This window comes from Mchenga conophoros, linkage group LG3, assembly GCF_057382185.1.
Source record: "Mchenga conophoros isolate Kocher_MC1m ecotype Shallow Benthic linkage group LG3, M_conophoros_male_GT1.1, whole genome shotgun sequence".
Classification (NCBI taxonomy): domain Eukaryota; kingdom Metazoa; phylum Chordata; class Actinopteri; order Cichliformes; family Cichlidae; genus Mchenga; species Mchenga conophoros.
Genome location: NC_140528.1, coordinates 14,623,049 through 14,695,137, shown reverse-complemented (window position 1 = coordinate 14,695,137; position 72,089 = coordinate 14,623,049). Strand labels below are relative to the sequence as shown.

General features: G+C 44.2%; 1 protein-coding gene and 2 pseudogenes across 1 annotated transcript; 1 reads left to right on the top strand and 2 right to left on the bottom strand.

The window, feature by feature from the left end:
* Positions 1-12,625: 12,625 nt before the first annotated feature.
* On the bottom strand, positions 12,626-55,587 carry LOC146577371 (NACHT, LRR and PYD domains-containing protein 3-like). The gene is made up of 14 exons (XM_085253717.1): positions 55,506-55,587; positions 52,085-52,214; positions 51,728-51,829; positions 50,655-50,733; positions 50,306-50,492; positions 48,377-50,177; positions 45,336-45,509; positions 38,373-38,549; positions 36,497-36,673; positions 35,172-35,348; positions 31,808-31,981; positions 25,674-25,847; positions 15,915-15,961; positions 12,626-15,766 (listed from the first exon to the last, which is right to left on the bottom strand). Exons 2-14 carry the CDS (start codon positions 52,201-52,203, stop codon positions 15,219-15,221), a joined length of 3,936 nt encoding a protein of 1,311 aa, XP_085109843.1. The 5' UTR covers positions 52,204-52,214; positions 55,506-55,587; the 3' UTR covers positions 12,626-15,218.
* On the top strand, positions 23,493-24,953 carry LOC146577372 (endogenous retrovirus group FC1 Env polyprotein-like; annotated as a pseudogene).
* An 8,574-nt stretch (positions 55,588-64,161) lies between the features above and the next one.
* Positions 64,162-67,135, bottom strand: LOC146577370 (uncharacterized; annotated as a pseudogene).
* Positions 67,136-72,089: the final 4,954 nt, after the last annotated feature.

Genomic DNA, 72,089 nt, shown 5'->3' with positions numbered 1-72,089 from the left:
TCCAGGGATGGCCCCACAGGGGCACTGGTCCCAGCTGAAATTTGATTGGCCCCCTGAAGTGCCCCTGTCCTGTCACTCATCTGTCCTTTGCGGGAGTGCTCATCAGATTCAAATCCAAGTCCCAACACTAGTGGTGCTAATGAGAAAAATAGGAATTTCCAGTGTGAAATCTTACAGAAGAAGATTTGAACATCCTGCAATGAAAGCTTTTCAACCGACAACTGGTTAGAGTCTACATTTTGAGAAGTTTGTTGGTATGTCATAAATCTGTATTTACCCACAGCTGTCATGTAGCTTAAGTCTGACAAACATTAAATGAGCCCCAATGCTCCCGGTATTGGTGGAGAGATCCCGTTTAATCGACTGTAACACGAGCTTTGTAATATAAGTCCCGGCGTGTGTGGTACCTAAAAAAAACTGAATCTCAGCTAAAAGCTCCTTTAAACCATTTCTGCAACCTCCAAATACAGCGAAAACAACAAACAGTTAGGAGCCGTTACGTCATTTCACAACAAACACAACGCAGCCTCGTTAGTGCAAAACTGCAGATAGCAAAACATTGTTTAAAAGCTGAGATCTCACAGATTCCAAAACTGCGAGTTTCATCACGCTCCGACCAAAATTCATCGAACCAGCTGTAAAAACAAGCAGACCACAAATATGCACAGCGTTCAATAAAATATAATGTAAAGCTCCTTCCAACGTGTGAACATCCAGTCGGGAGTCCAGAACTTTCCCTTCCTCACTCGATCTCCCACAATGCCTCAGAGCCGTTTCCCGTCGAAAATCACAAATTTTTCCTGGCTACAGACATTTGATTGGACCAGGGTGAGTGTTGTAAATTTATGGTTACGTGTATTTTTTGCTCTGCAACTTCTGATTGGTGGACCTGACGTAAAAACAGTGATTTTAGCTTGATTCTCTTGGCTAAAACTATTTTAAAAAGAGGGTCAATCATGCAAATCTGCCAATAGAAGCCAAAGTTACAGCCCCTCAGAGTTTAAAGAGAAAAGGCCCGTTTCCAACACTCGGTTGTGCAAAGGGAAACAGGCCCAAAGTGCCTGAGTGTGTGGGTAATTCTTCAAATAATATTCAAAAGCAAACATTTTTAAGCATGTAAATAAAATTCAATCATTTCTGCTCTTAAATACCTAAGAAATGAAAACTGGCAGATGGTACCAAAATGTGAAACGCCTGGCTATCTGTGCATTTAGTGCTGTAGGTTTTCACTGTTTACCTTCAGGAGCATAAATCTTTGCACAGATAATGTTCATATGTGGATTCCTGGTTTTCTGGAGTTAATTGTGACCCAAAGCGTATTTTTAAAGTGGTTCCAGGCAATAAAATCTAAAAATAAATACATCTACTTCCTTTTTCTGTGTTCCAGCCTAAGTGACTCTGACACAGTGCTGTAATATTTACACCTCTGATGAAAACAGAGTTTGTAGTTGCAGAGAAATACTCGACTCATTTTGGGCATTTACGAGCAGGAACCTCAGAAAGCCCCTCGCTGCTTCACTGGTTAAGAAGCAAAGCAAACATTAGTTCACAGTGATGTTAATTAAGGCCCAAAGTTTAGGAACGAACGTCAGCACTTCACTAATGAATGTAATGCTGATTCATGTGCTGGTTGCTATTTCCCATATTCTTTGGCACTGATAGATGACATGAAGAGTCTCAGGCAGGACCGAGGCTGCCAGCTGCTGACAGTGAGCAGGGAGAGAGCAGCAGAAGCTGGGCAAGAGCAGGGCACCTTCAGCCCCCTTCATCAGTCAGAAATCATTTGGGTGTCTGTGTGAAATGTCAGATTTTTTAAAATCTTTTTGTAGACATATTTATTAAATGTTTAACAATTATATAGAAGAAAGACAATGTAAAGAACAAAACCTTTGTCCCATAAACACGGTCAGGAGTCACAGTCGAGTGTGAGCTGCATGTATACAAAGAAATAAGAAGGAAACAGCAGTTAGAATGAGCATTGTACGTGCTGCTGGAGTAATACTTGGCCCCTCTATGAATATTGTGGCCTCTTGATGGCCCCACACTCAGAAACATAGATCCACCACTTTCTTTTCTACTGCACTGAGGTCTAGCAGGACAAGCACAGAGATGAGTCCACTGTCAGCACCACTTGTCTTTTCCCAACCATCAGTCCTGTTATTGCGCCTGTTGATGTGGGTGTGGCCAATGAAATGTCTCCATTACTTGTGTTGACACCAGGCTGTGATATTCTACAGGTGATGGTGGCACACTGTTCAGTCTTGGTGTTGGATCCTGATGTGTGGAGCCGGGGCTTTGGCCACAGCTACTTTCCCCTGTAGACCAAGCCCCTGTAGAACAGGCTGCTTACAGCACCCCCTGGTGGTGTTAAAGTGGAGGAGAGCCATGAGTGAGAGATGATCTCTTTCCTTTGGCTCTGCTGTTTGTCCTCATATGATCCTTCTTCCTGGCAACAGTGGGATGCATAAGTTGGTTGTCATGGTCACTGCAGTGTCCTCTCCTGCTCAGCCAGAACATTGAGACTTCTGGTTTCTTGGGGACGGGAATGATGATGAAGGATGTGGGGACCACCAACTGCTTCAGGAAGAGGTTGAAGATGTTGGTCAGCACATGCTCTAAACCATGACCTGGAACACCCCCAACACATCTGGAGAGCACTGAAGTCTGAGAAAGCAGCAAGTGTGTAAATCCGTGACTCCATAACCACAGACTGGGCTCTCTTTACACTTCATCCTGCAGCATCTGGACTCCCCAGGAACCTACGCCAGGATCCTGTTTGTGGACTTCAGCTCTGCCTTCAACACCATCCTTCCAGACCATCTCCGAGGCAAGCTTTCCCAGATGAATGTGCCTGATCCCATCTGCCGGTGGATCACTGACTTCCTGACGGACAGGAAGCGGCACGTGAGGCTGGGGAAGAATGTCTCGGACTCCCGGACCATCAGCACCGGCTCCCCTCAGGGCTGTGTTCTTTCTCCTCTGCTCTTCTCCCTGTACACCAACTGCTGCACCTCCACCCACCAGTCTGTCAAGCTAATCAAGTTCGCAGATGACACCACCGTCATTGGGCTCATCTCTGACGGGGATGAGTCTGCCTACAGGAGGGAGGTTGAACGTCTGGTGTCCTGGTGCAGCCACAACAACCTGGTGCTGAATGCCCAGAAGACAGTGGAGATTATTGTGGACTTCAGGAAGCACACAGCCCCACTCCCCCCCATCATCCTGACTGACACCCCCATCACCTCTGTGGACTCATTCCGCTTCCTGGGTACCACCATCACCCAGGACCTGAAGTGGGAGCCCACCATCACCTCCGTCATCAAGAAAGCCCAGCAGAGGATGTACTTCCTGAGGCAGCTGAAGAAATTCAACCTGCCAACATGGACGATGATGCAATTCTACACTGCAATCATCGAGTCCATCCTCACCTCCTCCATCACCGTGTGGTACGCTGGAGCCACTATCAGGGACAAACAGAGACTGCAGCGTGTTGTGCGCTCTGCTGAGAAGGTGATTGGCTGCAGACTCCCATCTCTGCAGGACCTGTACACCTCCAGGACACTGCGGCGTGCAGCCCGGATCTCAGCTGACCCTTCTCACCCTGGACACAGTCTGTTTGACCTGCTCCCCTCAGGCAGGAGGCTCCGGTCCATTCGCACCAGAACCTCTCGCCACAAGAACAGTTTCTTCCCCTCTGCTGTTGGACACATGAACAATAACCACATGACTGTCCCCGCCACTAACACATGACCCTACGCTGTGTCACTGCATCATTTCATGTCTGGCACTGATCACCACCTGCACTCATGTATATATCTTTCTACGTAGCACTCTTAATTCTTATTCTCATGTATATATCTCATGTATATCTCATGCACATATCTTTCTTTCTACATAGCACTTTAATTCTTATTGTTTGCACTGAAGCACCGCAGCAAATTCCTAATGTTGTAAACCTCAACATCTGGCAATAAACCCATTCTGATTCTGATTCTGATTCTGATTCTGATTCTCTTTAAAAGCTGGAGAGGAAATTCTCACTCACTGGGACACCGATCTGCACCATGGAGCGGTCCCATCAAAACATTATCTCAGGACACCACGAGCAACACACTGGGGAGGGGAATCATAGCCAGAGACTCAGCTTTGTCTCTGTTTTCTTTGTACTATTGTAGGGTCTTTACCTTACAAAGGAACAAAAACAGAAGGTAAAGAGGCGGGAACAACAATCCTGGGAGACTGCCAACAAGCCGACTGTTTTCTGAAATCACACCCTGCACCGCACTTACGGTGTGTTCACACCGACGCGACCAGAGCGTCAGCTTTACATGTAAAGTCAATGTAGAAGCGTGATGATCCGCGATTGCGAGTCCCGCCAAAATTCGGAAGCAGATTTGCGTCGTGAAAATGCGTCACAGCAGCACGTCACAGCAGCGTGTCTGGCGCATTTGACTCGCGAATAAAACCACGCGCATCACTTTTTGTGTTGCATTTTGTGTACACCCGTGTATCGCGTCCCCCGCTCGAGTTGGAAAAATCTGAACTCCAGCGTCAAATCCCGCGGCGACAACCAATCAGGAGCCTGGTGACGTAGCTGTGACCTAGGTCAAAGGGGCAGATCCAGCCAAAGCCCTTCATTCTTCAATGGAGGGAAGGCTAATCAACGCCGTAGCAAACAACCCGGAGCTGTACGACACCAGCTGCTTTCTGTACCGAGACAGGAATATAAAGGACGAGCTTGGAGGAAGATATGTGAAGAGATCGGGCAACCTGGTGTTGAGACAACGCCGGTCTCTGCGATTCGTTTGGTCCTGGTAGAGATCACTCTGAGATGTTTCCATGTTTTACACAATCCTTTTATTACCCATTATTCTTACAGATGCATCAGGAGATCAGCACACTGCATTCTTATGCAGTCCTATGCTAAAGGCTGATCGAAAGAACTCCACACAACAGTTACAGTTATAACTTCTGGTCTCCTCCCCCCTACAGTAAACACCCCCACAATGGAAATACACTAGTACAGTGGCCAAGGGTGCTGACACCCTGACCCCCACCACCTTTTATGGTAGCGTCGGTTTGCCCTTTGTCTGCTCCTCAGCCTCAGTAACTTTTGCTACTGTCCTGGGGGTTGATTGTCCTTCTGCCTGCACCTCAGTTCTTTCTTTCCATCCCAGGCCTATTTTGTATCCTTACACCCATTACCACAATATTATAATGTTGCAAGCAATCACAACTATATTCTCTTTAACTTTGATGTACATTAAGGAATCTATTCTCAACACTGGTAAGTTCATTCATTTCTCTTTTGAAAGTTTTCACTGACCCGGGGAAGCCGCACAAAAGCTAGCAAGCCACCGCTATTTTCCCACTGACGTACAAATACCGTTCTGCTTTTATGCATGTTGTCATATAGGAATTTATTGTTTATTAATAAACAGCACACAGTGTTCATCCGTCACTGCTTCGCTTTTTCGCTGATTTTTTATTGCACAGTACAGCATTGCATTCTGCAGCCTGATTGACAAATCTCCTCCGTGTCGGTTTTGATAACCATCACGTCCAATAAAAAAAACAGCACAAAAACACCCATAACTATGAGCTTCATTTGGAAATACACACCTGCACCGCGAGGGAAAAAGGCACACAAAAGTGGCAGGCAGATGAAGACAAAACGCGGGTACGGCGAGGATGTCCTTTACGCTGCAGCTCTGCTCTCCACAGTAAATAGAGAAAGGAGACTCTCTCTTCAAACGCTAGCTCGACAGCTGCCAACTAGCAAAGATACCATCTGGCACAACTTCCTCCCACGTTCCTCCCACATTTCTGGTTCACGCGCGTCAAAATTGCATATTTTGACACACGATGAATTCGCGTTGGACACGCGTCGATGTGCGAATTTGCACGCGTCAAGTTAGGGGCGTCTGGTGCGTTTTGATGACGTCTATCGCGTTCAGTGTGAACACACCGTAAAATACCACAGCTCTAAGATGGAGGCTGATTAGAAGCAGATGGCAGAGCGATCAAGTGCAGGTGAGGCCACAGCTGTGCGGAGGAGCTTCCGGGTGGAAGGCCATCCGAGCCACGCCCTCCCCGGAAGCGCGAACCTCCGTAAACAAACCCCGCGGCTGGGAGAGAGGAGAAACAGGGAGAGAATACACACAAAGGTGAGGTCATGTAATTGGATTACCAGTCTGGCAGGGATTATGGTGTTAAAAGCCGAGCTAAAATCAGTAAAGACAAGGCTGATGTCACTGTCTTGTTGTTCTAAGTGAGCTACGGTTGTATGGAGGGCTATAGCATCCTGAACTGTTCTTCCTGTGAACTGAGCAACGAATGTGTGAGTTCTGACCAGTTTCTCGAGACACTTCGAGATGACTGGAGTAAGACCCACTGGCTCTGCGAGGCACTAGAAAACTAAATGAAATGTTTATTAAGGGAGAAATGTTTCAGGAACCTGAATTGATAGTTTATCTGAAGCAACATCACATCAGAGACACTCCCACCTCTGACCCAACTACCCAACCACAGCAGAGCGCTACTCTGGCAGGTCCAGCGTCAGCACCTGTAATCTGTCAGTGTTGATTGGTCTGGGTCCAACAAACTGGTGGTTGGTAACCAGCAACAGCACTTCAATGACGGGCACAAGAAGCTTTCTTTAAAAAGAAGAGTGAGGAGGTGCATAAGGAGCTGCCTCCAGTCTGTAAGTGCTTCTGAACGTTAGCACTGCTAACACCTGCCCACCCCCGGATCCTTACAGACTTACTCTCTGGACGCTCCCTGTTGCTCTCCCAGATCTCTTACCCCTCCATGCCTCGCCTGCTCCCGCAAAGAAGTACGACTGTTTTCAAATTCACACTTTTCTCACTGCAGTAATGGCTGGAACACCTGCTAACCCCTGTCTCCCTCATTGCAGTGACTTTGAGAATTTTCCACCTCCTAATTCCTCGCTGGCCTAATCTCTCGGTTACTGCACTGGACCTTACCCGGTGTCAGGTTCCTCACTCAGGTCTGTGAGAGCCCCAAGACTCCCTCATGGACCCCACCTCCCAGTTAGACACAGTGGTTACAAAGCACCCTGTTTCTCAGTCTGTGTTGTGTTGCCTGTAAGAATACAAGTTGCATTCAATGTGTAATAGAGGCACTCGAGTAGTCTCATAGAAGTGAGGTAGCGCTCACAGTAAAGTGTTTGTATTCTCATGTTAGTGTTCTCATTGAAGAAGTCAAGCTGAGCTCACAGTATAGTGGTACGCTCATTCTTAGTATCTTCATAGAAGAAGTCAGGCTGTGTTTTCACTTTAGTAGTTCTATACTCGTTCACAGCAATTCTCAGAAAGGTTTAAGTATATTGAATTATTTCACGCTTAATCGTTGTGTTTTGTAATTATTGCATTCTTGTTCACTTTGTTTTCTCTCAGACTCTGTTTGCTTCGCTCATACGCTCTGCGTCTCTGAGTGGTTTTCGCATCTGAGTCCATTCACCTGTGTCTAGCTTTCTGGCCATTGCAGGGGGGGGGGGGGGAGCGCGGTATGAAAAGGGACGAAAACAAAAGAAAAACGCTTGGACACTGCTAGCACAGGGCGCCCACACAAACGCAAAGCAGGAGATGAAGCATCGCTGAATATGTTTCCAAACCAACTTCATTCTAAGCCAAAGACAAGAAAATATGGTGAAGCAAATCTTCCCTTTGGTTTCACTTGCACAAGTGCTGAGGTAGGTCTCCCTGCAGGATTTGTCTTGTAAGACAAAAGTTTGGGAACCGCTGTCCTAATGCAACACTGCACACACCGCCGTGGAGCTGCTCAGTGTTAAATAGTAACAGAGTAACACCCCTGACCTGTGCAAGGACATCATTTTAAGAGACTATTCAATCAATAATCAATAACATGTTTGCCTTTTTTCAGGAAATCACAAATCTGAGGACCATTAAACACTTCCTGACTCTTGTTTTTGAACAGCCTGCTCGATGAAGATTACAGAGAATAGTGTTGTAGTTCAGCCTGACCAGATCTGAACTGGTCAGGCTGAACTGACCACATGGTGGCAGTATAACAGTCACAGCATTCCTCAGCTGCTTTCAGGTTCCATTTGCTCTAACATTTCATTTAACGTTACTTTTACAGACAACAGCTTTGTCAGATAGGTGGTTACAGGGTTGTGTGGTTATTATTTCAGTCGGTTCATGTAACGACCCTGACTGCGTGGCACAGACTGGACAGCAGGTGGCGCTCTTCACTTATTTGATGATTCAGCAGGTGAGAAAGAGAAGTGTTTTTTCTCCACGTCCAACATAAGGACAAAAATGTTAACCACCTAAAATCTGTAAACAGGGTAAACAGCATCCTGTCATAATGTCTGGCTGGTTCTTTAAACCTCTATAAACTTTGTTATTACTGATTGACTTGTGTAATTGATGGTAGCTACTAAGGCACATTAGCATAACTGCTGATCTTTGGACTAAAAACATGTTTTTTTAGTTAATTTAAAGGCAGAATGTAAGTTTGAAACAACATTCAGAACTGCAGCTAACCTGTGTTTCATTCAGCTGTTCCAGGACAAATTTCCAGCTCATGAATGCTGAAGATCTCACCAATTCACTGGGAAAACATCAGCCTTCACCTGCAGTAGAGAAAATCCATGACTTCTAAAAGTTGATGGAGCTTCTAATTCTTTAGTTTGCTCAGAATCTGAACTGCTTCAGATTCCGCTGGTTTCTTCTTTCTGGCGCAAAGTGGACGATAAACAAACAAGAGAGAAAAGTCTATCAGCTGATCATTGATCAGTTTCATGATTGAAGTAGAAACAGAAGCGAAGAGGCAGCTGTGCAAAATAAAGTTCAACATCAGTAACTTCATAGTATAGAAACTCCATCATGCTAGCTAGCACGCAGTAGGAGTTATTGTAACTGACTGTAAAAAGTCAGCACAAGGAAAATGAACTCCACCTAAACTTGGTTTATATCTGACCCAGATAGACTGCAGGTCATAACTTCTTACCTGAACTTCAGTTCACCTGACACTCGGACCGGCGGCCGCTTCGAGTCAGGGGCGGATCTAGAGAAATTTTCTTGGGGTGGCAAAATCAAAGCCTTTTCCCCCCCAAACACATATGCAGGTGGTTACATATGGTTAAAATAATTCAAATGCAGTAAGTATACACGTTTTTCATATAAATATAGTCTATAACTTAATTATTGTCTGTACCCACATGATTACACACTTTGGTTACATAAAACATGTGAGTTTTGATGTTATGTACTGTATAGCCTGTATAATAAATAAATATGTAGCCCATGTAGTGTAGTGAGTAGTTCCACACACAATATAGCTAAGTAGTACAGACCTATAAAACATGTTTGATTAGCTGATGGGCACCGAGTCTAATAAGTGCTTAGTGGACACATGTCCAACACCAGTTTTATGTACTTTTAATTTCTTTATTATTGTGTAAAACTGCATGCTAAAGCGGAATGCTAATGGGATGTTCTGCCGTAGTGTTTCCGTTGTTTCCATTCAGGAAATAAAGTGGCAACGATCGATCAGAGACTCCTTGTCTTCTTAAAAACACAACACAACGCAGAGTCAAGGAGTCTCTTTGGGCCAAACTGCTGCAGCGGGATGAAGCAGAAACCGGTTACACCTGCAACAAAGATTGTAGCTGAAAGATGACGTGTGTAAAGTTTGCTCTGTGGGAGGGTTGAGGCTGTTTTTAGACCTTTGATAGTTTCCAATCCAGTTCTGACAGACAGAAATAAAAACAACATCATTAAGATCAGATCATGGAGCTGTTTCCTGCCTTGTTTCTATCTTCAGATTACAAGACTTTACTACAATAAAGATGCTGACATGTATCTGTAGCAACAACATCATTGAATCTAGAACAACTGGAGCCAAACCAGTGGCTCTGCTGGGATCACTGGTGAGCCAACACTTCCTTGTTGATGCAGATTTCAGGGCTTCCTTTTGCTCCTCCGTTATAACTGTTCTCTCTTCTCAACACATGATGACACAAAGGAATCAGCAGTGACAAAGATGATGCTGAAGAGAAGCACACACTTCACACATATAACAGACCAGTGCAGTTACACACACCTCTGCTTGACATCAGGCCTCAAACAAAGACACAAAACACTAACTTGACTCTAAACAGAAGAAACGAGCAGCTGTTTCTGTTCTGTGCTTATTTATATTTGACACACATGCTTCTCTTTGTGCAAACACACATCGCACTATAAGGGTAACCTCGCACACAATGATTGGACAGCACAGTGATGATGCTGGGAGATCCTATACGCAGCAACACAGAAACACTGAGAACTTTAAACAATGATGGAAAGTGTTATAAATGACTTGTTGGCCTCTGATCTGTCACAAACAGCTGAAACGTGTCTCTCATGAGTCACATGAAGGTTTTTGACAGAAAGGACAAAAAGTAGCTGCAGTCAGTTTGTGTCATTTTTATATTTATTCATCTGGGAGAAAAATCTGAGGGACATTAAAATGTGTTTTCAACAGAGACAAGAACATGAATATAACAGAACAGGTAAATGAACATGTTTCAAGTAAACAGCTGGACTGATCAGGTCCAAACACAGAGTGATAAACTTGTCAAACAGCTGTCATATCTTTATATAGAAGCTCTTTATAAATGCTGCTCACTGCAGTCTGTTGACTAATAATGTCAAACTGTTAGAAACACAGAAACATCAGAATGGTCTTTGTTCACAGAAACCTGTCTGGGATCCTTTGTTGTTCTTTTGATGCAGAGTTACATTATAAATATAAAGAGTTATTTCAGATTCTCATCAGTTTTCCTGCATGTCTTTATTTAACACATCAGCAGGGCTGAAGCTCTCATGTTAAACACACACTGATCTATGTACACGTTCATGTGTTTCTAACAGAACCAGGCTGTTATCAGCCTGCACTAACATTATGTCACACACACTGAATGTAACAGTGACAGTTTACATCATCACACAATCAGCTGTGATTGTTTCACTGTCATCAAACTAGTCAACAGGAAGTAGAATCAATAGAAACCAATCATTTACTGACAGCATGTCTGATGGAAATAAGTGCAGATTATGTATGAAGTATAACTGCACACAGTAACTGTGTTACAATAAGGACTTAACAGGGCCCTCTGCTGGAGTGTTTCAGTACTGTGTTAACTAGAATACACCACCTCCTCCTCACACCACCTGCTACAGCTCTACTCTTCTATGACTACAGTCATCCACAGCACTGATGTGAGGTCACATGGTTCATATGTAAGGAGCACAGCTGACCTCAGGTCAGTTTAATGACTGTGAGCAGCAGCTGTGTTATTGTCACTGTGACAGGGAGACACTCTCAGACACAGCGCTCATGTCAGCTTGTTCTCATGCAGGAGGATCAGGAGCTCCATGTTTGTCTTTCTGTTTGAATTATGATGTGTTTGTGCCATCAGAGTCTGTCATGAGTACTCAGGGTTTCACAGCAGCTCTTCTGGATGCTGACGAGGACTCCAACCTCATGTTTCACCTCTCTGAGCTTCTGATGTCTGTGAACACTCGTGTTTCTTCTCTGGGCTCATCTGGACAAAAACACCTTTCTGTGTTTGGCTCCAGCCTCATTCTGACTGACAGGAAGTGTGTTATCCATGAGCTGCACTTCTGTGAGGAAGTTTCCTGCTGTGTTTCCTGTCTGTGGACAAACACGAGTGTTCCAGCTGAGGACTTGGTTCCTTCCACCTGTCCATACAGGACATCACGCTGTCTTTTCTCTGTAAATGCAGCTCCAGGTCCTTCCACGTGCTGCTCTGTATTTGTGCAGTTTGTAGTGTGTCCTGGGAAACGTAGCACACATGGTGTTCTTCTGCTGTTTCCTCCTTTCACTGAGTGTGAAACACTGACGCTGTGCTGTTGTTCACAGAGGGGAGCTGATTCTAGCTGCAGCTGGACTCTGTCATCTAACTGAATGTGTTGGTGCTGATCACGGGGCTCTGAGGGGGGAGCAGCAGGAGGACTCTGGATGCTGACGTCAGTGTATCTGTGGAAGCTCCCACAGCGTGTCTGTCATTCAATATTGTGCTGTATATTGTATCTATGCAAAGATGAACAGACTGTGTGTTCACTGGTCTCTGTGCTGCAGCTCTGATGTCATCATCACTCCCTCCTCCACCCTCAGCAGTCCCAGCATGCTGCTGTGGTGCACCCCACCCTCACTCTACACCTGAGCCACAGACCACACCCTTCACCTCAATATACACCACAGTTTTCTCTGCTATGGAAATGAGATCAGGAGGAAATCATGATTATTATTATTTAATAAACGCTCACATTAATGTGGGCTTATTTGTTTCATATTAGAAACATTAGTTTAGTGTTTTTAGTATGAAATGGTGAAAGTCCCTCTTTTTGCTCCTCCCCTCACCTGTGGATGGACGGTGCTGTTACCGTGGTGACAGCTTGGATGTGTTTCAGTCCTGCCTGGTTATCACTGCAGGAATCTTTCACATTTATTACAGGTAATAACTCTGATTTTTCTGTGTATTATGAACTAAATGTATCCTGATACACACAGAGATGGATGAGCAGAGGTCACATGATGAAAGAACAAACATGGAGTCTTTGATTTATTTAGATATTTATTGATGAATGCAAACAAACCCTGACACTGAACCATCGTCCAGCTTTCACAGAACAAACCTGATCACATGACCTGCTGACGCAAACAGTGAAAAGCTCCATGGCAACAACAACAAACAGCCTCACATATGTTAACAGAGGCTGTTAGAAGCACAGAGTCTTTACAGTCTTTCTCCTGTTTGGACACAGATCTCTGCACATCTTCATCACAGTTACTCACAGACGTGCAGAGTGTGTGGATATCAAAGCTAAGTTTCCACCATGTTTGTAGTCTGTACTGGGACTCATGGAGCATCTCTCTATGAGCACTCAGTGCTTTAAACAGTGAGTCCCAGTTTAACCAGCAGCCTTCACACCACACATCACACAGACATGGAAACTTCAAACCCTCAGACTGAAGACACCATCAGAAATAAACAGATTGTGATGAAGATGAAGAACTGGAACAGTTTGCTGTGGTTTCTTCTGTTCCTGTCAGAAATAAGAGTCTGGCAGCACTTTGCTCTCCTTCCACATGTTTAAAGAGGAAGTGAAGAAGAGTGAGTGAGTCGTCTTCCTCTGTGGGCCCAAAATCAGGTAGCAGCCACGTATTTTTAAAAACCCAGCACACTGCTTCAGAAACACTGAGTCCAGGTGACCAGAGTCATGTGATCAGTGAGGTCTTCACTCAGGACATCACTGCTTCAGGACCTGATTCAGAGGTTTATAAGGACGTGGATCATTGGTGCTGATGTTGTGTGAGAGCTGGTGAACCATGGGGAACATAAATAACAACCAGGCCATCAGCAGTTCTACCCCCAGCTCTAACACCTACATAATACACTATACATATAGTTATATAGGTTATAGTATGTTATATATAAACTTAGCTGAAGCAGTTTTATTTGTAGCTTCAGGCTGCACTTCAAATGTTTGTCCACCAGATGGCAGCACAGAGGCCTGTGTTGGAAAGCTTTGAGTAATGAAGCGTTTTCAATCCAAGCTTTAGAAAGCTTCATGTGGTCATCAAGGAAGCAACCAGGAAATATCTGCTGTGTGTAAAAACAGCAACACAAGAATCCAGGATGAAGACAAGAAACTCAAAGCTCACAAACCAGGTGGAGCTAATTTTGTGACGTGTTTCTGTAAAAACACCACAGAAGTGAATCATCAAAGTTTCCATGTGAGCTGATGATGCTGCTGCAGAGTTTCTGTGAACCTCCTGTGACCACGCCTCCTCATACAGAGACATCTTATTGCTCTTCAAACTGCATCACGTGGACACATGTGATTGTGTATTGTAGTATTGATCCCAATGCTGGTATCAGTCCTGGATCAATAACACTGGATGGATGCGTTCAGCATGGAGCCCCTGAGCTGTGTTACAGACAAACATGAAAACTGACAGGTCTGTGTCATTCACAGTCTGTAACACTTCTAAACAACAGAGGCTGACCCAAGTGCCTCAGAGCCAGGCACGCTCACATCACAGCTCTCTAAATAAGCCAGTTTCAAAATAAGAGCTGAAAGCTGTGTTTGCTTGTGTTAGCTTATTATTGTGGAGACTAACATTCAGTGATTATGTGTTCAGACTCATAATGATTACTCTCATAAATCCTGATCTTTGTATTTACTGTGTGTTGGATCAGTAACTGAGATTCATCGTATCACACAGCTGTGCTGCTGCTGCTGGTGACGTCAGCACATCTGGAACAATACGAGGTATCTACTACCAGACTGAGCAGGACGTGAGACCTGTGGACTGTTTAAAGCTGTCCCTCCACAGGTCACTCAGACCTGATCCACACCTCAGTGATATTCTCTGACTTCCTCAGTAGAGACAGAAACCATTCAGATCTGGGACCATCAGCTGACTGATGATGTCACACAGACTGTGTTTTTCAGGAACAGTGATTCTGATGTGAGCCTGCTAGCTGACAGCAGACCTGATGAAACCACATGTTCACATATGTGAGGACAGACTGGACTCTTTGACTGCACCTTGGTTCTCCTCAGAGGTCTGTACAGGAGCATGTCCACCCCCACTGAAGATCTCAGTCACTGTGAAACATCAGTGGTGCCAACAGCACTTCCTGTGGTGAGGATGCAATAATGCAATGTAGCATTTTTACACTGAACACTTCCAGTCATGGAAACTGTCTGTTGGATCTGTGTGACGTTGCTTTCTTGGTTAGAGTTCCTCACAAATGTCCAGATTATTCTTCTAATGAGGCGTCGACCATGTTTTCAGTTCTTTGGAAGAAAACATCGCCCTTTGCCATCATTACTTTTCTTTGACTTCTTCAAATGCAGCTGAACTCCAGCTGGTATTTTCTTGGACTTTGCAGCTGTTTCTGGTCATCAGTTCATTCCTGCAAACCTCTGAAGCTGAACAACAATGATGCTGCATTGCTGGCTGATCCCAAAAGGTTGATTCTGTTCATCTGGACGTTTTCAGAAACGTTTGCTCACTGATCAGGTGACTTCTTCAGTCTCAGCTGACTGCAGCACATTTGCACAATGACTGACAGACAGACATGTACAGACTGAACCATCTGTTCAACAGTCAGAGTGTTTCTCTAACAGGAGACACTCTTTACACTCCACTCAGCACAGGGACACTGAGGAACCACGAGACAAGAACATAAACCCAGGATAAAGAGTTTGAGTGAATGTGGTGTTGAAGGTGTGGAGGTGGATCAGAGTGTCGGAGGAGACTCTGTAAAAAGACAGAGTGCCAGCAGGACAGTCCACATACACTGCTACTCTGTTAGAGACAGAGGAGGAGGAGGAGGAGGAGACAGAGGAGGAGGAGATGGATGTTACTCTGTTATTGTGCCTGACATAACGAGGACCATTATAATCACAGTACAGACTCCAGGACTGATCGTTGTATCCAAACACACAGTCATAACTGTGTCTTTTCCTTCTGATGCTTCTGTAACTCACTGATATACAAACGTTTCTTCTCCACTCGACCTCCCAGTAACAGCGACCAGTCAGACCATTTCTACACAGCAGCTGATAATCATCAAATCTGTCTGGATGATCAGGATATGACTGAACCTCCCACACATGTGTCACCTTCCTGTTGTTGTCAGACAGTTGGAGCTCTGTGTTCACTGTGTTTGTGTCGATTGTGAGTTGACAGGAATCTGATGGAGAGAACAAACACAATCCAGCTGCAGTTATTGATCCATCATCTGTTCATTGATTGACACTTTGATGATGACTCCTGACATGATGAAGATGGTTGAATGTGTGCTGCTTTGTTTTCATGAATCCCATTAAAAACACACTTACACTTCCTCAGACCTGGTCTCAACCATCGGACTCCAGCAGGCTCCACCCTGAAAGGAGGAGGGGGGTCAGAGCAGCACAGTCAGCATGCACACATGGACATTACATGGCTCTCACACACACACTGTTACACACTGAGCTCAAAGCTCGGCTCCACTGTTTTATTCAAAGAAATCTACATTTATTTATCAGCACATTTAAAAACAGGTTGAGCCAAAGTGCTGCACAGAGTAGAGAGAAAATAGGAAACATACACAGTAATGACTATAAAGACTCGTCAGAATTGAAAGCTACAGAGTACAAATGTGTTTCCAACCGGCTTTTAAAAATGTCGAGTGTTGGTGACAACCTGATGTGAAGGGCGACTGTTCACCTGCTGTTCACCTGCTGAGTCTTGTCCTGTACAGGACAAGACTCAGCAGTCCATCTGCATCTTACGGATAAAGGACACTCTTTCGAGGATGCCAATGTTCACATTTTGGACAGAGAGGACAGATGGTTTGAAAGAGGAGTGAAAGAAGCCATCTATGTCCACTGTGAGCGACCATCTTTGAACAGAGGCGGGAGTTTACGACACCAACTCTCTGCCATCTATAATCCAGTTTTGAGATCCCTTCCCAGACGCCTTAACGCCCACTCACATCCTGGGCCATCTGACCTCAGGAATTCGCATGATAAGGTGGGGCCAGGTTTCACAATGAACACACCCAAAACTCTGGCTGATTGGGACCCACACCCAGTTACACACCTTGGCTCAGGCGATTAGAGGATCATCAGGGGGTCCTTTTGTCCCTCTGTGGGGGGATACTCCCACTAGGTTTATATCTGGGACTCTCCACCATTTGACCTTAGAACTGAAGAAGCTTCTCGGATGAGAGGTGAAACGTCTTCAAGTAACTTAAAGAAGTCCAGATGCTTTTCTTTGCAAGCTCCTTTGACTAGCATTATATTAGTGAATAGTTAATGCTAAGTAGGCTACCATTAGCAGCTAAAAGCTAATTTGGGTTAGTAGCTAACGCTAATACCCTTTTTTCTTCTTTTATAATGATGTGAGACGTTAATGCTAAATAGGCTTCCATGAGTGACTCCTTTCCCTTGCATTATAAAGATGTGAAGAGTTTATGCTAAGTAAGCTGCCATTAGCAGCTAATGCTAATACTGTTTTTCCTTGCTTTATACAACTTGAGCAGCTATTGCTAAGTAGGCCACTTTGCTCTGCTAAGGATTTGTGTGACCATGATGGAAACTCTGATAAGCTAATGCTGCTAAGCTAATTCTCTTTATGGGCCCTGTTAGAATCAATATTTCATTCTCATTCTGTTGTTTGAGAACAATAACAGAAAAATGTGCACTTGAGAACAAATTTATTGTGGATTCAGCTGTGAATGTAGAGTTTGTCATTATTTAAGCTTCCATTTCTGTCAAGGAAGAAACGCTTTTATGAGTTTTATGTTGCATTAAAGTATATGTTCATATCTTACTCTTATAGGAAAAGAGCAGAATGTACTAATCGCTCTCTTGCTCTGTTTCTAGAAACAGGAAGTTCACCCTGTGACATTTACACGAACTTAGACACACACACACACACACACATGCAAAATTAGAGGAAACTGCTTGCTATAAATAATAAACGACTACTGCAGCTCGTGGTGAGTCTCTCTCTGAGTCTTCACCTGTGCAGCACGTTTAAACAGTCTCCAAGTGTCTCAGTGTTTTTTATTCACCTGACTGTTTGTTAACTGTAAATATCTGACATTTAATTGGTCCTTCGAGCCGCTAATGGACTGGTATTAATAGTAATATTACGCTCCATTTCACAGTGGTATCCTTCTTCATGTCCCGACGTCGTGACAAACCTGCGTTGAAGCCCCTGCAGAGCTCCCTCCCGGAAGGGATAAAGTCCAGGAACGTGAATTCGGGTCCTGGCCAACGTCTTATACAGGTCCACGGCGGTGGGATTTGAAGGAGGACGCCCGACCGGCAACTACAATGCCAGGTGAATATTCCACACTTAACACACTTCGCAGAAAACAATCGGCTGGGACAGCCTGCGTGGTCTGAGTACATTAAAAATAGGAAGTAACCTATTAGCTAACAAAGGTCTATAGATTTTATCCGCTCACCTGAAACAGTGGTTGGAAGCAAGATGAAATTAATTATCCGCTCACCTGAAATAGTGGTTGGTAGCAAGATAAGTTATCCGCTCGCCTGAAACAGTGGCTGGAAGCAGAATAACGATTAGTAGACTTAATTATCCGCTCACCTGAAACAGTGGCTGGAAGCAGAATAACGGTTAGCAGCTCGCCTGAAAAAGGGGCTGGTAGCAGATACTAATAAGACACCCAGAGCTGTCCAGTACAAATTTTGCGCGTATGAACTGTCATTTTACTGTTTTGTTGGTGGAGTAAGTTGATTTAACAGCACATTAAGGTGGCTGAACTACTCCACTGAATTGTTTACCGTTGATTGCTGAAGTGCTGGCGGAATGAGAATAAGGTTGTGTTTCATCACATAAAATTAACACCGCTTTCAAGGCAGCTTGAAAGTCAAAGGCCGTTGTTAATATCCGCTCTCATTCCTCGTGCCAGCGACAGCATCACGGGTGTGTATGTGTGTATGAATGTAATATATCTATAAACTAAGAAAAAATGGGTAATAAATCTACAAAACTCACTGCTGACGAGCAGTGGTTAGAGAAAAGTTGTCCCGGCGCCGGTCAAATTAGTGCTAAAGGATGGAGGAACCGAAAGAAATTAAACTGCCCTGCGTGGGAGGGAAAATGCAGTCCCTCTGCAGTAACTATTTTAAAGGAAACTCTCCAAACAGAAATAAATAATGAAAAAAGCTTTAAAAAGAAAGACAAACGTCTCACAGAATGGCAGTATTTTAAAGCCTGGATGGCAGAAAAAGATAAACGCACCAAAGCACGTGAAGAAAAAAAGAAAAAGAAAAACGAGCAGCACACAGAGTCAAAGGACCCAAATGTCCCAAATCCGCCTCCATATGTGCCAAGTCCCTGCTCTAAACCGCCATCTACAAATCCTTTCACTACTATGCCCATATGCCCCTGCAAGACAGGCACTGAATCTTATGTCAACACCCCCCACCCATAAAGAACAGGACGATTTAGGGAAAGATTCGTACGGGAGGGATATGAGAGGGTGGCCAGACCCCCTGGCCCCAGTGGAGTATTCCCAATGATCGCAGCACCAAACCCTTGATATGGAATGACCACAGGGCCACCTGCTGATGAGGATGCTGTCCCACCAACAGACGATAGGCCAGTAATATACACCTATCGCCCCTGGTCACATGAGGTTAGGAAAAATGTTCTGAAAGATGTGCCTCCCCTCAATGAAGGCTTTCTGCCATGGAGGGATGCAGTAGAATTAATTCGCGACAATTGGGGTCTTAATGGACATGAGATGTTGCAAGTCTTACAGGACCTGCTTGGGTTGCGGTTCCCTAGAGTAAGGGGCACGTTTACGGGTGACGATCATGACCATGAATTACTCCTAGCGGGCACAGACCGATTAGCTAATGCCCTAAACATAGTATATGAACGTGTCCTCACTGAATTAGCACCGCGCCCTGACTATGGTAAAATAGGGGAAGTGAAACAAAAAGAGGCTGAGACAGGGTCTGATTTCCTGGACCGTCTACGTCCTGTTTTTAGACAGCACTCAGGCCTGAACTATGAAGACGGGCCACAAACTCCTTTCCAGCAACAATTAAAAAATGCTTTCCTGAACGGCCTCATCCCAAAAGTGCGGGCCCATGTGGATAAGCACTGGGTCACACAGAACACAGGCAATTTACCAGACGCCTTACAATATGCTGAACATGCTGTTAAGGTCCAAAAGCAGAAGGAAAAAGGAGGTGTTTTCACTGTAGACCCCGGGACAGGTTTTGTGGCATTCTCAGGACAGTATAAAAGGCGCAGGCCAAATCCGTTTAAGGGAAAAGGAAAGAATAGGGACAGAAGACATCGTGGAGCACAAGACAGAGACACAAGCTGTTACAACTGTGGAAGGGAAGGGCATTTTGCCCGTGAGTGTAGACAGAGACAGCGTGATGATAGCAAGGAAGATAGAGATAGAGGTGGCAAATGACTAGCTTTAAAGCCAGAGCCTAAAGATAATGATGAAAGTGAAGTATACAACATAGAACAGTTACTTCTAGGCTCTGAACACAAGCCCACCATTATAGTACATGTTAATGGACAGCCCATAACACTGCTCTGTGATACAGGAGCATGTAAAACAGTACTAACAACAGAACCGCCAAACATCAAATTCTCAAATAACACACTGTTAGTGAAATCAGCATCAGGACACGTGAGCACAAAGCGACTAACAGAACCTTTGTTCCTATCCCACCGAGATAGTGGCCGCAGCTGTAAAATCCAATGCATATATGATCCATTGTGTCCAGTTAATCTTTTAGGGAGAGATGCGCTGGAGAAACTAGACGTCGGAATATTGTCAGGGCCAGAAGGCATGTATGCTAAGCTAATGCTAAATGAGGGATTGGGGGAGCCACATTATTACTGGACGCTGGATTTGCCCCCTTTAGAGGCACTCCACCATTTGGCTAGCAAGTACTTACCAGCCTTATCTACACAACAGCCATACACTGAGTATCACAACACGCTGAGGTTTAAACGGAGCCCAGGTCCTGACCCACCTTATGACAAACAGATACACAAGTTAGGCCCACAAAAGCTAACATTACAGCATCTGTATGTTACAGAAAGCGGAAATGCAGTCTGCTCAGTAATACAGCCGGAAGCAGTGAGGCAAGTGAATAAAATGCCAAAAACCCACATGTATCAGTGGCCCACAATAACAGCACTGAGTGGAAAGATTTAGGTCACATCCTAGAAAAAGTGCAACGGGACAGATATGAAAAAACCGAGGAAACGCATGAGGGCTGGTTGCAGGGTCATAGAACGGGATGCATGAGGTACACGCTGGGGTGGGTCCTTACCACACTCCCATCAACTCACATGACAGACAATGCCAGTCTGCATGCAGTAGAAAGCGAGGACTGACACGCACTCTCATTACAGTTACTTCCAGAACTAAAAAAGCTACCCACAAAGCTGTGGTCCACAGGATCGGCAGATGTAGGTTTGATTAAGGGAGCAGATCCCTTTGTAGTAAAAACTACCACTACCTACAGGCCAGTAAAACCACAATATCCTTTAAGCACAGAAGCAAAGACCGGGATCAGATCAGTAATTGCAGATGTTGGATACCTGAATACACACTGCTGGCCCAACCTTTGCAAAGCCTAATCTATGGTAAACACTTAGCACTGAAAGATGAAATAGAATGGACACCAGAAGCAGAAAAAGCATTTAATGACCTAAAACTTGCCCTGCAAACAAGCACAGTTTTAGCTTTGCCAGACTATGAAAAACCTTTTTATTTGCATGTTGACGGCGCGGCCGGTTATATGAAAGCCGTTCTAACGCAAGCTTTCGGGGAAAAACAATGCCCACTTGCATTCTATTCCTGCAAATTAGACTCAGTCGCCTCAGGTTTACCAACATGTGTACAAGCTTGTGCCCCTGCAGTGGAGGCAGTTAAGAAATCAGCTGACATTGTCTTAGGACACACATTGATTATCAAAGTTCCTCACGCTGTAACCTCCATTTTGCTACAAGAAAACTTATCTTATTTAACTCATGCAAGACAACTTTCATATGTAGGCATTTTGCTTTCGCAATCGCACATTACAATCGAGAAGTATAGGCAATTGAACCCTAGCTCACTCCTCCCCGTACCGGAAGATGGTGAAAAACATTGCTGTATGCAGACACTTGATGAGGAAACGAAACCTCGACCGGACATTTATAGTTCACGTCAGCATGGTTTCACAGACATTTTTGTAGATGGCTCAGCATCCAAAAATAGTCTAGGTCGCAACTGTGTCGGTTATGCAGTAACCACAGTAGACACGATTCTGGAAGCGAAACCTCTAACTTCCTCTTTTTCAGCACAGAGTGCTGAGCTCATTGCTGTCATACGTGCATGCCAGCTATACAGAGGTCAGGATGTCAACATTCACACTGACAGCCAGTATGTTTTTGCAGCAGTGCATCATTTTGCAAAAATATGGCAAAATAGGGGCATGGTCACCTCCACAGGTAACCCAGTCCAACATAGACATCTGTTAAAAGAGCTATTAGATGTCATAACGTTGCCCAGACAGCTGGCACTATGTAAGTGTGCAGCTCACCAGACAGATAACTCAGAAATTACTAGAGGCAATAACTTCGCAGACCAAGCTGCAAAGAAGGCCGCACAGCAACCAATACAAACTTTAATGTCTGCAACTTCACAGCTAATACCACTTGATGTACTTGAGGATGAACAGAAAGCCGCACCTATTGCAGAGCAAAAGAAATGGCTAAGGTGTGGAGCAGAACTACACAATGACTTAATGACTTGTAATGGCAAGCCAGTATTGCCAAAATTCCTACACAAAACAGCAGCGTTGGCGACACACGGGTTAACACATGTGTCGAGGGGGGGATGATGAGTATCCTCTCTAAACACTTCTATACCCAAAATTTCGAAGCTTCAGCACAAGAGTTTATCAGAACATGTATGATTTGTCAGAAACATAATGCACAGGGAAACCTCAGACCTAAACGAGGCCTTTTCCCCACACCACCCGTTTCACACAATCCACATGGACTTTATTGAACTCAATGAATGTCAAGCATCAAAATATGCTCTAGTAATAATAGATGTATTCTCAAAATGGCCTGAAATATACCCAGTCAAAAGTGTCAATTTCAGTAGCAAAATGCTTGTGCAATCATTTCATTCCAACATATGGCATACCCACTCTGATAAGGTCAGATAATGGGACTCATTTTGTAAATGAGGTGATCAGCAAAGTTTCTGAAGCCCTAGGTTTCAGCATCAAACATCATTGCTCATATCATCCACAAAGCGCCGGATTAGTGGAAAGAACTAACGGCACAATAAAACAGAGGCTAAGAAAATGTATGGAAGAGACAGGAAGGCTGTGGCCTGAGTGTTTGGGTCTGGTTAAGATGTGGATGAGACTGACCCAGGGGTCACAAAAGCTCACACCCTTTGAAATCATTCACGGGAGACCTTTTCCACTGCCTCTCACTAGTGAGCCAATTAACAAATCTATAAGAGAAACCACTTTAGCAGAATGGATGACCAAGCTGTTTGAAAATAAAGAGATTGTTCTAAACAACCAACTGCCGAGTGATATCTCTCCAGTGTCTTGCAGGTTGCAACCAGGTGATTGGATCCTGATTAAAGTGCTCCAGAGGAAAGATTGGAGTTCACCGAGGTGGGAAGGCCCGTACCAGGTCCTGCTCACAACACCAACTGCCTGCAAAATAGCAGAAAGACCATCTTGGATCCATCAAAGCCACTGTAAAAAAGTGAGTGACAGTCTAGACGTTTAGACGCCGGTTCCCCTAGCTTCTAGGTGATCTACCGGTGGAGGAAGGGCTGATTGGGTATATCCCGCCTCTCCACTTCGCTGGTAGTCTACTCAACAGAAGTCTAGGTGTGCCTGGTCATCATGAAGAAACTTGTCCTCATAGTGGCTGGCATCGTGCTCCTAGTGAGCCTACTGATACTCACCTGGAAGGACGAGGTCCCACAGCACCACCTGCAGAAGAAATGGTCGTATGACAACTCACACCTGAAGGATATGGACAAAGAGCACAACCACCCCTGGCTGAACAATACCTGGTACCGGTACGTCTACAACCGAGTACATGCAGAAGACAACCACACAGGCTGCTACGTCTGTTCTCACCTCCCAACAACAGCAATGCAAGCCACCCTATATGGAAAATCACCCAGCCTTCCCGAAGCCCTATGTATATTCCACAAAGCCATCAACGGAACATGTTCCCCCGAAGACATTTTCTTCTTCAAGGTTCAGTGAAAGACACAAGACACAAAATCCACACTGCCACGGTGCAATGGAACACAGATCAACTATACAACTAATAAGGTACTGTTCTGTACACCAGACACCTCAGACTGGAACTACAGCTGTGATGACCGATACTGGGTACACCTAAACGCAACCAATGACAGGGGAAAATCATTCAACGTCAGAACGGAACCAGGAATACAACATCCAATGTGTTTCACCTTCGCATACAGCAACAGAAAGCTGGGATGGAACCGAAACTGCTCCCAGACTTTCCGAATGCCACAGGACAGAAAGGCACAGACAAGCTTCCTGAATGGCACATATTGGGTGCAGGGTACAGCATGGGCATGTGGGTCAAAGACATATTTCACCATCCCACCCAATAGCACTGGACTCTGCGCCCCAATTTTAGTGTCAGACCACACATTCAGAGTATTCCATCAGAACCAACCAAGACGCAAGAGGAGCACTGATGACGTGCAACCCGATGACCCAATCTGGGGCAGTGATGTACCAGCGGAGTTCAAGTTGTGGACCACCGGACAGAAGGTCCTGCACTCACTGTTCCCATGGATCGGAACTGGAAAAAACACGTTAAGAATTGAGACTCTTGACTACCGATTTGGACTTTTCCTGAACAGCTCAACAAAGATAAACAAGGCTCAGAATGAGGAAATCGACGCGATCAGAATAGTGGTCATGCAACACAGGGTCGCCCTGGACATGATTCTCGCTGAGAGAGGGGGCCTCTGTGTCTTATTCAACACCACTTGTTGCACCTATATCCCGGACAACGTGCACTCCCTGACCATGACCACCGCCCTAGACAAGTTGCGACAACTGAGTAATGCACAGCAACAAGACTATGTCACGAACAAAGAGGACTGGCTGACCTGGCTGCTGAGTGGCAGCTGGAAGACCCTTGTGATAAAAGGACTCGTACTGCTGGGAGTTCTGCTTCTATTATTATGCTTGTTTTCTACATGTATCCTACCATGCATAAGATCCATGATTGACAAAATGGTACAGGCCACAGTAATCACCTATGTTGGACTGCCACTAGAAGATGAACCGGATGAAGAAGATTTAGTATAGGAACACACACACATACTGAATGATGCTACAATTGAAAATGTTATGAGCAAGTGATTGTTGGCTGATAATAAAGTATGATTAAGTGTAAAATATTAACAACAGGAGGGAATGTCAAGGAAGAAACGCTTTTATGAGTTTTATGTTGCATTAAAGTATATGTTCATATCTTACTCTTATAGGAAAAGAGCAGAATGTACTAATCGCTCTCTTGCTCTGTTTCTAGAAACAGGAAGTTCACCCTGTGACATTTACACGAACTTAGACACACACACACACACACACACACACACATGCAAAATTAGAGGAAACTGCTTGCTATAAATAATAAACGACTACTGCAGCTCGTGGTGAGTCTCTCTCTGAGTCTTCACCCGTGCAGCACGTTTAAACAGTCTCCAAGTGTCTCAGTGTTTTTTATTCACCTGACTGTTTGTTAACTGTAAATCTCTGACAATTTCCAAATGTTAGCTGACACTTTATTAGGTACACTGGCATCTATCTCAGGTACACCTGTGACCTAGATGTTCCTGCAAACAGACTCCTTGGAGACCCCCTACATAAATATCCATGTACTATCCAGCTAGACTAGTGTGTCTGTCCCTGAAAATATTCCTGCATGTGCGATTGTTCTTGTGTCATCTGCAGGAAACAAACAGGAAGTGAGTGAAAGACACAGGAAATGTTTCCAGCTCTTCCTCCTGTATCAGACATTCTTCTTACCTGAGAGTGTCCAGTCTCCAGCCTGGTTCCTTCAGTCCAGCCGACAGCAGCTTCATTCCTGAGTGGCCTGGATGATTGTAACTCAGGTCCAGCTCTCTCAGATGGGAGGGGTTGGAGCTCAGAGCTGAGGCCAGAGAAGTACAGCCTTCCTCCTGTATCAGACAGCCTGACAGACTGCAGACACACAAAACAACAATCTGTCAACAATCGTTTTCTCTTTGTCACAATAACATCTATCCATTTACATCCATTCAATGTAACTTTATTTATAAGTGACAATACCCAACAGACAACAACAGTCATCTGAAGCTGTTTAACAGTGTAAGGTGACAGCCTCCAATATTAGAGAGAAAGCCCCAAACATCAGACAATCCACTGTGAGCAGCACTTGGTGGTGGTGGGAAGAAGAACTCCCTTTGCCCCAAAATCCTCCCAGTGAAAACAGGCTCCAGGAGGAGCATCTACCATGACTGGTTGCAGGGTGAGGGGAAAGAGAAGAGATGAGCTCAGAGAGACAAGAACACAACACAAACTAAGGAGAGAGAAGACAAAAGTTAAGGACATGCAGTAGTGACATATAAAAGCATCAAGGAGTGAAAAGAGGGGAGAAGAAATCAAAGCATCATGGGAAGTCCACCAACAGCCTGAGCCTATAGCAGCATAACTAAGGGATGGCTCAGGGTCACCTGATCCAGCTCTAACTATAAGCTTTATCAAAAAGGAAAGTTTGAAGCTGATCTTCAAAGTAGAGAGGGTGTCTGTCTCCTGAACTCAAACTGGGAGCTGCTGCCACACCCAGTCCAACATAGCCAGGCTTTCTTTGCTGCTTTGACAAAACCTCAAATCCCAGTCAGAAATGATGAGCATCATCACAGTGATGATCATTTCTCTGTTAACCCAGGCTTTCTGCTTCAGGATCTGTGCACGCTCACAGAACAAGGAGACCTTTAAACATCATTTCACTAAATGGATGGACTGAGCTCAGCCTACCGAGGAACTGGTGCCAGAGATCATAAAGAACATCAAACAGTCAAATTCAACACTTTTAATGGAAATATGAGATTAATGCTGCAGACAATCATGAACCTGCTGAATTCATGAACATCAAGAATGCAGCGAGTGGTAAAATAAAGATTTGACCTCAGTGTGCTCAGTGTTCCTGTCTATTCCTAACATATTCCTAACATGATAGCTGCACTTTAGAGCTCTAAAACTGGAACTGACACATTTAAACTCTACATGTTACTCAGTATATTCAGTTCTGACACTCGCCCACAGTCCAACAAAGGAAACATGGAGATCACATCAGTTTGTCATCAAAGTCTAATTATTTGGGAAACTTAACCTGTTATTATCTCGTTAACTCATTAACTGATTAACGTCAGCAATAATTTAATCACAGTTTTTTAAAATCATGATTACTGTGAAAGTGCTCACTGGCTCTGAATATAAAAGGCATGGGTCACAGGAGGGATGTTGACCAGTGCTGGCTTGAAATGGACATCATTATGCGTCTCAGCCAATGAGAGCATTGAGGGTGGGTCTAATACTACTGCAGCGTTCACATGACCCAGGACAGAAAGAAAGGGGCGGGGACAGAAACATGGAGACAGGTACAGATCTTTGACATGTTCATTTTAAACTGTTCCAGGAGGCAGTGTTGATACAACTAAAGTTATCTGGAAGCAAAGTTGAGTTTTTTATCGTCGGAGTACTTCATGTCTGAAGTATCACTTAAATGCATTACACGCTGTTGATGGCAGCAAACAAACCACCCAAACAAACAGAGGTGGGAGGCTTGGGCAGACTACGTAGATTCAGCTGGTGGGAGGAGTCTAGATAAACCAAAGAAAGACAAGCTATCAAACGCCACAGTGAAGTGAGTAGCTACAAACGGCAGGCCGATTAGTGTTGTTGAAGAAGTCGGTCTGAGGAACGTTCTTAGGATCAACAAATGACGGCATGTATGAGCCTCCCTCAAGATGCACCATCACAAGAAGAACACATGAGCTGTAGAAAAAGGAGAGACTACGAAAGCCACGGTGAACCAGCTGTTGGTCTCTGTGGAGACTACTGGACGTAGCTGGGTAACCATGGTTACCTGGGAGTTACAGAAACATGCAGAACATGTGATTCATGTTGCACAGCAGTGGGACATTTGAAATGAAGTCAGCACACTCAGTACAGATAGTGCATCAAATATGATGCTGCTGCCAGACGTCTGCCTTTGAACACGTCCCTGCATCGCGCACAACACCAAGGTTGCCATGGCAACAACAGCTAACAGGGACAAAGTGCACAGCTGGAAGCCTGCAGGTATATTTAACATGATGTATTTCTCAGTGTCCTGTCTGTGTGTGCGAGACAAACAGCCTCTGTATGTGTGTGTAAATACAGCATGAATATGTAGAGGACATGTTTGTGGATATAAGTAAATGAATGCTCTGCGTCATTTGAATCTTTGATTCTTGTTTCTGTTGCAGGTCTGTGACTGAACTTCTGGGAGGAGAAAAAATGGTTTCATGCTCTGTGATTCTGTGTTTTGTCATCTCTCTCAGGTGATGGAGAGCTCAGATGATGACCCACCTACGTGGTCAAATTCAAGTCTACATTCAGAACAGACCTGGAGACACGCAAGGAAAATGCCAACATTGTATATGAAAACTGCTGCTGCACTGGAGCCAGATTCAAGGAGCTCAAGTGTTTACCCAGATCTTACTGAACTTACTGAAGGAACAGAGGGTTGTTGGAGGGAAACCTGTGGAAGCAACAACATCCGAGCCACTAGAGAAAAAGTTGGCCCTATTGGTGCTTCATCAGAGTGTGATTGTGAACAGGAGGAAGACTCAGCTGAGAACAGTGTGGTGGATACAGAGCAGAGCCCACCATCAGTACAGAGGCCTGTCCATTAGAGTGCTGCTCCAAACATGCAGCACATGTAGTTGGCCACAGCTGCAACATCTGTACCTGTGAAAGCTTGTTCTCTGTTGCTGCTCATATTGTACAGAAGAAGAGAGTTTCTTTATCATCAGAAAATGTCAATGACCTTGTGTGTCTTAGCAGCTGGCTCGGTGCAGAGGAGGAAGAAAATGTCAAGTCAGAGGAAGATAAATGCAGTTCATGTTGTCAACTCAACCTGGACTATTGAAAGAGTTTTTCTTTGTCTTGTTTCTGACTGAGATTCTCCAAAGGAAATCCAACACAAACAAACACTTCACACACTCAAAGTCCTGCACAGTAAATGAGCTGATGAGCGTTTGTGCTGCTGCCTGATAACAGAACAATAGTTCTGCTGCTTCCTGTTCTGGAAACACACATTTATAAATGTTCACTTGCTGTTGATCAAAGGTATGTTGGTGGCTCTGGGCGCTGAGGGCAACTTTGTAAAAAACTAGATCAAATGTTAACGTCCTGGCAGAGGCAAAGAACTTTGATTTGATATTTGAATAGATTCATGTTTCAGCTCAGACTAACAGAAATATTTGAACTGCTACTGTGTTAAAGGGAACACTACTGTTAGAAAGCACCTGATTTGTTTCTGCACACTGAATGTTGCACTTCTCATACTGCAGTACTATTAAAATAAGTACACAATACACTACTTTTGAACTCATGATTGAATGTTGCTGTAACAAAGCCATTAATGTGATTCAAAGTGTTCATGGTTTCCCAGCACAACAAATGATTGCACAAGTGTGACTGATCCACTTTCTAATGTGTAGCCCACACTGTGTGTCACTGTGTCACAGGCGAGTCTGTGTATCCAGGTTCTATGAGGACAACAGGATATAGTGACTGAGTCCAGCAGCTTAAAGTCTGACTCCATCCTCCATTTAAATAACTCACACCAACAACTGAATAGCTTTGCCTTTGTGCAGCTGATAATTCATTTGATTATAGATGGCAGAGAGTTGGTGTCGTAAACCCCCGCCTCTGTTCAAAGATGGTCGCTCACAGTGGACATAGATGGCTTCTTTCAACATCGAAGTTTACCGGAAGCCCACACATACGGACCAGCCATCTATGTCCACTGTGAGCGACCATCTTTGAACAGAGGCGGGGGTTTACGACACCAACTCTCTGCCATCTATAATCCAGTTTTGAGATCCCTTCCCAGACGCCTTAACGCCCACTCACATCCTGGGCCATCTGATCTCAGGAATTCGCATGATAAGGTGGGGCCAGGTTTCACAATGAACTCACCCGAAACTGGCTGATTGGGGCCCACACCCATTTTCACACCTTGGCTCAGGCGATTAGAGGATCATCAGGGGGTCCTTTTGTCCCTCTGTGGGGGGTCACTCCCACTAGGCTTATATCTGAGACTCTCCACCATTTGACCTTAGAACTGAAGAAGCTTCTCGGATGAGAGGTGAAACGTCTTCAAGTAACTTAAAGAAGTCCAGACGCTTTTCTTTGCAAGCTCCTTTGACTACGATGACCTGGATGACTGAGAACCTTCACAGACAACGTAATTCTTTACTCGTTTGATCTGCTCCTTACCACAAGCCACCAGACGTAGAAGGTTTTGGACTTTTAACTATATTTTCTTAAGTTTTACAACTTTTCTTACCGTTAAAGCCTCGTTATGGCCATTCATGCTATACAAAGTACCGTAATTGTCGGGCTATAAGCCGCTACTTTTTGCACAAGCTTTGAACCCTGCGGCTTTTAGTCAGGTGCGGCTTTTCTATGGATTGTCCATGAGCGGATTTGTTTTGTTTGTTCTGCTGTTGTACGGCATTACGTTGCCTGGCGGAAGGATCGGGGTTCAAGAGTGGTATGTTGGTCATATGTCCATCCGCCAGGCAACGTAGTGCCGTACGAAGTAGCGCGAAAAACAAACTTCAAAGTAGCGCTACGCATTCAGCTGGAGGCGTGGATGATGAGCGGCGATAAACGTGCAAAAAGCAAGTTATGCTCAACTCCACCATTGGATTCTGACAGCGTGGAAAAGTGTGAAAACATCCACGATCACCAACGGATTTCGAAGGGCTGGACTGCTGCATGATGGAGAGGACACCGCCATTGCCCTTCAGAGGGTGTTCGACTCTGACACTGACAACGAGGATTTGTTTGGTTTTGTAAGTGACAACGAAGGAGAGAAGCTGAGAGTGGATGACGAAGCCACCCTGAGCCTGTTCGTTTCCGACACTGGAGAAGAGGACTTTGGTGGTTTTAGTGCGCAGGAAGAAGAGAAAGATGGTGAATGACTGACTTTTCTTCTTGTTAAAGCCGTGTCACTGCACCTGAGCCTAAAAGGTAGTCTGAATCTATTTTTCTGGTGTGCTGTAGGTTATTGTTATGTACTACATTTGTTACTCATTTATGAAGCACAGTACATGTTTCGTACTTGTAATTACCGCTACTTGTACATATACCTAAAAAGTTGTGCAAATATGTACCCATAACTTGTTTTTCAAAATATTAATAAAAGTGATGTGTCTCCAAACAGCCATCTCTTTCCTGACAATTCGATTTGTGCATATTCTCTTACATATGATAAGTCAACATTGAAACACCTGTGGCCTTTAGTCAGGTGCGGCTAATGTATGTACAAAACAGGATTTTCCCCTGATTTTAGCTTGTGCGGCTAATATTCAGGTGTGCTCTGTAGTCTGGGAAATACGGTAATTAGACATGTGCGATATCTACAGAAATGTCAGAATCTCAGCTAAAAGTTCACAAAACCATCTCAACAATCACCAAACAGCTAAAACAGCAGGTGAACAGATTACACAAAATAAGATGTAAACACAAATCCCCTTGATCATCAGTTTTTTTAAACATGAAGCGTAGTTTTTGACGTTTATTTACTACTGGTTCAATGAATTTTGGTTGGACAGTTATGAAACCTGCAGTCTCAGAATCTGTGAGAAGTCTGTTTTCAGCACGCAACAGCATTGTTGTGTTGTGTGCTGTGGATTCACCTCTGCAAACTCATCACTGTTTTACCATCATGTTTCTACTTAGACAATAACAAAGAAAGCTGTTCCCAGGAAGTACTTCCCGTCTTGTTAACATAAGAGTATGTTGCCCTTCAAAACACCTCCACTTCTCCTCTTATTAGAGGACTGCCTTATTATTAATCTGCTAATTCTGTCAGTTGATGAAAGAAAAATGCTTGATCTCACCTGAGAGTTTCCAGTTTACAGTGTGGACTCTTCAGTCCTTCAGACAGAAGCTTCACGCCTGAATCATTCAGGTTAATGTTACTCAGGTCCAGCTGTCTCAGATTAGAGGTCTGAGAGCTGAGACCTGAGGACAGAGCTTCACAGCTTCTCTCTGTCAGGTCACAGTGACTCAGTCTGAAAAATAACAGATAAACAATTACAAAAATAAAACACTTATGTTGAAGTGTAATGAGATACTATTATATTTAGCAATATTTAATCTTGTTTTGTCAGGAAACTGAGCACTTATGCAGAGCAACATGTGGAGAGAATCAGAGGAGAAGAAGTGAAGAGAGAACAGCAGTAAAACAACACTGAATTGTTCAGTGTGCTTTTGATATCAACAAAATGTGTCAAATTTCTTTATTTTGTATTTGTTTTAGTAGAATTGATGATTATCACTTAGATAACAACCACAACCCAGGTCTAAATTGCACTTTGGTAACAGTTACACCCAGAAATATTTCAGAAATGTGGACAATTTGTGCTCCATTGTATTCAGTATTGAACAAACTGAGTACCAATGACCACTTAGTATTTTTGATATTTTATTTGAGTTGTTCCAACCTGATCTGTGTTAACTAGAATAAACATTTAAAAACTAAAGCTATGATCACATATTTACTTAAAGAGCTTTGTTGGAGGGTTTGACCACTGGCAGCAGCCTCAGAAGAGCCTTTTTAAAGGCTCATCTTCTCACTTAGATCATTTATTTCTACTTACATTTCTTTCTGGGAAAAATGGGGATTACTTTGAAAACAGGAACTATTTTCCCCAAAAATCAGCCCTGGATTAGTAAATCTCTCAAACATCTTCTCAGTCAGAAGAAGCTGTCTTGTTATGAGGGATAGAAGAAAAAGATCGAGGCACAGAAACTTGTCGAAAGAGAGTTAAAGCAGCTAAAATCAGGTCTAAAATTAAAGCAGAGCAGAAGTTGAATAAAGGACACTCAAGGCTGGCTTGGAAAGGAATGAAGTCCATGGTGGGGATGCAGAGCAAGGACCAAAGATGAATGTGATGCTGAATCAGCAGAAGACTTGGACTCATTTGATTCCAGCTTTGATAACATTGATTTCAATTAAGAGCTTTGTGATTGTAGGAAAAGGCTGGTAGCTCTGAGAGTCCCACTGATGAGGTGTCTGTGAAGGTTCGCAGTCATCTAAAGAGCTTAGAAAAACAAGGCATCTGGACTTCTTTAAGTTTCTTGAAGACATTTCACCTCTCATCCAAGAAGCTTCTTTATTTCTAGGGTCAGATGGTGGAGAGTCCCAGATTAGCCTGTGTACAAACAGACTTCAACCATATGAGAGTGAGTGAATGAGAGCACACACAGGACACTCTGATCTCTGAACACTGGAAGTCCCAGGCTTTTCTAACCCAAGTCAGCCAAGTGGAAGCTAAATTGGCTAGTCTTTTAGCATCAATTCATATGTAAATTAGGTTGTTACCTGAGAAGTAGGGGTGTGTGAATGATTGCTGATTTCTAACTGCCAACTCCCTCTTTGTTTGTGTGTGGGGGTGGGGAGCTGCTAAAAGCTGTTAACTTCCTTTTGTGTTGAGGTGGATGCAATTGTTATCTTGCGGGGGTTTACTAGGGTTCCATCACTACATGACTGCTGGTCAGCAAACCTGGGAAACCCACAGCATAACCCTAACCCTGCTGTATATTGCAAGTAAACCTGACAAGTTTGGTATCAAGTTTTGGGTGGCCTAAAATCCAACTACATTTGCAATGTCTTCCCATATCTTGGCAAGGACCCCAATCGTCCCAGTGGGGAGAGACTGTCTGAAAATGAAGTGATGAGGCTGATGGAACCATTCCTAGACAAGGGCAGAAATGTTACCACGGACAATTTCTTCACATCGCTTTCACTTGCGCAAAAACTTCTTAGACGGAAAACCACCATCCTCGACTAACTCTCATATGGCTGGGAAGAAGGCAAGAAACGAACAGTTGCTTTGGACACAACCCTCCACACCTATCCCTGGAAAAAGAGCCATGTGTCAGGTCAAACACAAATGCTTTCACTGCTACACATACACATGTAGTAAATGCAGACTACAGATACTATGGCAGTGCCAGGATAGTGAGTGATTGCTGAAAATATTGAAATGTACTCACTTTTTATTATTATTTGTAAATATGTGTACAAATGGTTGTTTTTTGTTTTTTGTACTGTTTTTATCAATAAATTTCAGCAACAAAGGAAATACACCCATGTGTGTTGATTTCTCCCTAAGATGGCAAACTGAAACAAGTTTCCTTGTGGCCCAGGAAACTAACGACTCCAAGTGGCTCAGCATGGCCCCACCTTATTTACATAACAAAAGCAGCAGTTCACAGGTAAACACAGGATATTAGCTAAAAGCCTACCAGCCATTTGGCTGGAAGGCGGGTTTTAAGAGTAGAAAAGCCAAATGACTGCTCTCTGGGACTCTAGGTGTGAATGTGTGTGACGCAGTGAAAAAGAGGATTGTACTGCATATACTGTGACTGACAAACAGAGTTTAAAGAGAAAGGTGTTTGGATTAAAATGGATTATGCTAAAGTGAACGTGCTAATGAAATCTGAACTGACTGAAATGTGAAGTGAAGATAATTCAGATGTAAAAGAGAGAGAGGGGGTGTTAATAAGGTGGGGCTGAAGATCAGTGAAGGGCATGTAAACAGCTGATTGGCTGAGTAGATATCAGATCGACAGTTTCACGGTTTTCCCTGTGGATTATAACTTCAAGAAGATGTGACATTCATCAAGGAATCCTGCTCTCCGGATTATTTCCATGAATACTGAGCTGGATCACATCTACAGGACTGGAATGGCCATCTCACCACCAACCTCACTGTGCACATTCACTTTTTAACCCTTTGTGAGACACTAAAGGTGTAAATCTGCGTATTTATCTATGTTAGTGCAAACTCCTCTAATAGGTTGCTTTGGCCTTTCCAAGTAATATCTTCCCTTGGAGTCTGCAGTCCAGGCTCCTAAAATCATCCTAGTTTAACAAGCACTACAATCTAAAGGAGAGCTGCACTAACAGGTGTGACTGATGAGATCTGACCTGCAAGGATACTCATGTTTATGTATATCAGGACAAGCAGGGAAGACCTGGACATCAACTCTGTCAGGCTGCCTGAGTCCTCTCACCCACATCAGCTCAGAACTCTGCATTATCTACTGAGTCAGACTCAGAGGATCAGGGATCAGAAGTTCTACAAAGAGTAGAACCACACTGCCTGTATAGAGGTCTGTGGGCCTACTGATCCACAGTGTCAGCACAACTTTCACATCATATTCATCTCAGCACAACTAAAACATGTGACTGACCTCAGAGTTTTAAGTCCACATCCTGGACTCTCCAGAAGAACACAAAGATGCTTCACTCCTGAATCCTGCAGCTTGTAGTTGTGACTCAGGTCCAGCTCTCTCAGATGGGAGGGGTTGGACTTCAGTGCTGCTGCAAGATAATCACAGCTGATCTCTGACAAATCACAGTCCTTCAATCTGAATAAAAAAATGAAAGATGTAAGTTTATTAGACAAAGTGTGAGCTTGAAATCATTCAGTGTTTCATCATCTGTTCAGAGCTGAAGAAGGTTCAGAATGTAGAAGTTTAGAAAATGGAAACTCCAAACAGCTGAAGCCAACAGGAAGCAGCTTCAAACAAACAAGACAAAAAACTCGGAATGCTTCACATTAAAGTTGTACATTTATCATAAAAAAATGAAAAAGTCGTGTTTTTCCTTCAAGGAACAACATGGCTTCACTTTTAAAGGTGAAATATGAAAGAAATGGACATATTTGAAGTCCAACACCATTTTCCAGTCACATTATTAAAGCAAAAAACTACAATCTCATTTTCATTCCAACAAGTCATCTTCTGACCCTTTATTATTATTGTTATTATTCAATATTTATAGAGGATGTTTTTAAATTAGGCTCAATTATGTGACAGACATTTCATCCCATATCAGTTTGGCCTCATCCTGGGCCGGATTATCCAGCACACACTCTGACCACAGGCCCAGGGGCCACGCACAGCTGGGCTCCATCCAAGAGACAGGAAACAAACCAACACAATAATAAAAAGCACCGTGTGATCTTCTTACATCTTCAAGACAAACATACATTGCAAACTTTCTTTCTTTTCTTTTTTTTTTTATAAAGCTCTGACTTGTATTATGAGTCTGTGGTCTGGGAGAGAGTCTGTAACGCTCTGTCTGCAAAATACAGTAAATAATGACCAACGTTGGGCAATTAATTATATAGTTACTTCTTCAAAAAAGTTACCGAGTTTTGAAAACAACAAAGTTGTTTTTTTTTTTTTGCAGCTGTTTACCTAAAAATGCAGCCAAGGCGTTTTTTTTTTTTAAATAAACATTTTAAACTATTTACAGAACAATCAGCTGTTCTGATGCCACATAAATTATTTGTATCACTCCAAAAAATAATTTCTGTCCACTATGAGATAAACGAAAACAACAGCCTGATACCTGCAGGTCTGACAACAGGAGATATATCACTGCTGTAACACCTGTACGATTCAGCAGTCGCTTGAATGTCAGTATAATATCAGCCTGATGTCTGCAGTTTAGTGTCAGCACAACTTTCACATCATATTCATCTCAGCACAACTAAAACATGCTGACTGACCTCAGAGTTTCAAGTCCACATCCTGGACTCTCCAGGAAACCACACAGATGCTTCACTCCTGAATCCTGCAGCTTGTAGTTGTTACTCAGGTCCAGCTCTCTCAGATGGGAGGGGTTGGACTTCAGTGCTGCTGCCAGATAATCACAGCTGATCTCTGACAAACCACAGCCCCTCAATCTGTATAAAGAATGAAAGATGTAAGTTTATTAGACAAAGTGTGAGCTTGAAATCATTCAGTGTTTCATCATCTGTTCAGAGCTGAAGAAGGTTCAGAATGTAGAAGTTTAGAAAATGGAAACTCCAAACAGCTGAAGCCAACAGGAAGCAGCTTCAAACAAACACAACAAGAGAAAAAAACTCTGAATGTTTCACATTAAAGTCGTACATTTATCATAAAAACAGGACAAAGACTTGAAAAAGTCGTGTTTTTCCTTCCATGAACCACAAGGCTTCACTTTTAAAGGTGAAGTGTGAAAGAAATGGACATATTTGAAGTCCAACACCTTTTTCCAGTCACATTATTAAAGCAGACAAACTACAAGCTCATTTTCATTCCAACAAGTCATCTTCTGACCTGGACTAACAACACTGGTCTCTATGTGCAGCTGGCTGTGAGACCGGTGCTCAGGGAGCGTCTACAAAGTGCAACACTGAAAGAACATCACACACTCATTTGCTTCCAGCACTTTCACACAAACATCTACTGTCATCATTGTCACCAAACTCTGTGGATCCTTTATTGCAAATTCAAATGGGATCAAATGGTCAGACAAAAGAGGGTTATGAGGAAATATGATGAAATGTTGTGTATTAGCAGCAAGTTACTGAATCATTTTCCTCAGAAAACAAACAAAATGATTGACAAACATGTTTTTACAAACTCAGTGTTGGACTTGGATCAGCAGGATAAGCTGATGTTTAAAGGCATTTGAGTCTCGCTGTATGAGAGTCCAGTTATTACTCAATATTTATGGATGATGTTCTTTCAGTGTTGCACTTTGTAGACGCTCCCTGAGCCTCACAGCCAGCTGCACATGGACCAGCTGACATTACCCGGCATTAGAGGCGGCTGTAAAAAAAATGGATTTTCCTATTTAAATGGTTTTAATTTGAATAAAGCGATGTTGATTCATTCAATCCTGAATCAATTTTTAATATAAATGTATTTTTCCAGAATCTCAGGTTAAAGCTCCCAAAAGTATTTCAACAACAAGCAAACAGATAAAACAGTAAATGAGAGCAGCTAAACACACAAAGATGGAAACACAGAGCGTGGATCGTTCACTTGACGGCACGTACACGGACACGCCGTCGGGGCTGAAAGTGGACAGCTCACAGATCCTGAAGCTGCAGGTTTCATCTGTCTGTCTGTTCTGTTTGATCCTCAGTGACTTTGACACAAAGGCCTCTGCTGTGATGATCACACCTCTGATCAAGTCTCACAGTGTCAGCTTTGTTTTTATACATATGGATATGTGCTGATAAATGATCAGAATTATAATATTTCCCACTGTCTGCTGTGTGCCGTGACCTTTGACCTGCTAAAGACAGTCAGCTGTGGATTATTCATTGTTGTGTCTGATACTTAGAACTGTGAGGAAGAACACTACACAGTTAATCAGGGTCCCCTCTCTCTGAATCAGGAAAGGTGGGCAGGCCGCGTGTGGGCCGCGGGCCATACGTTGAGTCTCACTGTTTGAAATGTGAACATTGTTCTGCTGCAGTCAATGGACTAAACCAGAGAAGAAGAAAACAGACTTTACCATGAAGATCCTCAGTGTGGATCAGTATAATATCAGCCTGATGTCTGCAGTTTAGTGTCAGCACAACTTTCACATCATATTCATTTCAGCACAACTAAAACATGCTGACTGACCTCAGAGTTTCAAGTCCACATCCTGGACTCTCCAGGAAACCACACAGATGCTTCACTCCTGAATCCTGCAGCTTGTAGTTGTTACTCAGGTCCAGCTCTCTCAGATGGGAGGGGTTGGACTTCAGTGCTGCTGCCAGATAATCACAGCTGATCTCTGACAAACCACAGTCCATCAATCTGTATAAAGAATGAAAGATGTAAGTTTATTAGACAAAGTGTGAGCTTGAAATCATTCAGTGTTTCATCATCTGTTCAGAGCTGAAGACAGTTCAGAATGTAGAAGTTTAGAAAATGGAAACTCCAAACAGCTGAAGCCAACAGGAAGCAGCTTCAAACAAACACAACAAGAGAAAAACTTCTGAATGTTTCACATTAAAGTCGTACATTTATCATAAACACAGGGCAGGGATAGCTCAGTAGGTAGAGTGGTGGCCCCATGATCGGAAGGTCGGGGGTTCGACTCCACTGAACGGCTACTCTGAGGTACCCCTGAGCAAGGTATCGTCCCTACACACTGCTCCCCGGGCGCTGCATTGGTGGCTGCCCATTGCTTCACTGGGTGAATGGGTTAAATGCAGAGGAACTATTTCCCTATGGGGACTAACACGCACATTTAAACACAGGACAGAGACTTGAAAAAGTCGTGTTTTTCCTTCAAAAGGTTATATAAAAGGTTGGAACTGTAAAGAAAACAAACATATTTATAATTATATAGTTAATTCTTCAAAAAGGTTACTGAGTTTGTTGCAATAAATACTGAATAGTATCGTTGTTATAAACAACAATACTATTCAGGAAGAAAACCAAACATTGCAGATATTTTTATCATAACTCTGGTTTTACGTGGCCGATCAACACAATTTAAAAACTGGTATAAAGTCCACACTTTGTCCGTCAATTGTTCCGTCTGTCCTGCTCACATCTCCAATGGTTGTACACGTTGTCATTAACGTGGCTTCACTCCACATCAGCCGCTTTGCTAAAACACCGGTGTCGGCACATAAGGACGCTGTCATAGCCTGTCAACGACGTTGATTAGCTGTGTATATACGAATGTGAATCGCATCATTGGCTGGACTATGGGATAAGGTGGCATCGTTCTAATCCCATACGGGAGCAGCCAGTCACTTACTGACTAACACTGCAAAGCAGAATTGTTAAAGTGTTAATTTTAATTTCAATTGAGATTTGATTTTTTTTTTTTTTGTGCGCAACACAGATTTTCTGTGTGCAGAGACCATGCCAGCAGTGTGCAATTGCACGCGCGCAGCTTAGAGAGAACATTGGGCACCACCACAGTTCACTTCAACAAAACTTTACTTCAGATTTGTTTTCATGTTTTGATCCAGTGATGAGAGCCGTTTCCCCCATGTCCAGTCCTTGTACTAAGCTAGGCTAAACATGTCCAGTGCCTGTCTCTGTGCAGCTTTTAATCTGATGTTAATAAAGTAGAAATGGAGGAAGAAGAAAATGACTTCATCAATCAACATGCAGCTACCAACCCAAATGGTGAGGTGGTGGTTAGTTATTACTGTTGTTTATGATCCCCTACATTATCCTACATTCAAATATATTCTCCAGCTACAATAGTGTTTGTGTTCCTAAAAGGATTTCATGAATGTGTTATTGTTCATGTCACATCTGTATGAAACAAAGAGGAAGAGAGGTTTATCCTTCATGATCACAAACTGTTCCAGGATGTAAACCTGAGATCTGTGTGGAGCAGCTGACCTGTACGATGTGCTCAACACAAACATTATTTACCATCAGTTACTGTGTGACTGAACCACGTGGGTGTATGAAACATCGCTTTTAGTTTTAATAGCACATGGCAACATTCAGACGTGAATCTATACAGTAACAATTTGATTTGTTACATTGAGGAGACTGTTGAAGGGAACGATGAGGGGAAACTGTAGCAGCAGCAACAGAAACCAGGAGACAAAGCTGAGGTCTGGGTTCCTCTATGCTACACACAGCCTCCTGCTCCTGTACTTTAGTAAACACATAAATATCTCCAAGTACACTTACTTCAGAAACTCTATTAAACTCATTACAAGTTTAGTTCAGCTTTAAATTACTCACAACATCATCACACGAGTAAACAAAGTAACTCACACAGCTACCAGGGCTCTAGACTAACTTTTTGCCATGGGCGTCTGATCATTTATCAGTACTGATCATTTATCAGTACTGACTTCATCAGAATTGTGAACATCACAGCAGATGCCTTTGTGTGAAAGTAACTGAGAATAAAACACAGAAAAACATGAAGGAGATTTTCCTGGACTGGCTTTTTATAGCAGATAACCTTAAAAATATTCTACAATGTTCTGCATATAAAGTTTAAATTTCTTCAGTATTGAACAACAGAAAAAATAGGCTTTCTTGTCCGAGGTCATTTAAGCGTAAAAAAAAGAAAAAGAAAAGAAAAAGACAGCAGCCACAGCGCTGTAAACAACTGTAGACTGGTGGGTAATAAGCAAATGAATAATACAGAAAACAGAGATTTGAGACGGGAAACTGTTCTTGAAGTACAGAGAGAGAGAGAGCTAGCTGTGCATGAAGTGTGATTTTAATAGTCATGGAAGCAAAACAGGAAAATTCAGCTCGGTGAACCTGCAGCTAAGAATCAGCGCAAAAATACATAATCACAGCGCGGACCGGACGCATCAGAATCGCTAAGCTCCGACAGCGTGTCTGTCTACAGCCGTTGGGTGAGAAAGCCGAGAAAGACAAAGTTGATTCTGATGCGTCGGGTCCGTTCTGTGTTTACGTCTTTGTGTGGAATCCGTGTACCTGCTCTCACATGCTGTTTGGTTGTTGTTGAAATGGTTTTGTGAGCTTTAATCTGAGAATCTGGCGTTTCTGGCAAAACACAGTTATGCCGGGCTCACACTGTGCGATTTTGTCAGTTGCGCGATTCAGCTCCTGCTCAAACTGTACGATTGACTCACAGGGGTTAGAAGTTCGTAGGTCACGATGCAGGGTCTCACACTATACGACCTGATGCTCTGATGCAACCTGAGTGCTCACACTGTGCGTCCATAAAATAAGCAGAGGCGGTGGTGTATGTTTCATGATCAACAACAGCTGGTGTGATTATGCAAACGTGCACCCGGTCAAATCCTTCTGCTCACCGGACCTGGAGTACCTGATGATTAAGTGCCGGCCATTCTGGCTACCGAGGGAATTTACAGCCGTGATTATTACGGCTGTTTACATTCCCCTACAAGCCGACACTGACCGAGCACTCAGGGAACTGTACAGCGCAATCAGCAGTGAGGAAACCGCACACCCAGAGGCAGCGTTTATCACAGCCGGAGACTTTAATAAGGGAAACCTGAAGAAAGTCTCACCAAAACTCCACCAACACATCCATTTCAACACTCGTGGAGACCGGCTACTTGACCACTGCTACACCTCTTTCCGGGATGCGTACATTCGGCCAATCAGATCACCGCTCCATCCTGCTCCTGCCCGCCTACAGGCAGAAGCTGAAACAGGAAGCTCCAACCCGGAGGGCGGTGCACCATTGGACGGACCAATCGGAGTCTACGCTGCGGGACTGTTTTGATCACGCGGACTGGGAAATGTTTCACGTGGCTGCTAGGGACATTGATGAATACACAGACTCAGTCTGCGGATTTACTGTATCAGGAAATGCGTGGAAGATGTCGTCCCATCCAGAACAGTTAAATCCTTCCCAAATCAAAAACCCTGGATTAATGGAGATGTTCGCGCGGCACGGAGCACCGCCTTTGCCTCCGCGAACACATCGGACTACAAACACGCACAGTACCAACTCCGGAAGACGATCAAAGCAGCCAAACACTAGTACAGGGACAGGGTGGAGCAACAGTTTGACAACGCTCGGAGTATGTGGCAGGGACTAAACACGATCACAGACTTTAGAGGGAAAACCAGCACACCGCAGACCACGGCCTCTCTGTGTGAGGATCTAAACGTATTCTACGCTAGATTCGACACAGCGAACACCATGAGACCGGACAGTGTGCGCAACGCGGATGACGTCAGTGCGCACACTGTGTCTGAGGAGGATGTGCGGAAGTGCTTCAGGAAGGTGAACGCGCGCAAAGCTACTGGTCCGGACGGGATTCCCGGCCGCGTCCTCAAGTCATGCGCGGCTCAGCTGGCTGGAGTGTTCACACACATCTTCAACCTTTCCCTCTGTCTGTCTGTAGTCCCAGCCTGCTTCAAAATGGCCACCATTGTCCCTGTACCCAAATCCTCCACCATCTCCTCATTGAACGACTGGCGACCTGTAGCCCTGACCCCCATCATAAGCAAATGCTTCGAGAAGCTGGTCAGGGACTTCATCTGCTCTGCACTACCCGACTCACTGGACCCTCTACAGTTCGCATACCGCCACAACAAGTCCACTGATGATGCCATAGCCCTAACACTACATACTGCCCTGTCACACCTGGAGAAGAGAGACACGTATGTGAGAATGCTGTTTGTAGATTACAGCTCAGCATTCAATACCATCGTTCCCTCGAAGCTGGACAGGAAACTGCAGGATCTAGGACTGAGCAGCTCCCTCTGCAGCTGGATCCTTAGCTTCCTGTCTGACAGACGCCAAGTGGTCAGACTGGGCAGCATCACCTCATCCCCCATCACACTGAACACTGGTGCTCCACAGGGGTGTGTACTGAGCCCTCTCCTGTACTCACTCTACACCTACGACTGCACAGCCACTAACAACTCCAACATCATTGTGAAGTTTGCGGACGACACTACAGTGGTGGGTCTTATCACCAACGGTGATGAGATGGCCTACAGGGAGGAGGTCAGCGCCCTGACCCACTGGTGTCAAGACAACCATCTCACACTCAACGTCGCAAAGACAAAGGAGTTGATAGTGGACTTCTGGAGGTGCAGAGAAGTACCCACCCCCATCACCATCAACGGCGCTGCTGTGGAGAGAGTGAGCAGCTTCCGGTTCCTTGGTGTACATCTGGCTGAGGATCTTACGTGGTCAGTACACACAAACAAAACAGTGAAGAAGGCGCAGCAGTGCCTCTTCTTTCTCAGGAGACTGAAAAGATTTGGCATGAACCCCGCATCCTCAGGACCTTCTATCACTGTGCCATTGAGAGCATCCTCACTGGCTGCATCACCACCTGGTATGGCAACAGCACCGCCTACAACTGCAAAGCTCTCCAGCGAGTAGTGCGGTGCTCTGAACGGATAATTGGAGGTGAGCTTCCCTCCCTCCAAGACATCTACAGGAAGCGCTGCCTGAGGAAAGCGGGGAGGATCATCAAGGACTCCATTCACCCCAGCCATAAACTGTTCAGACTACTTCCATCAGGAAGGAGGTTCTGCAGCATCCGGTCCCGAACCAGCAGACTGAGAGACGGCTTCTTCCACCAGGCCATCAGACTGCTGAACACGTCATAGACACCTCAGCTTCACTACTGGAACTTCAACATTATGCACTCCATACTGTACAGTAATGCCACTGTTTTGCACATGTCTCAACTCTGTATATTTTTATATATTTTATTTTATTGTTTACTCTATTTAATTTGTAAAATATGTGTATATACACACACACACACACACACGTAGAAAAACATTTAGTATACACATCCAGAAATGCATATACTATTATATATTGTACATATATTTATTAGTTTCAGATGTAGCCATTCTTGTATTTTCTTGTTTACGTTATTGTATTTTGCACAACTCTGTTGCTTGTGAAGCTCGCACACAAGAATTTCACTCACATGTGCTGTACCAATGTACCTGCACATGTGATGTGACAATAAAAGTGATTTGATTTGATTTGATTTGAAATGAAGGTTATAACAGAAATTCTGTCGCTCGCTCTCCCTCTCTGTCTTTCACTCACACAGACACGCACACCACCACCATCAACTTTGCTAAATTGCTAATGAAAAACCTTGATCAGGCAGCTGTGATTGAGCAGCAATGTAGATCCAAATATTTCCACGGTTGTTGTGGTCGTGATAATTTTGTGAGGCCACATCGAAAAGGCTCAGATGAGCTTTCCAAAGTTCTACAAGTGCCTCCATCACTTGTGTCCAGATCACACGCTGCACTGCCGTGCTGTGCCGTCTTTTTCGCTGACATTTGTGTTTGCGCATGCGCAGTGTGAGATACTGCGGTGACACCCTCACGACGGTCGCGAGGATTTCAAGCAGGTTTGAAATCCTCACGACCAAGCGATTGATGATCGGGAGCTGGTCGTGAGGTGTCAATCGCTTCTCGTTACCCCACGTATACTACAAGATGCATGACACACGATGAAGGCCAAAATCGGGCCGATCGCCAAAACGGTCGCACGACTCAAAAATCGGCTCAAAATGGGCCAAAAATTGCACAGTGTGAGCCCAGCATTATATTTAAAAGTCGATTCAGGATTTAATGAATTGATATTGCTTTATTCAAGCTACTCACCTCCCACTTCCACCTGCACTTTCAACTGGACCACGGCCAATCAGAGAGGTGCCGCCCCTTACCATATCTGATTGGTTTAGTCCACGATAGGGGCATAATGTGTGTCTGTTGTTGACCACAGGGAAGGTTGCAGATTTTTTTTTTTTTTTGCTAACCGAACAGTTGGTCGCACAGGTGCAACCAAATATTTTTTTTAGTCGCACCACTGAAAAATTTGGTCGCATTTGCGACCAAATTGGTCGCACTCTAGAGCCCTAGCTACTGTTCAAGTTTAGTCATCTTTAATACAAATATACCTCATTATTATGAATCTCACACCCACCTGCTCATTGAACTGAACAATAATTCTGTTTTACCATTGAAACAAAATATGTGACTGTAAAAAATTCTTCAGACAGTAATTAAGAATCTCCTAAGCAATCCAAAGATAAAGAAAAGTTCACCTGCCAATTCTATAAAGCTTGGTTGTTTATACAATAATATCTTTTAATGATATGTTTGGATCCTGACCTGAGAGTTTCCAGTGTACAATGTGGACTCTGCAGTGCAGCAGACAGAAGCTTCACTCCTGAATCCCGCAGGTCATTGTTACTCAGGTCCAGCTCTTTCAGACTAGAGGACTGGGAGTTGAGAACTGAGGACAGAGCATCACAGCTTCTCTCTGAGAGGTTACAGCCACTCAGTCTGGAAGAAAACAAACAAATTAATTAAATCAGTCAAATGAAACATTTTTTAATGCCAGCATGCAATACAATTATTGGTTAACTAAATAGCTTCATTAAAACACAACTCTTCTTCTATATCAGCACTTACTCCTTGTAAGCTCCACCTGCTCCACCTTCTGAGTCAGAAGACATGAAAACAAACTGTAAATCTAGTAGAAACATGATTGGAAATCTTCTCAGATCCATTTGTACATTTAGAGCCTGATCCTGAAATATAGCAGCACTGACATTCACAGCAGCAAAGGGTTCTTGCTGATCTGAGCTGGCTTGGCCCTGGCTTATTGAAGATTAAAGAAAGTGGAATCAGCTGTTCAAAACCCCACAAGACTGCCCGCTGTGACTGAAACAATGGGGCGGATCGTGACTTCTCAAAATGAGCTCATTGAACGCACCACGGATAAGATCTTGAAGAAGCTCATGGCGGTCGTGAGTTCTCAGACTTTGCTCATTGAGTGCAAAACAGATAACCTCTCGGAGAAGCTCGTGGCTCTCCAACGGGAGATTGAGAAACGAGTGACCGACTGTTAGATCAGCTGTGAAATTGACATGCAGTTGTTCGCACCAAAGAAAACCACCATCATTTCATGCGGCTAACATACTGGCGCCAGCTGTGGTCTCAAGGCTGGAGCTGAACATAACAAATCTCACCCTGATAACAGACGGTGTTTAGACTGTTCCTTCCCATCCTAAGCATGCCTATCCCCTCCCGATGCAGACGATGGGTCGAGGGGACCAGCGCTAATGCTTCAGGCCCGGATGCGCTGTCTACACCGGCTGTCTCTTACCTTTTACCCATCCCTTTTGCTTGTCATGTGTTTCTATGGCGTATTAAGAGTTTTCATGTGCTCTGCGCTAAGGTCATTTTTTTCTGTTCTCAAACTAATCTCCCTGTTGGAGCTCAGTCTGGGGGGAGTTCTTTTTTCTCCTCATCTTTCCTGATGTTGTGCATTTTCCGCTGTTCGGTTCCGGGTCGCTGCTCTAGCGGCTGACCGGCCAGCTACCTAGCCTGACCTGTTTCCCCAATGTGATGTTTGTGTATTGTATGTACGGTTGGCAAGGTCAGTATCCTAATTGCCCCTTGAAAATAAATACAGTGTTCTGAATCTGAATCTGAAAAGATTACAGAAGACGACTCTGTTCAGTAAATATTACGCTCATGCTGTCAAGAAATACCAAAGGTAGGTAAAACTCTGGTTGTTGCAGCCATCCAGTATGACATGCTTTGTACTGTTCTGCTGCAGTTTGTGACATCTGGTGGATGAGTTGTGAAGGATGATGAAAGAAACACTTCACTCAATGTTTTTCTTCTAAACTGGATGTAATTTTGGCAGCCGAGAGTTTTTCACAATCTATCCTGGCTGCAAATAGGAACACAACAAATAACTAACTTTACCCACTTGGATCCTTATCATTCAAGATTGTGAAAAGATTCTCTACTCAGAGAATACTGGTGATTTTAGATGAGAGAGATGATTTGGAAGATGATGAAGGAGAAGAGTTTTCAGAACTTGAGGCCTTTTGTCTTCACTGTATAGGACAGAGGAGACAGGAAGGGAGGGTGAAGTGAGGAGAATAACACACAGGAAATTGTCTTGGGCAGACTCAAACCAGGCCCTGGAGTCACGACTCTAACTTTCAGTACATGGGTCACCTGCTCAGCCAGGTAAGCTAGTCAGCAGTGTGTGAGTTAATTTGAAGACAATGATGACTATAACTCAGGTAAATAAAAATACTTATCATCAACCAACAAGGGGAAAACAGTGAGCTTGAATGACCAAGCTTTGACCAAGGGTGGCTCACTCCTCGGTCTTCTTGCCCAAGGAGTGAACCACCCTGCATGGCTATCAATGTGGTGCAACCAAGGCCATCATACAGTACAGGCCATTCAAGCTGATTTTTAACTTAAAAATCATCTAGATTAGGATATGTTGGCTGATCTGAATTGTGTTCTAGATGCAATCACAACAAACAGAGAGCTGTTGTGTGTCCAAGGTGAACAGGAAGAATATATACATGCATAAAGTCAATAAAGTCAGGTTTGCTTTAGACTGTGCTGCAGTTTATCATCAAAGACTGACAAACAGGCACCATGCTGCCAATAAATGGCATCAAGTCTGACTTGAATTTTTTCTTTTTTTTCTTTTTTGTTTTTAATCAAGATTAAATTTCATAGCAACCACAGGAGAGATAACCAGGGAAGGTGTGCTTGAGGGGATATAGCTAAAACAGCTGGTTTCAGACTGAAGATGAACTGAGGTGCTGCACCCAAGTCTGCAGGTTCAGGGAGGGACAAACATCTGCTGCAACCAGATTGGAGTGAGAGGAGAGAGCAGGCCAACAACAACAAAGAAACAACAAACACACTGTGGAAGACTGAAGCAGAGTTTAGTTTAAAGTGGAACTAAGGATGTTTCTCTGGCTGCTATGATTCACTGAGTAATTCAAATGCTTTCTTTAATGCAGGACCCACCATCCATGCATGTAAAAGCAAGTGTTTCACCAATATTTGTGACTAAAAATAGACCTGCAGTAGAAATGTATCTAGGAGCATGCATGTGAATATAAAGTATCACAACATAAGGCACATGCAGTCTAAGTTTTTAAACATAGACTGATAACATAACAGCAGCAGTGATGATCAAAGTTTATGGTGAATTCAGCGTCTCGAGTACACCAAGTACTTGAGGCATCAAAGAGGTCACAGTTGTCTTGGAGAAATCCCAAAACTTTAGGATACAAATTCATAAAAAGACAGAAAGCCTGGTGAAATAAATTACTGACACAGTTGGATGTTAAAAGTAAAGACATGAGTACAAATGTACTCACAGAGCTTTGTTGGAGGCTTTGACCACTGGCAGCAGCCTCAGAAAAGCCTCCTCTGAAGCAGAGTATTTCTTCAGGTCAAACACATCCAGATCTTTTTCTGATGACAGTAAGATGAAGGCCAGAGCTGACCACTGAGCAGGAGACAGTTCATCTGTGGAGAGACTTCCTGATCTCAGGGACTGTTGGATCTCCTCCACTAGAGAACAATCATTCATTTCATTCAGACAGTGGAACAGATTGATGCTTTTCTCTGCAGACAGATTCTCATTGAGCTTCTCCTTGATGTACTGGACTGTTTCCTGATTGGTCAGTGAGCTACTTCCTGTCTGTGTCAGCAGACCTCGTAGGAGAGTCTGATTGGTCTGCAGTGAAAGACCCAGGAGGAAGCGGAGGAACAAGTCCAGGTGTCCATTTGGACTCTGTAAGGCCTTGTTCACAGCACTCTGGTGGAGAGATTGAAGTTTTGGTTTGTTAAATAGTTTAGACCATGTATAGGTTGTTTGTTGTTCTTCCAGCAGATTGAGTCCAGAGTTGATGAAGGTGCGATGGACATGAAGAGCAGCCAGAAACTCCTGAACACTGAGATGAACAAAGCAGAACACCTTGTCCTGGTACAGTCCTCTCTCCTCTTTAAAGATCTGTGTGAACACTCCTGAGTACACTGAGGCTGCTCTGATATCGATGCCACACTCTGTCAGGTCTGATTCATAGAAGATCAGGTTTCCTTTCTGCAGCTGATCAAAAGCCAGTTTTCCCAGTGACGTAATCATCTTCCTGCTCTCTGGACTCCAGTGTGGATCTGTCTCAGCTCCTCCATCATACTTGACCTTCTTCACTCTGGCCTGAACCACCAGGAAGTGGATGTACATCTCAGTCAGGTTCTTGGGCAGCTCTCCTCCCTCTCTGGTTTCCAGCACATCCTCCAGAACTGTAGCAGTGATCCAGCAGAAGACTGGGATGTGACACATGATGTGGAGGCTTCGAGCTTTCTTGATGTGGGAGATGATCCTGCTGGCCTGCTCCTCATCTCTGAACCTCTTCCTGAAGTACTCCTCCTTCTGTGGGTCAGTGAACCCTCTGACCTCTGTCACCATGCCAACACAGTCAGGAGGGATCTGATTGGCTGCTGCAGGTCGTGTGGTTATCCAGAGGCGAGAAGAGGGAAGCAGTTTCCCCCTGATGAGGTTTATCAGCAGCACATCCACTGAGGTGGACTTTCTAGGGTCAGTTAGGATTGTAGTTTTGTGGAAGTCCAGAGGAAGTCGACACTCATCCAGACCATCAAAGATGAACACAACCTGGAAGTCTTCAAAGCTGCAGATTCCTGCTTCTTTGGTTTCAGTAAAGAAGTGATGAACAAGTCCCACCAAGCTGAACTTTTCCTCTTTCAGCACATTCAGCTCTCTGAAAGTGAATGGAAATATGAACTGGATGTCCTGGTTGGCTTTGTCTTCAGCCCAGTCCAGGGTGTATTTCTGTGTTAAGACTGTTTTCCCAATGCCAGCCACTCCCTTTGTCAGCACTGTTCTGATTGGTTCGTTTCTTCCAGGTGAGGCTTTAAAGAGGTCTTCTTGTCTGATTGTTGTTTCTGGTCTGTCTGGTTTCCTGGATGCTGTTTCAATCTGTCTGACCTCATGTTCATCATTGACCTCTCCAGTCCCTCCCTCAGTGATGTAGAGCTCTGTGTAGATGTGATTCAGAAGGGTTGGGTTTCCTGCTTTAGCGATCCCCTCAAACACACACTCAAACTTCTTCTTCAGCTTAGACTTAAGGTTACGATGATAAACTGGAGCTTGAAGTTCTGAAAGAGAAGAAAAATAAACACTGAATTCCAAAAAGAACTAATCTTTAAAACATGTTGCTCCATCTTCCATCTCTGGAAAATGTTCATTTATCCAGCAGCTTAAATCTTTACAGAAATCCTCTTACTGCTCTGCAGACGGTCAGCCAGCTCCTCCTGCTTCATTCTCCTCAGGAAGTCCACTATGATCTTCACAAATGCCTCTCTGCTGCTGCTTTTCTGACTCTCTAAGCATTCTGGGTAACCTGGACTCAGAACCTTCTGGATCTTCTTCAGCTCGTTCTTCACAAAAGTGATGATGTTGTCCTCCAGCAGCTGGAACAGAATACTTTATGAATGAGCCAATCAGACTGAAATCATGGAGCCAAACATCAGATCCATGTTGGACACACTGACGATCCACTGGTCTACAAAGAGCAGCATGGAGATGACAGTGAACAGAACAGATGTAACAGTAGTTGTTGTACATGTACAGACCATAAATATGGAGTCCAGCTGTGTTTGATGCTGCTGGGCAGACTGACCACTGGGAACCTCTGAGCTCTGCTGGTCCACTCTGTGGAGGAACCATGAAGAATTAGTTCAAGCACAGGATAAAGATCCAGGAGTTTCTGCTCAAATAACTTCATCTGAATCAAGTCTGTCAAGTTTTAAACTCTCAGATTGTGAACATATCAGTAATTTTCAGTCTGTTTTCATGGACGTCCTTTCAGTGGTGATGTCAGGGATGATTTTGAAGAAGCTCATTAAACTGAACCATCAGCAGATCACTGCTCCAAAACCAGAACATGATCCGAGGTCACCCTCCACCACCAGAACACCAGCTTTAGTAACGTGGTAGATCAGTGTAGTACAGATCAATAACTGATGAGTCATTTGATCAAAATCACTGAGTGCTTCACGTCTGACCCTGTGATGCTTCTGTAGACATTTTGCATATTTAATGAATGTGTGACAGTTTTACATTCATTCTATGAACACAGTGGAAATGTTGTGTTATAGTCTCCATGTTTTTTCCAGCATCATAAATTCTTAAGTTCAGAAAATTACATTCTTTCTTCACAGCTGAAAAACAACAACATTTATTCTCTATTGAAATCTGCATCGTCCACTCCAAAGGTCACAATCTGAAGGTAACATCTGGTTTTGTTCCCTGTGGTTAACTCTGAGCATCAGTATGGTGGGATTTATCCACTACATCCACACCACTGTGGTTCAGTGTTGTCCTGATGGAGTAACAGCAGCCAGTATGATCCAGGCTTTAGCTGCTGGGTCTCTGTGTGACCTCTCAGACTGTTTAACAGATCAGACACAAAGAGAATCAGAGCAGCTCTGTTCTTTAAAGACAAACATGAACCCACTCAGGTCACACTTTCCCCACAGATATGAGCATCACTGTCCTCAAACAGCAAATGACCAAGTCTAACATTTGGATCTTTTCTCTTTCATTGTTTTCTTTTTAATGAATCTTTGTAACAATCTGAGGATGTTTCAGGTCATATTTATCCAGGAAACACAAACATGTAAAGGAGTCATCACAGCTCTCTGACCTCGTTGCTCCAGGTTCAGCACTGAAGGCTGGAGGGCGATCTTTGGACCGGTCACTCCTCACAGATGGACAGCTGGACCCTGCAGACTGTGACCTCTGACCTCTGCAGACACAAACATGATTGAAGCAGCTGTGATCACACAGACTGCAGATAATGCAGCTGTTTCCTGTAAGTAAAATCCTCTTAGATTAGAGTTCAGCTTTTTACAGGAAAACTGGACAAAAGAGATTTTTGTAATAAACTCATTTTCATTTCCTCTCAGCTCACAAACACAGTCAGACAATCAACCAGAATCAACACTGATTATAATGTCAGTGCAGAATTATTTCTGTTACTCAGTGAGTTCAGCTCTCTGACCTCGTTGGTACAGGTTCACCACTGAAGTCTGGATTATGACCTTTGGACCCGTCACTCCTCACAGACGGACAGCTGGACCCTGCAGACTCTGCTCTGTCCTCCTCTTCCTCCATCATCATCTTCAGTCAGTCTGAGAGGTAAACCACAAACACTCAGTGAGTTCACATTAACAGGAGTCACTGAGTTACAGTCACAGGCAGCTCCAGCAATGATCCACTGATGTGTTTTTATTCCATGTAAGAATGTTGTTATTGACAGAGATGACGTTTGTGTGTCAGTGATGCAGTGACTGTTGTTGTTACCTGTACAGGCTGGTTAGACTCTATGAAACAGATCATACAGATCTCTGCATGTTAGAAGAGACTATTAAAGGTCATGAATGAGACAAAGGCAGGGAGGCGTCCTTTACAGCTAAACAGCCAAGTGAGAGAACAGCCAGCACCTCTACATTTATCACATTATACAGCACATGTATGATACTGACAGGGATGAGAAGAATTTAGTGATTCTGATTCCATCATTGATAATACTTATTGATAGGTTTTGTATTGTTGATATTCATTTATGCTTAGAAATATTTACTCATATATGCTTAGAAGTATATAATCATTTGTAGATTGAAAGAATGTCTCATGAGGGGAGTGCGTTCACTCCTCTAGAGTGTTCTGGCATAGATCACACCTCCTAGCTTGCTGATATATGGGTTACCAAACACACGTATATCTCTTTAAGTATAGGGCTTTGGAGTTGACGTCACGCCGCAATGCATTGTGGGAGCGCGGCACCATTTTCGGGGTCTACGAATCAAATCAAACACAATGTGTTGGAACGACGATTACAAGATGCTTAAAAGCTGCTCAATAGAGAATGGACTGTATAGAGACCGATTGCGTCCAGAGGCGAAGCAGCGGTACTTGCAGAAAATAGCGTGCATTGGAAATGTGGACCCGTATGAAATACGGCCGTGGAGTAGAAACCCTGAAGACCAACCGCTATTGACGTAGCCTGATATATTTCATACCTTATCTGTGGAATCAGCGCGTACAAGTCGTCATTCAAACAAAGGTAAGTCAGCTCGAGTACTGCATGTGAAATGCATTTGATTTCCCTGCAAACATTCACATTAGTGCAGCATAAATTCATTCATGAGGGGAAATTACAGTGAGAACGTGTGGAGGCTGTTAGAGGGATAACATAGTGAGTTCAGTGCATTGATGTGACACTGTCCTGAAGGATTTAGTTATTCTCTATGGTTAAAGAAATTGCACTAATTAATTCACATTTATTATAAATCATTCTAATTATACATCTTGCTTCTATATTTGTATCTTGTGTCACTAAAAATACATTTTATTTTAGTTTTATACATTGATTAATGACCTGCAGAATCTCCTTATCATATTAAGTGATTCATAATTGTCACTTTATGCTTTCTCCATCTTGAAAGTGATGACATCCTTGCATTACATACTTTAGGTTCATTTTCTGCAGGCAGGTTTCTGACAGAGAACAGACAGATTTACACTATAACATGCAGCGTTCTATAGATGGACACATAAAGAAATGAAAAATTACATGTATGTGCTAACTTTCTTGACACTTTGTTACATTTATGATAAAGTAGATAAAACACATTTGTGTCGGCCTTGGCTCATAGTTCTTGTCTTTAAATGAACTTTGTCTGTGTGTGTTTCAGGTGCTGCACTCTCAAAGACTGAATGAACCAGCATTGCAGCCATGGGTCACTGTGAGCATCACAGGGAAGGTTGAAGCCGCCCACTGCACCTGTAAGGCTGGAGTCGCAGAGACCTGCACCCACGTCACTGCTCTTCTGTCTAAAGTAGACAGAACAGTGTTGATCTGTGGCACAAGGACTGTTACAGATGAACCTGCATACTGGGTTTTGCTGGGTAATGTGACCAAGATACAGCCAGAGGTTGGCCATAAGATAGACTTCTCCTCTTCAGCTGCCCAAAAAAGGCTCTTGATCAAAACATAGACAGACCATCTGTATTGAAAGGTAAAAGGAGCCTCAAAACAGAAAAATCCCACCTGCTACTGTGGAGGAGTTGTCACTGCTATAATGCCATGATGTTTTATCTAGGGGTCTAGATTTATGGTACTCTTTGTGTGTATGTAGACGTCATATGTTAATGAACTTATGCATATTCATGTAACCTCAATAAAAGAACAGTGGTACGGGAGAACGGACGAGAGCGACTGGGGTCAAGCGAAGGAACGGCGCTTTGTCCGGTCATTTCTCCCATGCACGAGAAACATGAAGTCTTTGCCTACTTGTGTCTTGCTTTGCAGTGTAATTATATTGTCTTCAACGTTCCAGCGAATAGGTTCAAGCTACAAACCTATCACTTATTGATTCTCAGTAGCTCTGCTTTGACAGTCACCACCATCACTGAGCAGCATATCAAAGACATTTGTGCACATTAACTGCATGTTGTGGGTCAAATGTTTGTGCATGTTGGAGGCATTTCCTCTTTGTTGTGATCAGTGTTGGTCATTACTCAAAACAGTCATTATTACACATATTACACAGAACACTTTAATTAAAAGTAATGGAGTACATTACTTCATTACTCCTCATAACATTACTTTGATGTTACTGTGTAAAATGAACAAATGAGCATGTAACAACATAAAGCTGAGGTACAGCCCCACACACCAACACAGATCCTGATGAGGTCACGTGATGTTTCTCTGAGTGTTTATGAACACAAATCAAAGATGAAACAGCACAAAGACACTTCAAAGTGATTCTACTGTAGAAACATGAACAGGTAGAAACCTGCAGCCTGACTGCTCATCACTTTGTTACCTGTTCAAGTTCAGCAGCAGCAGCTCACTTTATCACGGTGCTGGTCTGAGGTCAGTGTTTACTCAGCTTTAACCTCACTCTGGGTTCTTGGCTAGCTTAGTGTTAGCTTAGTGTTAGTATGCTGTGTGCTAGCTTAGCATTAGCTTAGTGTTAGCATGCTGTGTGGCTAGCTTAGCGTCAGAGCTCTGCAGCTGTCTCGTGTGTAAATATTAATCACAGTGACAGTAAAGGAGGTAAAGGGCTGTGGCGTCATCACGTACTCTGCGTCCTCTGTGGACTCCGAGTGAACTCACAAAGTACAAACTACAAGTACACAAACACGAACATAGCTCAGAGTGGTGGACACACTCGGCCTCGTTGGTCCAGTTGGTGTGAGTCCGTTACCGTGAACTATGGAGCGGCAGAGTTGTGCTGGAACTAAGCTGAACACAGCTGATGTTAGCCAGGAAACATTACACACTGACTTTAATGGAGAGACCGGAAATTCAAACACACACAGTTTGTTGTGTGAAGAAATCAAACATGAGCTGAACAAACAGTAAAGTTCCTAAAGACAAACTGTTAAAGGAGGAAACAAAGCAAACTTACAGTTTCTTCACACACCAACAACAAGCTCCACTCCACACCTGGACACTAAACACAGACACAAAGGTGAGCTGCTTCCTGGAAGGAGGCGGGGCTCAACCTGAAACTCAGCACAGGTGGGAGGGGCTCAGCTCTGTGTGTGCTGATGTGTTAACTTTAAAAATATGCCGTCTGACTGCTCAGACTGAGTCAGAGTAAAGTTCACATGCTGACGTGTGGAGACATGAAACCTTGTTGTAGCTGCAGGTGTGAACACACTGATGCCAGATCAGCTCTGCTGTATTTGTAACATGAACATTTCTGCTGCAAAGCTTCAAATGTTCGGCATGTTTCTCTGTTTCCAGTCTATAGATACAGTCACACTTTCTACCTTCACCTGTGCAGTAAAGACTGAGAGCAGAGCTGAAACCAACCGTCCAATCAGTGAGCAGCATCAACACCTGAGCTTCATTCAGACTCTGTTATTGAAGATGTTGTTGGTACAAAGTTCATCTGCTGCTCACATGAATCCTGTGATGAAAGCTTTATTTCACTGAAGGTTTCTTCAAATCTAATTTCAACCTGTTGAAGTCATGAATGAAAGTGCAGACTGAGAGTGGATCACATGATGTTTAAGGTGTGTCATGTGACATGTTCAGTATTGTCACACATGTCTAGATTGTCCCTGATATCATAACTGCTCAAACACTGATGATTATATTTGAAGAATTATTACTGATGGCAGCAAAGTTTGAATGGAGCTCTCTGTCTGTGCTGATTTGTCGCCCTCTGGAGGTCAAAGCACAAACTGCATGATGTCACTGTAACCACCACAGTTACAGGCAGTGTTTTTATGGCTGAAACACTGAAATGATGCTAATGGCTGTCATTAGGCTCAGTGACAGCAGTGCTGATGTGTTCATGTCAAACACTGGCTCAGGTCAGACTCCTTCATCCTTCTCCAACGTGAGGCCGCCCTCAGACCCACAGGAGCTCTGACCTTTGACCTCCTGACCCTAACCATTTTAGTCTTGTTGCATCTTTAAATGCAAATCCATCCAAAGTGTAGCCGAGCAAAAGAAGCTGTAAGTTGTTCTATGAATGATGTTGTTGAAGGAGCTTGAAAGAAAAGCTTCTGGACTTCTTTAAGTTGCTTGAAGAGGGACATGGACGTCTTAACACCCACTCACATCCTGGGCCATTTGATCACAGGAAATCACATGATAGCGTGGGGCTAGATCTCACAATGGGTTCACCCAAAACCTTGGCTGATTGAGACCCACACCCGTTTTCACACCTTGGCTCTGGTGTGATTAGGTAGAGGATCAACAGGGGCTCCATGTCCCTGAATTTAAACTGAATTTAAACACACCGTGCACAATGCCAAGTTAGATAAGGGTTAAAAGAACAAGATAAGAATAAATAAAAAGATAAAATAAGGATAAAAAATAACTTAAAAAAATAAAATAAAAAGATAAATAACTGCAAATAAGTACAAATAAGTAACTGAAGACACGTGTGGTCTGCAGATGTCGATGTACATGGATGTACAAAGGAGTTTAATGTGCAAAATGAACTTAGTGTGCAAAGTGACCTGATGTGCAAACTGCAGTTTGAGGTCGGTCAGCTGTTCAGGAGTCTGATAGCAGTGGGGAAGATGGAGTTGTTGAGTCTGGATGTTCTAGATTTCACACTTCTGAACCTTCGTCTCGAGGGCAGAGGTGTGTCTCTCCTCTGGACTCTGTGATGGTAGCTGCTCTGCAGAGAGGGCAGCGGGGTCCTGATGATCTTCTCCACAGTTGTTATAACTCTCTGCAGGCGTTTGGGGTTTGCAGTAGTGTTGCCGTACCATGCAGTGATGCAGCTGGTCAGGGTGCTCTCCACAGTGCAGCTGTAGAACCTGCTGAGGAGCTTGGCCAACATACCAAATTTCCTCAGCCTCCTCAGGAAATACAGCAGCTGCTGAGCCTTCTTGACCAGCTGTGTGGTGTTCAGTGTTCAGGTGAAGTCCTCACTGATGTGGACGCCCAGGTACTGCTGCTCACCCTCTCCACTTCACGCTCCCGGGTAAACAGCGACTGGTGAGGCCTCTTCTTCTTCCTCGTGTCCACTATCATCTCCTTTGTCTTATCAGTGTTGAGGGTGAGGTTGTTGTCCTCACACCGTGACACCAGACCAGCCTCCTCTCTCCTATAAGCCACGTCGTCCTCTCCAGTGATGCGACCGATCACTGCAGTGTCATCCGTGAACTTCAAAATGATGTTGTCTTTGTTGGAGGTGACACAGTCATGGGTGACCAGGGTGTAGAGGATGGGGCTGAGGACACAGCCCTGTGGGACGCCAGTGTTTGTCTGCCAGTCAAAAAGTCCTGTAGCCAGTCACAGAGGGTGGAGGGTGCAGGCCGAGTGTAGCCAGTCACAGAGGGTGGAGGGTGCAGGTCGAGTGTAGGCGGTCACAGAGGGTGGAGGGTGCAGGTCGAGTGTAGCCTGTCACAGAGGGTGGAGGGTGCAGGTCGAGTGTTGCCAGCTTGTGAGTGAGTTTGTGGGATCACAGGATTGAAAGCCGAGCTGTAATCAACCAAAAGTACCCTGATGTAGGAGTCTTTGTTTTCCAGGTGGGAGAGGTCGTAGTGAAGTGCAGTTTTCCCACAAAACAGCACAACCAAGGACTCAGAAGCACAACATAAAATACAACAAGTTAGAATGCTGGGTCACAAAGACCCGTGACAGACTCACCTTTAACTGACGAAGACTGCGTCTGAATCTTTGGACCAACTTCAGGGATGAACTCAGTGATGTCAGTAAGACAGGAAAGGTTTTCAAATCAAGCTCACTGGGTGTGTTCAGCTTACAGAATAAAGAGTTTGAGTCCCTCACTGACTCAAACTCCTTCAGTGACACTTGCAGCCTTGCAGATTAGTTTGCTGATCCTGATGCATCTCTGGAGCTGATGCTGTCCCCCAGCAGACAACAACAACATAGATGCACTCACTAGTCCACTTTACCCTCTAATCACATCTCTGACATCTGCAGGTTGCTCCAGTAGAGACTCTTGTGCAATGCCAGGTGTTTGTGTTTGTATTTGTCTGTAGGTACACATTAGATATGACTATAGACGCACACACACAAGTGAACACAGGAGCACAGATGGTTTCCATCTCCACCTGCTTCCCTCTTTCTTCACACAACTGTGAGGATGATGAAGAGGTTTCAGGACGAGGTGGTCAGCAAGCACAGGATAAAGCAGGGCCATGAAACTCTCTGGTGCAGCAGATGTTTAATAAGACTCAGCTGTAGGGTTCTTTTCCCACCTGGCAGCAAAGTAACAGCTTCACTAATGTGAACAGTCACAATGTTAAACGTTTCTATATTTTCATATATTTTTATACGCCATCTGTTGATGCTGCAAAATAAAGTATGTTAACAGAGTCCAGGATGTGTAGAACAGGTCCAGCTCTCCCTTTACTGTGTCCACTTTCATCAGCCCCTGTGAAGTGACACAGAGTGCATGTGTGTCTGTCAGCTGTTGTTTATTGTGAAGCAGACAGATGGAACAAATGAACACACACGTTTAGAGAAATCTGAAAAAGAAACACGTGCTTGGGCTCCTTCTGTGCTCGTCTTTATTAATGCTGATCTTTCTTTCCTGTTTGTTCTTTGGAACACGCTTCAGTCTTTTCTCCCAGGGCTCCTTCACACTTATAAATACACCTACATTCATTTATACACAAACATCATGAAACAAAGGGGCGGCTTTGTAAAAGAGGACATAAGATCCTCTCTCAACAGCACATTAATATCAAACACAGGACTAAACAGGATATACTAAGTCTGTGGTGTTTTCATTATTATTTGCTAAGTATTTTTCCAGTGGTTTGAAATGTGACTCAAGTCTGATTCTTCTACTGTGTGTGAACTCTAAGCAGCTGCATTAAACACCTGCTTTTCAAACGAGGCTCAATCCTATGACTCTGTGAATGTAAACTTTTGTCACCTGCATAAATAACAATCCTGGATCTAGTAAGGACTGCAGTGCTCCTATGATCCCAACTTATAGATGGAGGCTAGTATAAGAGGCTCACCAGCTAAAGCAGCACACCTGGGTCTCCCAGCCTATTAAAAGCAGCCCTTTGCTTCACCTGCTTCACTAAACATTATTATTATTATTTAAGCAGAGTGGTGTGATTTATGTAGGCATTGCTGTGTGACAGGAGGACTTTTCTTGCACACCCACTGTTGTGGATAGGAGTAGCTTTGGGTCACGTGTTGTCGGTAATAGTAATAGTGATTGCTATATCACCTGTTCACGTCCCGAGGGAATTTTTGTGAATGAGTGGGTGATGGGAGAAGTCGACTTTTGCTGACCGCTCAAGCTTAGAATGTTTATTTTGATCACTGTTTTTCTACGCATTTTAAGGATTTGATAACAAATAAAGAAGTTTTTAATCTGGATCTTTGACTTACGTTTTGAACAGTGGGCGCGTCAACATGATTCCCCTGTTCAGCTGCTCGGCGACTCAAAGGCTTGACAGTCGCCAATACCCACCAAATGAGGGCGCACATGCTTCCACGCCCACTGGTGACTGCACACATCCTTTCAAGGAAGCATTTCATTCATCCCTAACAAATGGAACAAAACACTGTGCAGCGTGTTCAGGTTTGAACGTGGCCCTGGCCTCTCTCTGCATCCACCTGCATCGGCCTTCTTGTGTGTTGTACCTCCAACAACCCAACAGCACATCCACTCCCTGCTGAACTGCTTCGATTTGATGTGTTGAAGTTTTGGTAAAGTTTGAATCAATTCTACTTTCTTTGTAGGTACATTTCATCTGTGAACTCCTGAACTCCTTTACAGCAAAGGCTGCAACTCATTGGTGGTTATGTCACCATGAGAAGATTTTATTATTTTCCAGAATGTTTTAGGGTCATTCAGATGTTTAGTAGTTTTTGAAGGACAGGATTCTGATTTGGCCTTTTTAATGAAGGAGGCTGAACGATTTCCGAGCTGCCACAAATCAGCCAATCTGCTCCAGATTTAGCTTCTCTGGCCTGAGCAGCATCCCTGTTTTTAAGGAGACTGCATAGCTGAGGAGAAAACCAAGGATTGTTTCTGCATTTCACTCTAAATCTGAGCATGGGGGCATGCTTATTTATCATTTTGATAAAAGTGTCATAAAAATAATTCCATGCCAGCTCACCATTGGTGATCAGGTAGATTCTGTTCCAGTTATAGTCCCATAAATCATGAAGCTTGCTGACAGAAAAGCTTCAAATCTCCTTTGAAAGCTATTTGTGGGCTTGATTGTGGGAGCTTCAGTTGTCTGACTCCAGCTGCCACACAGTGGTCACTGATATCATTTGCAAAAACCCCAGTGTGACAATATTTATCAGTGAAACAGAAATCAGGAAATGACGACTTTTCTTTTAACATTTGCTAAGGCTAAGCTGTGCTTTATACCACAGTTGGGAAAAGAGGAAAGAGAGTATGTTATCCTTAATGTATTAGGAAAAAAGAAATCTGTAGAAATCTACAAAACTGATATAACCACAATAGTCACATATCAAGTAACCAGAGTACAGCAGTCACTGTGCAGGACTTTTATTGTGAAAAGTAGGAAGAGGAAACAGTTTTCATGAGCAAGCTTTTCTGACATGTGTATTCCGTGGTTGAGAGGAGGCGGCAGACAGCAGGACAGTCAAAATCTCCCGACCACACTGGTACTGGGAATCCCACAGTGCTCGTCCTTTAATAAACACTCCTCACCAACAAGGCCCAGCTGAACGGCTGCTGTCTTATCATACATGAAGCGAGCAGCGTTCATACAACAGAGGGCAGGGGCGCATGCTTGTGCAACACGTTCTCACTCCCAACTCGTCAAACGTGTGACGCATAGTCAGGCTCCCTCTGCTTCACTTATGGACGCGCAGGGTACCCCTCTCGCGTCGGGAATTGACGTGAAGGGTCCTCCGATTGAAGAGATTGCCGCGGAAGTGCCTGTTGTCGGTATATTTAGACATTTTCCAAATCACATTGTAGTGACATATACTGAACACAATAAATTATATAATGTAAACAACTACCTGAAAAACAGGTAGAACGATACTTTTGTATCGTTTATTGCATTTACGGAGGGAGTGATGTATGCTGCGTAATGGCACAGCTAGCTACTGGGTGACTTTATTCACCCGCTTCGGCTGTTATCAGTCCATACAATGGGCGTTATTAACACAAATCAGTCCCATAGATATGGGCCATCTCCTGCTAGATTGTTCAGAAGGTTGTTCTCATCCATCCAGATGGAGGATCACTAACAGGAGCGTGGAAGACTCCAGAATCCACTCTGGCTGGATATGCAGTGGATATGCAGTGTTTACAGGTAAGACCATTTAAACGGACAGCATTTATAGAATGACTATTAAAAGTCAGCGAGTGTCACTAATGTTAATGTGGTTATGTTAGTAATACACAGAGTGCTAATATAACAGCTTTAAGATGCATTTGTAGATATTATTACGTGTTTTACCGTCTTTAATGGTGCTAGCTTAAAGTTACGGTGTAAACGTTAGCTTATATTGTTGTAAAGCTGTTACTGTTTAAACGATGTTAGCACAGAAATATTAGCTTCTGTCATGACTGATGAAGTTAATAGTTAATAAAGTTTCCAGTTTAATAAAGTTAAATAAAGTTTCTATGGGACGTGTTGGTTAAGATGCGTACTCATGGGAACAAGCGGGTTTACAAACGGGAGCAAAAGCTGAAATAATACCTCTACTGAAGCCAATTGCACTAAATGCACTAAATGTGCACTGTTACAAGAATATTTTTCTTTCTATTGTTTTCTTTTAATTTATATAATTGTAAATTAAGCAGGACAGAGTTCTTTTAAAGAAAGATTTACTTTTAAATTCACCACACTGGGAAGGGTGAAGACAACTGGGTTGCCCGGCCCTGGCCACGAGGTGCCCCTTATTTATTTCTCAGGGAGTTGGCAACCCTATGTGTACATGATCGAAATAACTTGAACACAAACACAAACAAACAAAGAGGAAGACCGCACCGGAAGGAAAAAACTACAAGTCCCAGCATCCTCTGTGTTTAGGGAGCAGTAGTGAAAGTGAAAGTATTGAGCCTCCGTTGAGAGGAGAAGGAGGAGGAAGGTGGAGCTGAGGCAGGTGAGCAAAGGCGTAGATTTTGCATGGACGGGAGGGACGTGTCCCCACCAATAATTTGATCTCTTCGAGAAAAGAAAAACAAACCCGATAGAAAGAGAGAAAAAAACAATCTGTCAACGTCTCATTCACCCAGCGGTGCAGAAAGAGTTAAATTATGTTCTCTACTGGAGTCCTACGTCATGTGACAAATATGGCCAATGTGATTGGCTGTGCCTTTCAGGGAGCTCTGTTTAGTAGTGATGTGCGATACCACTGATTTCCTTTCCGATCCGATACCAAGTAAAATTCAGGGTGGTATGGGTGATACTGATCCGATACCGATACTCTGTACAAAAACTTAATGTTTCATTGCATTACATAATACAATATATAATTGTATTATGTAATTGTAATAATAACATAACCATATTGCTTTATAATGATTAGAGGACATCAGACAACTTGTTTTTATTGCTTAATAATGCAGAATAATCATATAGAAATTAAAAAAAAACTGACGTTGTGCGCTATTTTAGCGTGTTGCCTGCCTGCAGCACTAAAGGACTCTGCGAGAGACGTCTGTCTCGCTTTAGCAGCACCTGTCCCTCTCCTCCTCTTCAGTTCACCTCAACATAAGCTTATCATATTCTGTGATGTGATTTACTCCGAGGTGTTTGACGAGGTCAGTGGTGTTGCCACAACACCTCACTGTCTTGCCACATATATCACAAACCGCGTCTGGGCTGTTTGTGAAGGTAAAACGCGTCCACACATGACTCTGTTTGCGCTCAGCAAATGTTGTGAGTGTGCACGCCATGGGCTGCGACACATTTATACAGCCGTATTTCGCATATGACTATGAAAGGCGTAAGAGGAAGTAGTTCCTTCCAAATTAGACGATCCGAATGATATAGTGTCACGGTCTGGCTGGCAGACCGTGGGGATGTGGGGAAAGGAGGACCCAAAACGCAGACTCTGCGATGCAAACAGTGCTCTTTATTTACAGTGAACAGGCTGTAAATACAATAACTCCCCGTTGCTCCCTCGAACCCCGTGTGCGTGCTTCCCTCCAATATCTGTGCTCGTGCTCCCCGCTGTTGTGTTTCCGCACCCCCGTGCGTGCTGCCTCTCCGGACCACTCCTCCTCCTGTAGGGAAACCAGAGACGCAGCCGTCAACACTAACCCACCGCGGGCATATATGAACAGCACAGACTTAAGCTAACACACACTGACTTGGTAAGATCACTCAATGATCCCACGCCGGTGGGAGCTCCAACTCTCTCCTAAGTAGCTCCCCCGACGAGCCCTGATCACCAACAGGTGTGGCATGAACTTCAGGTGTGGCCAGTCCTTCCGCAGGGCCACACCCCTCAGGCCTGCAGGTGGCTGAGCTCCATCCTCCAGCCACACCCGCAGACATACACACCCATACCGTGCCTATACATATGAGTGGGACACAGACTAACACAGCACAGTGCAGAAAAACACACACATCACCAAAATAATAACAATAATAATAACAATAACATCAACAGTCAAAACTGCTCACGGACCCAGAGTCCCCCAGAACTGGGTCCGTGACAGTACCCCCCCTCTAAGGGTCGGCTCCCGACGACCCGAAAACAAAAACACAAACCAAAAACCACAGTACAACCAACCCAGGGCGGGCAGCGGGGGTCCAGGACGGAGGGCCAGAACCAAAAACCACAAAAGAAACAACCCCCCCCCCCCCCCCCCAAGGTCACAGTACCAAAGTCCGACCGCACCTCCCGCAGCGGAGCAAAAAAGGAAAAGCGCCACAAAGTTCAGGGGGCCTACCTCGAGTCCAATGGCGGCACCGTTGCAGCTCCGGCGGACGGACACGGGTCCGGCAGCAGCCGCGGAACAGTTCCGGTGGCCTGCCACGGGTCCGGTGGCAACAGCGGAACAGTTCAGGTGGCCTACCATGGGTCCGGTGGCGACGTCGCTGCTCCGGTGAGCAACAGCGAGGTGTGGCACATGGTCTATGACGCGCTGGTCGCTGACGTGGACGCACTGGACGTGGATAGCGTGGATGGCGTGGAGGGCGCGCCAGACGTGGGTGGTGTGGAGGTCCCTCCGGCTCACTGACCTCCGGCTTCGGCTGAGCGGGTCCCTCCGGCTCGCCGAGGTCTCCCGCTGGCAGCATGGGCTCCTCCCGCCCGCCAACGTCTTGCGCTGGCAACACCGGTCCCTCCGGTTTGTTGAACTCCTCAGCTGGTGGCTCGCTGAGCTCCGGCTCCCGCTCGCTGAGCTCCGGCTCGGGCAGCGCGGGCTCCTCCCGCTCACTGAGCTCCTCCTCGGCTGGCAGCGCGAGCTCCTCTGGCTCGCCGGGCTCCTGCTCCGGCAGCGCGAGCTCCACCGGCTCGCCGGGCTCCTGCTCCGGCAGCGCGAGCTCCTCCGGCTCGCCGGGCTCCTGCTCCGGCAGCGCGAGCTCCTCCGGCTCGCCGGGCTCCAGCTCCGGCAGCGCGAGCTCCTCCGGCTCGCTGAGCACCCACTGGGGCCCGCAGAGCTCCCGCTCGGGCAGGACAGGTGCGGGTGGTGATGTAGCGGCCGGTGAAGAAGATGGCTGAGGGGCAACTGCAGGCGGATGAGTTGACGGCTGCGCTTCAGCCACAGATGGACAATCCGGAGGCGAAGATGGTGATGCGGTGTCCGCAGGTGGGGAAGGTGAAGGTAGAGTAGGTGACGCGGACAGCGAAGCCGAGAGTACTGTGGTCGCTGCAGTCGGACGGAACTCAGGTAAAGAAGTGGCTGCAGAGGGCGGAGGCGACGATGGTGTGGCAGCCACTCCCGGTAGACTGGACAACGATGCAGGGACAGATGGGTGAAATGATGGCAGAGGTGGTCCAGCTGGCATATCGGCCTCCAACTGAGGATGAAGGTGAGAGGCTGACTGGACTGAAGACTGAGCTACCAGCTGGGCAGCAGGCTGAGGTGAGGATGAGATGGCTATTATGAAGGGTGGAGAGGATGAAAATGTTACAGCTGGCTCAACAAATTACAGGGGTCCAGAGGCAACTGAGACCTCCAGTTTGGCCTCTGGGGAAGCCCTGGGGAGAACCTCCGTCTCCATGCGGTCAGACTGAGCAAAAAAGTCATTAGGGTCTGTATGCTCGGAACTCCCTAGCTCCCAGCTTACAGCCTCAGAGGGAACATTTTCTGAGTCTTTGGAGGTACAGCAAACAGTTTCTATTTTCATGTTTACAGGAAGGGAATTTATAACACCGGCAGAGTCCATTTTACTCACTGTGGCGTCCAGAGCCGCTGGTCCTGAGTCTTCGACCAGCACAGGAGTGAGTGTGGATGTGGTTGAACGCTGCTTGCGAGGGCGCTTTCTCCTCCGTGAAGGCGGGGCCGTGTGCATGGAAATCCGCTGTTCATCTGTGTTTTGATTGTCAATGACAGGGTTTATTATTGAAACAATTGAGTCTGGTTTACTCACTCCGGTAATGAGCGCTGTCGGTCCGTTGCCAGCTGACCAGGCTGAAACCGCAGGAGTGGGTTGAGGCGTAATGGAATGGTGGTGGAGAGTGCGGCATGCCTTCTGTAATGGCGGATCAAACGAATTCGGAACTACCAATCGTCCACCAACCCACTAGAAGCTGGATACGGGCGCGTGGTGGTGGCGTGAACCACAGCAACCTACGTCCGCTGAGGCGTGCTCCAAATAGCGATGAGATGACTACGATCAAGATGGCTGTGCTGAACATTAGATCGCTGGCGAACAAGTCTTTCGTTCTGAATGATTTTTTTCTCTCCTCCGAGCGAGACTTTCTATTCCTGACAGAAACCTGGATCCGACCTGGTGAGTCTGTCTCCCTATCGGAATTTCTTCCACCAGAATGTACTTTTGTCAGTACTCCTAGGACTTCGGGCAGAGGGGGAGGGCTAGTCACGGCTTTTAAAAACAAATTCTGTGTGCGACAGCTTCCCCCAGCCATATTTTCTAGCTTTGAGGTGCAGTTACTTGAGTTGAACTGCTCCTCCCCGATCCTCTGTGCGGTGGTATATCGCCCACCAAAAGTCAATAAGGATTTTATTCATGAGTTCGCTGACTTTTTAGGAAACCTCTTGGTTAATTATGACTGTACTCTCATTACTGGTGATTTCAATATTCATGTCTGTTGTGAGTTGGACCCACTGGTCAAGGACTTTCTTGCTCTTATAGACTCTTTTAACCTTACTCAGTGGGTCAGTAAACCAACCCATATTAAAGGCCACACGCTTGATTTGGTACTATCCTACGGTTTGGACATTTGCATTACGGACATTTATAATCCTGGGATATCGGACCATTTCCCGGTTTTGTTTAATGTCAATGTGTGCAATATGGAGCTGAAACGTGAGGGTCCTGTGCAAAATATACACATGATTAACTCAGAGACTATTGCTCAGTTTTCTATGGCTCTGACCAACACTGCCTTCTGCGAAATTAACTGGGATACAGCTACACCGGTTAATGATCTCGCTAACTCCTTCATCGCCACCTGTACTTCTATTTTAGACACTGTAGCTCCCTTAAAGACCAAACGCCTTAAACCATTCCGTCAACCGTGGATGAATGACTATACTCGTACCCTCCGACGTGAATGCCGCCAAGCGGAGAGGAGATGGAAGAAAGACAAACTCCAGATCTCCTTTGACATTCTCCACAATTGTCTGAAGAAATATCAGAAGGCTGTTAAAACTGCAAAAGCCTCCTTCCTTTCGGAGATCATTGCGACTAATAGTCATAAGCCGCAGGTCCTTTTTGGCATTTTTAATTCGTTAATAAATCCACTCTCCACTCAGACCGAGACCTCCCAAGCTTTATGTGAAAAATTCCTAAACTATTTTTCAGATAAAACTATAGCACTAAGATCCACATATCTACCCATTGAGGACACATCTTTAACATCCGAACCCTCGTCGGTACTAGAACAGTTTGAATTTGTTTCCTTTCCGACCCTTAAGGAAATAATAGCTCAAACGAAAAATTCCAATTCCCGTCATGATGTGCTCCCTTCTCGCATTATCAAAAACGCCCTGAATATTGTAGGACCCTGGATTTTACTTATAATGAATTCATCACTACTATCAGGCTGCGTCCCTGCCGTGTTCAAACATGCAGTTATCCAACCTGTAATCAAGAAAAGTAATCTTGATCCTAATGTCCTCTCAAACTATAGGCCGGTATCGAAACTCCCTTTTATGGCTAAAGTCTTAGAGAAAATTGTTCTCAAGCAATTGCAATCTTTCTTAGAGGCAAATGGAATCAATGAAAAATTCCAATCTGGTTTTAAACCTCACCACAGTACCGAGACAGCTTTACTGAGAGTTTTTAACGATCTCCTCGTAACTGTTGATACAGGGCGCCCTGTGGTTTTAGTTCTTTTAGACTTGTCCTCTGCTTTTGATACGGTCGACCATGATATTCTCCTTTCAAGACTTGAACATGTAGTTGGCCTTAAAGGCAAAGTACTCTCATGGTTTAAATCATACCTATCCGAGCGGTTTTTCTCTGTCTCTATGGGAAATCACTCCTCTTCCCCCGCACCCCTTCGTTGCGGTGTTCCCCAGGGGTCTGTGTTAAGTCCCACGTTGTTCTCTCTCTATCTGTTACCCCTGGGAAAAATCTTTAGAAATCACAATATCTCTTTTCACTGCTATGCAGATGATATCCAAATCTATTTCCCTTTGGATTTGGATCTTCAATCCCCGCTATTGCCGTTGCTTAATTGCCTGTGTGACGTCAGAGAATGGCTACTGCATAATTCGCTCACCCTCAATGAAAACAAAACAGAAATTATCGTCTTTGGTAGCCACATGCCGTTGAAACAGCTTTCGGAGACTTTAGGTTCCTATGCCAGCCACTTATCGCCCACTGTCAGAAATCTCGGAGTAATGCTGGACAGCTCCCTCAAATTAGATAAGCAAGTGGCTGCAGTGGTAAAAACCAGCTTCTACCAACTACGCCAAATTTCGAAGGCAATGCCTTACCTACGACATAAAGACCTTGAAAGGCTCATTCATGCTTTTATAACCTCTAGACTGGACTACTGTAATTCTCTTTACTTAGGCCTCCAACTCTCTCTTATTCAACGCCTACAATTAGTCCAGAATGCCGCAGCACGCCTTTTAAGCGGCGCTAGAAGACAGGATCATATTACTCCCATTCTAGCTGACCTCCACTGGCTTCCTGTCAAATACCGTATTGTTTTTAAAATTCTTTTATATACTTTTAAAATCTTAAATAACTTGGCACCCAGTTATTTGATTGACCTTCTTAATCTATATATCCCTACAAGGGCACTCAGATCCTCTAATCAGGGGCTTCTAATGCAACCAATGTCTCGATTAAAGACGAAGGGGGATCGGGCCTTTGCTTTCGCTGCACCAAAACTCTGGAACAGCCTGCCGGTTGATGTCCGTGTGTCGGAAACTATCCAATCTTTTAAATCTCGGTTAAAAACCCATCTATTTAAGCTCGCTTTTCAAACTACTTAGCTTAATTTTCCCTGATTCATGCCTGTTCTTATATTATTATTTTATAATTTTATTCTTTGTTAACTGTTTTCTCCTGTTGTAAATTGCAAGTATGGTTCGTTTGTGAAGCACTTTGTTGTACTTGTGACTTTTAAATGTGCTATAGAAATAAAATTGAAATTGAAATTGAAATTGAATTGTGCCGCGAGCGTCGACAGGAAAGCCCTCCGCCGACGCGTGAAAAACCAAGCGGCTAGAGTCTCTAGGAGAGCAGCTGTCACGGTCTGGCTGGCAGACCGTGGGGATGTGGGGAAAGGAGGACCCAAAACGCAGACTCTGCGATGCAAACAGTGCTCTTTATTTACAGTGAACAGGCTGTAAATACAATAACTCCCCGTTGCTCCCTCGAACCCCGTGTGCGTGCTTCCCTCCGATATCTGTGCTCGTGCTCCCCGCTGTTGTGTTTCCGCACCCCCGTGCGTGCTGCCTCTCCGGACCACTCCTCCTCCTGTAGGGAAACCAGAGACGCAGCCGTCAACACTAACCCACCGCGGGCATATATGAACAGCACAGACTTAAGCTAACACACACTGACTATATCCCGCACCGGTGGGGGCTCCAACTCTCTCCTAAGTAGCTCCCCCGACGAGCCCTGATCACCAACAGGTGTGGCATGAACTTCAGGTGTGGCCAGTCCTTCCGCAGGGCCACACCCCTCAGGCCTGCAGGTGGCTGAGCTCCATCCTCCAGCCACACCCGCAGACATACACACCCATACCGTGCCTATACATATGAGTGGGACACAGACTAACACAGCACAGTGCAGAAAAACACACACATCACCAAAATAATAACAATAATAATAACAATAACATCAACAGTCAAAACTGCTCACGGACCCAGAGTCCCCCAGAACTGGGTCCATGACATATAGTTTCTTTCCACTGCGTTCATTTTAACCCTTTAGGACCTACCATAGAACCAAGTCCGCCAGAGCTTACATTATATTTTTACATGCTGTGGAGCCATTTTTGGGAGCATTTCAAGTTGCTATACATCAATACAACCATTATAGCCCAGATTTTAATAATATGTATTCATTAAGTGCATAGTAATTACATAAATTGCAAAAAAAGTGCAATAAACTACAAAATAATTGAAAATCGTTTTTGCTTTTTTAACATATATTTGTAGTTAGAGAAATTTAAGAGGCTTATCCCTCAAAACTGTAAATACAAAAAAGTTGCACAAAATAGTTTCCCACCACAGGAAATTTATTTTAAGTGTCTTCATAGTTTTATTTTTGAAATACACCAATTTTTATACACTGCAGGAAAAACGAAAATAAATATTATACTGCAAATTTGCAAAAAAGCAGCATATGCATCAAAATAAACTATTTCCAGCAGTGCAATATGAGTCCTAAGCATCCCAGAAACGACACAGAAAGTCATAAAGTCAAAGATAACTTTTAAAAAGAGCAGTATAGGCCCTGAGGCCCTGATGGTAAAAAAGACTACATTTCCACGAAAATGACGTCACTTTCGGTTTCGGGCAGGTAATGGCGGAAATGCAAAAGTTCGCGCTGACGTGTGTTCCAACGTAGGAAGTGTTATGAACAGCTGATCGGATTGGCAAAGCGTGTTTCTGGAATATTATGTTTTTGTTCCTGCAAGCGCTTTTTATGCAGTTTTTGCAAATGTGGAAGGAAACCGTGACCTACGACAAGCTGATGGCATAAGATGTAAGTACAACTCCTCCGGTTTCATATGCAAAAAAAATTTTTGCGCTAGTTTATGTGGTTGCAGTGCTACTGGGATTTAAAAATAGTTACGCAAAACAGAGCATGCCCGCTCCGATCGGCTGTAAAGGGTTAATGGAAAAACTACAAATTTACCCCAGGGTACTAAAATATCAATATTATAATATGAGAATTGATTCTAGAACATAAATTGCTGGTATCGGAAGAATCGATATTTCATTATCGATCCGCACACCACTACTGTTTAGTTTTAGCAGCGGCAAGCCTGCGCTGCTAGGGCCTGCAAGGAGGAGAGGTGGGTGGCAGCAAAAAGGAAGTTCCTGGATATATGAAAGTGTTTTTCAAAGAAACCTGTAAGTTACTTAAAGTCAAGCTCACTCATAAAATGTGTCCGTCACAATAACATTAGAGGCTATGCTAGGCTTTGGCCTACATCAGTCTAAAATTGTATGTAACCATGAATAACGTGTTTTGGAAACTAACTGCACAACAGGCAGCAGTATTAGTTCTCTCAGTCTCAGAGCAGCATTTCTAATTTTGATTGAAACTGTCAGAGAAAACGGCAGCGTCGAGCGAGCCAGGATATTAGTTTACAGAGGCTGTTAAAATTATATGTCTGATGTTAAAATGTTGCTGACACAATAATTTCATCCTAATGGCACTGAAATATTCATAGGGTTCATTTTTGAGACAAAATATAACGAGGTAGTCATGATTTTGCAAATAAATAAAAATAAAACCTTGTAGTGCAGTTTGCACAAATTGTTTTAAAAATGCACTCACCCTACAAACATTACTGATGAGTCAAGATCTGCACAAAGTGACAGAAACACCGAAGCAGCTCCACATTTTATTCTTATTGTCATGTATGTCCTATTTGTCAGGTGACAGAAGAACCAACTCAAAGCTCAGAGAGTAATGGTGACACAAGATCACAGGTGAAAATAAAAAACTTAAAATAACCCGGTTGCACAAATATGCACACCCTTAAACTAATACTTTGTTGCAGCACCTTTGCCTTTTATCACTCTAATCAGTCTTTTTGGGTAGGAACCTATTAGCATGGCACATCTTGATGTGGAAATATTTGCTCACTCTTCTTTGCAAAATTCACATATAAAACTATGAATTGTAATTTTAAATGGTTTAAAAGCAGGTAGAATAGCACATGTAGGCAAGTATACTTCTCCTTTTTTATCAAGAAGCAA

Excerpts from the sequence above, each read along its gene's own strand:
- LOC146577371 (XM_085253717.1), bottom strand. The coding sequence starts at position 52,203 with ATGATGATGGAGGAAGAGGAGGACAGAGCAGAGTCTGCAGGGTCCAGC. Across the intron at positions 45,510-48,376 it reads AAAGCCTCCAACAAAGCTCT|ACTGAGTGGCTGTAACCTCT; the intron begins GTGAGTACATTT and ends GTTTTCTTCCAG. Across the intron at positions 15,767-15,914 it reads GAGACCAGGTCTGAGGAAGT|ATTCCTGTCAACTCACAATC; the intron begins GTAAGTGTGTTT and ends TCTCTCCATCAG.